Source organism: Taudactylus pleione, unplaced genomic scaffold, assembly GCF_031769625.1.
Source record: "Taudactylus pleione unplaced genomic scaffold, aTauple2 ptg000393l, whole genome shotgun sequence".
Classification (NCBI taxonomy): Eukaryota; Metazoa; Chordata; class Amphibia; order Anura; family Myobatrachidae; genus Taudactylus; species Taudactylus pleione.
The window spans coordinates 5,605,486-5,677,574 of NW_028284794.1; the positions used below are offsets into that span (position 1 = coordinate 5,605,486).

At 46.6% G+C, this 72,089-nt stretch overlaps 1 protein-coding gene across 1 annotated transcript; it reads left to right on the top strand.

Annotated features, from left to right (window-relative positions):
* The first annotated feature begins 9,998 nt into the window (after positions 1 to 9,998).
* GPC2 (glypican 2) lies at positions 9,999 to 37,513 on the top strand. Its single transcript, XM_088446031.1, has 11 exons — positions 9,999 to 10,140; positions 17,666 to 17,841; positions 22,090 to 22,248; positions 23,639 to 23,952; positions 25,009 to 25,089; positions 27,428 to 27,593; positions 30,917 to 31,047; positions 33,678 to 33,806; positions 33,889 to 34,025; positions 36,209 to 36,384; positions 37,140 to 37,513. Exons 1-11 carry the CDS (start codon positions 10,106 to 10,108, stop codon positions 37,385 to 37,387), a joined length of 1,752 nt encoding a protein of 583 aa, XP_088302157.1. The 5' UTR covers positions 9,999 to 10,105; the 3' UTR covers positions 37,388 to 37,513.
* Positions 37,514 to 72,089: the final 34,576 nt, after the last annotated feature.

Genomic DNA, 72,089 nt, shown 5'->3' on the forward strand with positions numbered 1-72,089 from the left:
CTATCTCATATCTATCTATTTATTTATCCTATATCTATCTCATATCTACTGTATCTACCTTTCTCATATCTATCTCTGATCTAACTATCTCATATCTACTGTATCTATCTCATATCTATCTATCTCATATCTACTGTATCTATCTCATATCTATCTATCTCATATCTACTGTATCTATCTCATATCTACTGTATAAACCTATCTCATTTCTTATCTATCTCATATCTACTGTATCTATCTATCTCATATATATATCTATTTATCCTATATCTATCTCATATCTATCTCATATATATATATATATATATATATATATATATTTATTTATCCTATATCTATCTCATGTCTACTGTATCCACCTATCTCATATCTATCTGTCTCATATCTACTGTATCCACCTATCTCATGTCTACTGTATCAACCTATCTCATATCTATCTATCTCATATCTACTGTATCTATCTCATATCTACTGTATCTACCTATCTCATATCTAACTATCTCATATTTACTGTATCTATCTCATATCTACTGTATCACCTCTCATCTACTGTATCTACCTATCTCATATCTATCTATCTCATATCTTCTGTATCCACCTATCTCATATCTATCTATCTCATACCTATCTCATATCTACTGTATCTATCTCATATCTACTGTATCTATCTCATATCTACTGTATCCACCTATCTCATATCTATCTCATATCTACTGTATCTATCTCATATCTACTGTATCCACCTATCTCATATCTACTGTATCTATCTCATATCTACTGTACACCTATCTCATATATATCTCATATCTACTGTATCTATCTCATATCTACTGTATCCACCTATCTCATATCTATCTATCTAATATCTACTGTATCCACCTATCTCATATCTACTGTATCTATTTCATATCTACTGTATCCACCCATCTCATATCTATCTATCTCATATCTACTGTATCTACCTATCTCATATCTACTGTATCCACCTATCTCATATCTACTGTATCTATTTCATATCTACTGTATCCACCCATCTCATATCTATCTATCTCATATCTACTGTATCTACCTATCTCATATCTACTGTATCCACCTATCTCATATCTATCTATCTCATATCTACTGTATCCACCTATCTCATATCTATCTATCTCATATCTACTGTATCCACCTATCTCATATCTATCTATTTATCCTATATCTGTCTCATATCTACTGTATCTACCTTACTCATATCTATCTCTGATCTAACTATCTCATATCTACTGTATCTATCTCATATCTACTGTATCCACCTATCTCATATCTATCTATCTCATATCTACTGTATCTATCTCTGATCTATCTATTTATCCTATATCTGTCTCATATCTACTGTATCTACCTTTCTCATATCTATCTCTGATCTAACTATCTCATATCTACTGTATCTATCTCATATCTACTGTATCTATCTCATAGCTACTGTATCTATCTCATATCTATCTATCTCATATCTACTGTATCTATCTTATATCTACTGTATTTATCTCATATCTATCTATCTCATATCTACTGTATCTATCTCATATCTACTGTATTTATTTCATATCTATCTATCTATCTCATATCTACTGCATCTATCTCATATCTACTGTATCTATCTCATATCTACTGTATCTACCTATCTCATATCTTATCTCATATCTACTGTATCTACCTATCTATCTATCTATCTATCTATCTCATATCTACTGTATCTCATATCTACTGTATCTATCTCATATCTACTGTATCTACATATCTATCTATCTCATATCTACTGTATCTATCTCATATCTACTGTATCTATCTATCTCATATCTTATCTATCTCATATCTACTGTATCTACCTATCTATCTATCTATCTATCTATCTCATATCTACTGTATCCACCTATCTCATATCTACTGTATCTATCTATCTCATATATATATCTATTTATCCTATATATATCTCATATCTATCTATCTCATATATATATATATTTATTTATCCTATATCTATCTCATGTCTATCAGTCTGATTATCTTTCTAACATTTATCAATCATGTCTCTCATACAGTATGTAACTATCTATGTTTCTGTCTGTCTATCTTGTAATCCAATCACGTCATATTATGATATTGATCCTTTATATAGTGCCACATAGGCTCCGCAGCACCGTAGGGGTAATACATACAATAAAGTGCATAAGTACAAATTGGTCCTGACACATATATAAATAATGATGTAATATACAGATAATTTCATAATTGCCGCTGTCAGATGATGTGATTACATATAGAATACAGAGGGGAGAGACGCAGCTATCATGCTACACATTCTGTTATATCTATCGCTGTATTGTTTATCTGTCATACCTGTCCTTCTGCCAATCAATGTACTACCTATAGTGTCTGTTTATCTAATATATATGACATATCTATTGTCAAACTACCAGGTATTCATCCAATATCTACAATCTATTATCACCTATCTACCTATTTATTTATTAAAAATATCTATTAATCAATACAATCTCATATTTCTCTCTCATTCTCTCTCTCTCTCTCTCTCTCTCTCTCTCTCTCTCTCTCTCTCTCACTCTCTCTCTCTCTCTCACACACACAGATGAACTGTGTGTCCCTGATGTACGGGTGGGATATCATTAGCCTCCTCCTGTACACGCCCAGTCTGTGATATAGATAGTAACCATCCGACGGCTCTAGGACCGTGGAGCACAACACATCTCCTTTGTCTTCCAGCTGATCCAGTGCCGGGCTCTTCTGTACCTCTTCTCTCTGTATGTAACACTCTTTGTGCATGTGTATATATATATATATGTGCATAACCCCATATATACGTGTGCGTGTGTGTGTGTCATATACAGTATGTGCATGTCTCCTCCAAAGCTGTCATTATACTGTAACTGTAACAGCTGTCATCAAGCTGTAACATATATATATATATATATATATATATATATATAAAATCCAACACAAATGAGAACACTTTGCTGTATAGGTTCCCAGCCATTGTATTGTATCTACCTGCATGTCCCCTGTATCTGTATTGTCCCTGATTGTAATGTGCTCCTTCTGGCCTGTGCTGTCTCTATCTCCTTGTATATCACCTGTACTATCTCTCTATATCCCTGCATATCCTCTGTATTGTCTATCTGTATCCTTGTATATACCCTCTACTGTCTCCCTATATCCCTGTAAATTCCCTATATTTAATCTATATCTCCCTGTATATCCCCTGTACTATCTCTATAGCTCCCTGTATATCACCTGTACTGTCTCTGTATCTCCCTGTATATCACCTGTACTGTCTCTGTATCTCCCTGTATATCCCCTGTGCTGTCACTCTATCTCTCTGTATATCCCCTGTGCTGTCTCTCTATCTCCCTGTATATCCCCTGTACTGTCTCTGTATCTCCCTGTATATCACCTGTACTGTCTCTGTATCTCCCTGTATATCCCATGTGCTGTCTCTCTATCTCCCTGTATATCCCCTGTACTGTCTCCGTATCTCCCTGTATATCACCTGTACTGTCTCTGTATCTCCCTGTATATCCCCTGTACGGTCTCTCTATCTCGCTGTATATCCCCTCTACTGTCTCTCTATCTCCCTGTATATCCCCTGTACGGTCTCTATATCTCCCTGTATATCTTCTGTACTGTCTATCTCCCTGTATATCCCCTGTACTGTCTATCTCCCTGTATATCACCTGTACTGTCTCTGTATCTCCCTGTATATCCCCTGTGCTGTCACTCTATCTCTCTGTATATCCCCTGTATTGTCTCTCTATCACCCTGTATATCCCCTGTGCTGTCATTCTATCTCCCTGTATATCCCCTGTACGGTCTCTCTATCTCGCTGTATATCCCCTGTACTGTCTCTCTATCTTCCTGTATATCCCCTGTACGGTCTCTCTATCTCCCTGTATATCCCCTGTACTGTCTCTCTATCTCCCTGTATATCCTCTGTACTGTCTCTCTATCTTCCTGTATATCCCCTGTACGGTCTCTCTATCTCCCTGTATATCCCCTGTACTGTCTCTCTATCTCCCTGTATATCCTCCGTACGGTCTCTCTATCTCCCTGCATATCCCCTGTACTGTTTCTCTATCTCCATGTATATCCCCTGTACTGTCTCTCTATCTCCCTGTATATCCACTGTATTGTCTCTCTATCTCCCTCTATATCCACTGTACTGTCTCTATCTCCCTATATATCCCCTGTATTGTCTCTCTATCTCCCTCTATATCCCCTGTACTGTCTCTGTCTCCCTATATATCCCCTGTACTGTCTCTGTATCACCCTGTACATCCCCTGTACTGTCTCTCTATCTCCCTGTATATCCCCTGTATTGTCTCTCTATCACGCTGTACATCCCCTGTACTGTCTCTCTATCTCCCTGTATATCCCCTGTACTGTCTCTCTATCTCTCTGTATATCCCCTGTACTGTCTATCTCCCTGTATATCCCCTGTACTGTCTCTCTATCTCTCTGTATATCCCCTGTACTGTCTCTCTATCTCCCTGTATATCCCCTGTACTGTCTCTCTATCTCCCTGTATATCCTCCGTACAGTCTCTCTATCTCCCTGTATATCTTCCGTACTGTCTCTCTATCTCCCTGTATATCTTCTGTACTGTCTCTCTATCTCCATGTATATCCTCCGTACGGTCTATCTCCATGTATATTCCCTGTACTGTCTCTCTATCTCCATGTATATCCCCTGTACTGTCTCTCTATCTCCCTCTATATCCACTGTACTGTCTTTATCTACCTATATATCCCCTGTATTGTCTCTCTATCTCCCTCTATATCCCCTGTACTGTCTCTGTCTCCCTATATATCCCCTGTATTGTCTCTCTATCTCCCTGTATATCCCCTGTATTGTCTCTCTATCTCCCTCTATATCCCCTGTACTGTCTCTGTCTCCCTATATATCCCCTGTACTGTCTCTGTGTCACCCTGTACATCCCCTGTACTGTCTCTCTATCTCCCTCTATATCCCCTGTATTGTCTCTCTATCACCCTGTACATCCCCTGTACTGTCTCTCTATCTCCCTGTATATCCCCTGTATTGTCTCTGTATCTCCCTGTATATCCCCTGTATTGTCTCTCTATCTCCCTGCATATCCCCTGTACTGTCTCTCTATCTCCCTGTATATCCTCTCTACTGTCTCTCTATCTCCCTGTGTATCCCCTGTACTGTCTCTCTATCTCCCTGTATATCCCTGTACTGTCTCTCTATCTCTCTGTATATCCCCTATACTGTCTCTCTATCTCTCTGTATATCCCCTGTACTGTCTCTCTATCTCCCTGTATATCCCCTGTACTGTCTCTCTATCTCTCTGTATATCCCCTGTACTGTCTATCTCCCTGTATATCCCCTGTACTGTCTCTGTATATCTCTGTATATCCCCTGTACTGTCTCTCTGTCTCCCTGTATATCCCCTGTACTGTCTCTCTATCTCCCTGTATATCCCCTGTATGGTCTCTCTACCTCCCTGTATATCCCTTGTGTTGTCTCTCTATATATCCCCTGTACTGTCTCTGTATATCTCTGTATATCCCCTGTACTGTCTCTCTGTCTCCCTGTATATCCCCTGTACTGTCTCTCTATCTCCTTGTATATCCCCTGTATGGTCTCTCTATCACCCTGTATATCCACTGTATTGTCTCTCTATCTCCCTCTATATCCCCTGTACTGTCTCTATCTCCCTATATATCCCCTGTATTGTCTCTCTATCTCCCTGTATATCCCCTGTATTGTCTCTCTATCTCCCTCTATATCCCCTGTACTGTCTCTGTCTCCCTATATATCCCCTGTACTGTCTCTGTATCACCCTGTACATCCCCTGTACTGTCTCTCTATCTCCCTGTATATCCTCCGTACTGTCTCTCTATCTCCCTGTATATACCCTGTATTGTCTCTCTATCACCCTGTATATCCCCGGTGCTGTCATTCTATCTCCCTGTATATCCCCTGTACGGTCTCTCTATCTCGCTATATATCCCCTGTACTGTCTCTCTATCTTCCTGTATATCCCCTGTACGCTCTCTCTATCTCCCTGTATATCCCCTGTACTGTCTCTCTATCTCCCTGTATATCCTCTGTACTGTCTCTCTATCTTCCTGTATATCCCCTGTATGGTCTCTCTATCTCCCTGTATATCCCCTGTACTGTCTCTCTATCTCCCTGTATATCCTCTGTACTGTCTCTCTATCTCCATGTATATCCTCCGTACGGTCTCTCTATCTCCCTGCATATCCCCTGTACTGTCTCTCTATCTCCATGTATATCCCCTGTACTGTCTCTCTATCTCCCTGTATATCCACTGTATTGTCTCTCTATCTCCCTCTATATCCACTGTACTGTCTCTATCTCCCTCTATATCCCCTGTATTGTCTCTCTATCTCCCTCTATATCCCCTGTACTGTCTCTGTCTCCCTATATATCCCCTGTACTGTCTCTGTATCACCCTGTACATCCCCTGTACTGTCTCTCTATCTCCCTGTATATCCCCTGTATTGTCTCTCTATCACGCTGTACATCCCCTGTACTGTCTCTCTATCTCCCTGTATATCCCCTGTACTGTCTCTCTATCTCTCTGTATATCCCCTGTACTGTCTATCTCCCTGTATATCCCCTGTACTGTCTCTCTATCTCTCTGTATATCCCCTGTACTGTCTCTCTATCTCCCTGTATATCCCCTGTACTGTCTCTCTATCTCCCTGTATATCCTCCGTACTGTCTCTCTATCTCCCTGTATATCTTCCGTACTGTCTCTCTATCTCCCTGTATATCTTCCGTACTGTCTCTCTATCACCATGTATATCCTCCGTACGGTCTATCTCCATGTATATCCCCTGTACTGTCTCTCTATCTCCATGTATATCCTCTGTACTGTCTCTCTATCTCCCTGTATATCCACTGTATTGTCTCTCTATCTCCCTCTATATCCACTGTACTGTCTTTATCTACCTATATATCCCCTGTATTGTCTCTCTATCTCCCTCTATATCCCCTGTACTGTCTCTGTCTCCCTATATATCCCCTGTACTGTCTCTGTGTCACCCTGTACATCCCCTGTACTGTCTCTCTATCTCCCTCTATATCCCCTGTATTGTCTCTCTATCACCCTGTACATCCCCTGTACTGTCTCTCTATCTCCCTGTATATCCCCTGTATTGTCTCTGTATCTCCCTGCATATCCCCTGTATTGTCTCTCTATCTCCCTGTATATCCTCTCTACTGTCTCTCTATCTCCCTGTGTATCCCCTGTACTGTCTCTCTATCTCCCTGTATATCCCTGTACTGTCTCTCTATCTCTCTGTATATCCCCTGTACTGTCTCTCTATCTCTCTGTATATCCCCTGTACTGTCTCTCTATCTCCCTGTATATCCCCTGTACTGTCTCTCTATCTCTCTGTATATCCCCTGTACTGTCTATCTCCCTGTATATCCCCTGTACTGTCTCTGTATATCTCTGTATATCCCCTGTACTGTCTCTCTGTCTCCCTGTATATCCCCTGTACTGTCTCTCTATCTCCCTGTATATCCCCTGTATGGTCTCTCTACCTCCCTGTATATCCCTTGTGTTGTCTCTCTATATATCCCCTGTACTGTCTCTGTATATCTCTGTATATCCCCTGTACTGTCTCTCTGTCTCCCTGTATATCCCCTGTACTGTCTCTCTATCTCCCTGTATATCCCCTGTATGGTCTCTCTATCACCCTGTATATCCACTGTATTGTCTCTCTATCTCCCTCTATATCAACTATACTGTCTCTATCTCCCTATATATCCCCTGTATTGTCTCTCTATCTCCCTGTATATCCCCTGTATTGTCTCTCTATCTCCCTCTATATCCCCTGTACTGTCTCTGTCTCCCTATATATCCCCTGTACTGTCTCTGTGTCACCCTGTACATCCCCTGTACTGTCTCTCTATCTCCCTGTATATCCTCCGTACTGTCTCTCTATCTCCCTGTATATACCCTGTACTGTCTCTATCTCCCTGTATATCATCTGTACTATCTATCTCCCTGTATATCCCCTGTGCTGTTTTTCTCTCTCTCTGTATATCTCCTGTACTGTCTCTATCTCCCTGTATACCCCCTGTGCTGTCTCTCTATCTCCCTGTATACCCCCTGTGCTGTCTCTCTATCTCCCTGTATATCCCCTGTGCTGTACAGGGGATATACAGGGGATATATCTCCCTGTATATCCCCTGCACTGTCTATCTCCCTGTATATCCCCGATGCTGTCTCTCTCTCTGTATATCTCCTGTACTGTCTCTATCTCCCTGTATATCCCCTGTATGGTCTCTCTATCTCCCTGTATATCCCCTGTGCTGTCTCTCTATCTCCCTGTATATCCCCTGTATGGTCTCTCTATCACCCTGTATATCCCCTGTATGGTCTCTTTATCTCCCTCTATATCCCCTGTACTGTCTCTCTATCTCCCTGTATATCCCCTGTATGGTCTTTCTATCCCTCTGTACATTACCTGGAGAGACATGTATATCACCTGTATATCACCTGTACTGTCTCTCTATCTCCCTGTATATCTTCCGCACTGTCTTACAGTACATTACAGTGCAGGACAAGGACACGATTTATATACATTGCTGCAATAGCGATTAAACACTCACAATAAGCAGCCGGGAGTTGGCAGTCCCGTGTTAGGTGCCCTAATGGGGAGTAAAGAGTAGAAGGAAATGTAAAGAGAAGCACATGAAGGAAGAAGTCCCTGCTCCTGAGAGCTTACATTCTAAGGGGAGGGGCAGACAGACAGGCGTGACACAGAAGGGGAAGATAGGGAGGAAAGAGCATGAGGTGGGTTAGGATGAGGGCTGGAAGACCTTGATGAAGTAATGGGTCTTGAGAGCCCGTTTGAAGATTTATAGAGAGGTGGAGAGTCTGATGGGGAGAGGGAGAGCATTCCGAAGGTAGGGAGCAGCACGGGCAAAATCTTAGAGGCGGGAGTGGGAGGAAGTGATCAGTTGGCAACAGAGGCGGCATGCTTTTGTTGAGCGAAGTGGACGGGTGGGAGTGTGAAGGGAGAGAAGGTCAGAAATGTATGCGTGAGAGGATTGGGTGAGGGCTTTGTAGGCGAGTGTAAGAACCTTGTATTGGCATCTGAAGGGGAAGGGGAGCCAGTGTAGGGCTTGAAGGAGAGGGGAAGCAGATGTAGAACGTCTGGAGAGGACGATGAGCCAAGCAGCAGCATTGAGAACAGATTGTGGTGGAGAGAGGTGAGAGACTGGGAGGCCAGCTAGGAGAAGGTTACAGTAGTCCAATCTGGAGATGACCAGTGAGTGGATGAGGGTTTTAGTGGCATCCTGGGTGAGGAAAGGTCTAATCCTGGAAATATTTTTTAGGTGGAAGCGGCAGTACTGCGAGAGGTGCTGAATGTGTGGTTTAAAGGATAGGGAGGAGTCTAGGATAACTCCAAGACAGCGCACTTTGGGGCTAGAGGAGATAGTCATGCCATCAATAGATAATGAAATTGTGGGAAGTGATGTAGTGGAAGAGGGTGGGAAGATGATCAGCTCAGTCTTAGACATGTTAAGATTAAGAAAGCGCTGGGACATCCATGAAGAGACAGCAGAGAGACAGTTGGAGATACACGTAAGGAGCGAGGGGGAGAGCTCAGGGGTGGAAATGTAGATTTGAGTGTCATCAAAGATGATAGAGATGATATTGGAGGTCAAAGGAGTTAACGAGCTCACCTAGAGAGGACATATATAGGGAGAACAGGAGAAGGAATACAGGAACCCCAGGAACCAGAACCTTGGGGAACTCCTGCTGTTACTGGAAGTGGGGGGGAAGAGGAGTCCTGAGAGGACACAGAGAAGGAACGATCAGAGAGGTAGGAGGACAGCCAGGAGAGGGCAGTGTCACGCAGACCAAGGGAGTAAAGGATTTGCAGAAGGAGAGCGTGGTCTACAGTGCCAAATGCAGCAGAGAGATCAAGGAGAATGAGCAGAGAGTAGTGGCCATTGGATTTGGCAGCAAGGAGGTCGTTGCTGACTTTCGTGAGGGCAGTTTCAGTGGAGTGGAGAGAACGGAAGCCAGACTGAAATGAGTCAAGGAGGGAGTGGGAGGAAAAAAAGGTGGTAAGGCGGTTGTAAACAATATGCTCAAGGAGTTTGGAAGCAAAAGGGAGGAGATGGGTCGATAGTTGGAAAGTATGTTAGGATCAAGGTAGATTTTTTAAGAATGGGGAAGACAAGGGCATGTTTGAATGCAGAAGGGACAGAGCCAGATGTTAGGGAGAGATTAAGGAGGTGAGCAAGATGGGAACAAACAGAAGGAGACAGGTAACAGAGGAGACGGGAAGGGATAGGGTCAAGAGGGGAGGTGGAAGGAGGGGAGGACCGGATGAGGGCCATGACTTCCTCTCCAGATGCAGGGGAGAAGGATATACTTGTATATGCACTGTACTGTCTCTCTATATACTTGTATATGCCCTGTACTGTCTCTCCGTATACTTGTATATTTACTGTACGGTCTCTCCCTATACTTGTATATCCACTGTACTGTCTCCTTATACTTGTATATGCACTGTTCTGTCTGTCTATATACTTGTATATGCACTGTATTGTCTCTCCATATACTTGTATATGCACTGTACTGTCTCTCCGTATACTTGTATATTTACTGTACGGTCTCTCCATATACTTGTATATGCACTGTACTGTCTCCTTATACTTGTATATGCACTGTTCTGTCTGTCTATATACTTGTATATGCACTGTACTGTCTTTCCGTATACTTGTATATTTACTGTACGGTCTCTCCATATACTTGTATATGCACTGTACTGTCTCCTTATACGTGTATATGCACTGTTCTATCTGTCTATATACTTGTATATGCCCTGTACTGTCTGTCTATATACTTGTATATGCCCTGTACTGTATCTCCCTATACTTGTATATGCACTGTATTGTCTCTACATATACTTGTATATGCACTGTATTGTCTCTCCATATACCTGTATATGCACTGTACTGTCTCCTTATACTTGTATATGCACTGTTCTGTCTCTCCGTATACTTGTATATTTACTGTACTGTCTCTCCATATACTTGTATATGCCCTGTACTGTCTCTCCATATACTTGTATATGCACTGTATTGTCTCTACATATACTTGTATATGCCCTGTACTGTCTCTCCATGTACCTGTATATGCACTGTACTGTCTCTCCATATACTTGTATATGCCCTGTACTGTCTCCTTATACTTGTATATGCCCTGTACTGTCTCTCCATATACCTGTATATGCACTGTACTGTCTCTCCATATACTTGTATATGCCCTGTACTGTCTCCTTATACTTGTATATGCCCTGTACTGTCTCTCCATATACTTGTATATGCCCTGTAATGTCTCTCCATATACTTGTATATGCCCTGTACTGTCTCCTTATACTTGTATATGCACTGTACTGTCTCTCCATATACTTCTATATGCCCTGTACTGTCTCTCCTTATACTTGTATATGCACTGTACTGTCTCTCTATGCCCTGTACTGTCTCTCCATATACTTGTATAAGCCCTGTACTGTCTCTCCATATACTTGTATATGGCCTGTACTGTCTCTCCATATACTTGTATATGCCCTGTACTGTCTCTGTATATACTTGATTATATGCACTGTACTGTCTCTCCATATGCTTGTATATCTCCTGCACGTTCTCTATCCCCCTGTATATCCCCTTTATAGTCGCTGTATATGCACTGTACTGTCTCTCCATATACTTGTATATGCACTGCACTGTCTCTCTATGTCCTATACTGTCTCTCCATATACTTGTATATGCACTGTACTGTCTCCCCATATACTTGTATATGCCCTGTACTGTCTCTCCATATACTTGTATATGCACTGTACTGTCTCTTCATATACTTGTATATGCACTGTACTGTCTCTCCATATACATGTATATGCACTGTACTATCTCTCTATGTCCTGTACTGTCTCTCCTGATACTTGTATATGTCCTTTACTGTCTCTCCATATACTTGTATATGCACTGTACTGTCTCTCCATATACTTGTATATGTACTATACTGTCTCTCCTTATACTTGTATATGCACTGTACTGTCTCTCTATGCCCTGTACTGTCTCTCCATATACTTGTATATGCCCTGTACTGTCTCTCCATATACAAGTATATGGAGAGACAGTACCCTGTACTGTCTCTCCTTATACTTGTATATGCACTGTACTGTCTCTTTATGCCCTGTACTGTCTCTCCATATAGTTGTATATGCCCTGTACTGTCTCTGTATATACTTGATTATATGCACTGTACTGTCTCTCCATATGCTTGTATATCTCCTGCACGTTCTCTATCCCCCTGTATATCCCCTTTATAGTCGCTGTATATGCACTGTACTGTCTCTCCATATACTTGTATATGCACTGTACTGTCTCCCCATATACTTGTATATGCACTGTACTGTCTCTCCATATACATGTATATGCACTGTACTGTCTCTCTATGTCCTGTACTGTCTCTCCTTATACTTGTATATGCCCTTTACTGTCTCTCCATATACTTGTATATGCACTGTACTGTCTCTCCATATACTTGTATATGCACTGTACTGTCTCTCTATATACTTGTATTTATTTTGCACTGTACTGTCTCTTCATATACTTGTATATGCACTGTACTGTCTCTCTATGCCCTGTACTGTCTCTCCATATACTTGTATATGCGCTGTACTGTCTCTCCATATACTTGTATATGCACTGTACTGTCTCTCCATATACTTGTATATGCCCTGTACTGTCTCTCCATATACTTGTATATGCACTGTACTGTCTCTCTATGTCCTGTACTTTCTCTCCATATACTTGTATATGCCCTGTACTGTCTCTTCATATACTTGTATATGCCCTGTACTGTCTCTCCATATACTTGTATATGCACTGTATTGTCTCTACATATACTTGTATATGCCCTGTACTGTCTCCTTATACTTGTATATGCACTGTACTGTCATTCCATATACTTGTATATGCCCTGTACTGTCTCTCCATATACTTGTATATGCCCTGTACTGTCTCCTTATACTTGTATATGCACTGTACTGTCTCTCCATATACTTGTATATGTATTGTACTGTCTCTCCTTATACTTGTATATGCACTGTACTGTTTCTCTATGCCCTGTACTGTCTCTCCATATACTTGTATATACCCTGTACTGTCTCTCCATATACTTCTATATGCCCTGTACTGTCTCTCCTTATACTTGTATATGCCCTGTACTGTCTCTGTATATACTTGATTATATGCACTGTACTGTCTCTCCATATGCTTGTATATCTCCTGCACGTTCTCTATCCCCCTGTATATTCCCTTTATAGTCGCTGTATATGCACTGTACTGTCTCTCCATATACTTGTATATGCACTGTACTGTCTATCCATATACATGTATATGCATTGTACTGTCTCTCTATGTCCTGTACTGTCTCTCCTTATACTTGTATATGCCCTTTACTGTCTCTCCATATACTTGTATATGCACTGTACTGTCTCTCCATATACTTGTATATGCACTGTACTGTCTCTCCATATACTTGTATATGCACTGTACTGTCTCTCCATATACTTGTATTTGCACTGTACTGTCTCTTCATATACTTGTATATGCACTGTACTGTCTCTCTATGCCCTGTACTGTCTCTCCATATACTTGTATATGCACTGTACTGTCTCTTCATATACTTGTATATGCACTGTACTGTCTCTCTATGTCCTGTACTTTCTCTCCATATACTTGTATATGCACTGTACTGTCTCTCTATGTCCTGTACTGTCTCTCCATATACTTGTATATGCCCTGTACTGTCTCACCATATACTTGTATATGCCCTGTACTGTCTCTCCATATACTTGTATATGCCCTGTACTGTCTCTCCATATACTTGTATATGCCCTGTACTGTCTCTCCATATCCTTGTATATGCCCTGTATTGTCTCTCCATATACTTCTATATGCCCTGTACTGTCTCTCCTTATACTTGTATATGCCCTGTACTGTCTCTCTATGCCCTGTACTGTCTCTCCATATACTTGTATATGCCCTGTACTGTCTCTCCATATACTTCTATATGCCCTGTACTGTCTCTCCATATACTTGTATATGCCCTGTGCTGTCTCTCCATATCCTTGTATATGCCCTGTGCTGTCTCTCCATATCCTTGTATATGCCCTGTGCTGTCTCTCCATATCCTTGTATATGCCCTGTACTGTCTCTCCATATCCTTGTATATGCACTGTACTGTCTCTCCATATACTTGTATATGCCCTGTACTGTCTCTCCATATACTTGTATATGCACTGTACTGTCTCCCCATATACTTGTATATGCACTGTACTGTCTCTCCATATACATGTATATGCACTGTACTGTCTCTCTATGTCCTGTACTGTCTCTCCTTATACTTGTATATGCCCTTTACTGTCTCTCCATATACTTGTATATGCACTGTACTGTCTCTCCATATACTTGTATATGCACTGTACTGTCTCTCTATATACTTGTATTTATTTTGCACTGTACTGTCTCTTCATATACTTGTATATGCACTGTACTGTCTCTCTATGCCCTGTACTGTCTCTCCATATACTTGTATATGCGCTGTACTGTCTCTCCATATACTTGTATATGCACTGTACTGTCTCTCCATATACTTGTATATGCCCTGTACTGTCTCTCCATATACTTGTATATGCACTGTCCTGTCTCTCTATGTCCTGTACTTTCTCTCCATATACTTGTATATGCCCTGTACTGTCTCTTCATATACTTGTATATGCCCTGTACTGTCTCTCCATATACTTGTATATGCACTGTATTGTCTCTACATATACTTGTATATGCCCTGTACTGTCTCCTTATACTTGTATATGCACTGTACTGTCATTCCATATACTTGTATATGCCCTGTACTGTCTCTCCATATACTTGTATATGCCCTGTACTGTCTCCTTATACTTGTATATGCACTGTACTGTCTCTCCATATACTTGTATATGTATTGTACTGTCTCTCCTTATACTTGTATATGCACTGTACTGTTTCTCTATGCCCTGTACTGTCTCTCCATATACTTGTATATACCCTGTACTGTCTCTCCATATACTTCTATATGCCCTGTACTGTCTCTCCTTATACTTGTATATGCCCTGTACTGTCTCTGTATATACTTGATTATATGCACTGTACTGTCTCTCCATATGCTTGTATATCTCCTGCACGTTCTCTATCCCCCTGTATATTCCCTTTATAGTCGCTGTATATGCACTGTACTGTCTCTCCATATACTTGTATATGCACTGTACTGTCTATCCATATACATGTATATGCATTGTACTGTCTCTCTATGTCCTGTACTGTCTCTCCTTATACTTGTATATGCCCTTTACTGTCTCTCCATATACTTGTATATGCACTGTACTGTCTCTCCATATACTTGTATATGCACTGTACTGTCTCTCCATATACTTGTATATGCACTGTACTGTCTCTCCATATACTTGTATTTGCACTGTACTGTCTCTTCATATACTTGTATATGCACTGTACTGTCTCTCTATGCCCTGTACTGTCTCTCCATATACTTGTATATGCACTGTACTGTCTCTTCATATACTTGTATATGCACTGTACTGTCTCTCTATGTCCTGTACTTTCTCTCCATATACTTGTATATGCACTGTACTGTCTCTCTATGTCCTGTACTGTCTCTCCATATACTTGTATATGCCCTGTACTGTCTCACCATATACTTGTATATGCCCTGTACTGTCTCTCCATATACTTGTATATGCCCTGTACTGTCTCTCCATATACTTGTATATGCCCTGTACTGTCTCTCCATATCCTTGTATATGCCCTGTATTGTCTCTCCATATACTTCTATATGCCCTGTACTGTCTCTCCTTATACTTGTATATGCCCTGTACTGTCTCTCTATGCCCTGTACTGTCTCTCCATATACTTGTATATGCCCTGTACTGTCTCTCCATATACTTCTATATGCCCTGTACTGTCTCTCCATATACTTGTATATGCCCTGTGCTGTCTCTCCATATCCTTGTATATGCCCTGTGCTGTCTCTCCATATCCTTGTATATGCCCTGTGCTGTCTCTCCATATCCTTGTATATGCCCTGTACTGTCTCTCCATATCCTTGTATATGCACTGTACTGTCTCTCCATATACTTGTATATGCCCTGTACTGTCTCTCCATATACTTGTATATGCACTGTACTGTCTCTCCATATACTTGTATATGCCCTGTACTGTCTCTCCTTATACTTGTATATGCCCTGTACTGTCTCTCCATATACTTGTATATTCCCTGTGCTGTCTCTCCATATACTTGTATATGCCCTGTGCTGTCTCTCCGTATCCTTGTATATGCCCTGTGCTGTCTCTCCGTATCCTTGTATATGCCCTGTACTGTCTCTCCATATACTTGTATATGCCCTGTACTGTCTCTCCTTATACTTGTATATGCCCTGTACTGTCTCTCCATATACTTGTATATGCCCTGTACTGTCTCTTCGTATACTTGTATATGCCCTGTACTGTCTCTCCGTATACTTGTATATGCCCTGTACTGTCTCTCCATATACTTGTATATGCCCTGTACTGTCTCACCATATACTTGTATATGCCCTGTATTGTCTCTCCTTATACTTGTATATGCCCTGTACTGTCTCTCCGTATACTTGTATATGCCCTGTACTGTCTCTCCATATACTTGTATATGCCCTGTACTGTCTCTCCATATACTTGTATATGCCCTGTACTGTCTCTCCATATCCTTGTATATGCCCTGTACTGTCTCTCCTTATACTTGTATATGCCCTGTATTGTCTCTCCTTATACTTGTATATGCCCTGTACTGTCTCTCTATGCCCTGTAATATCTCTCCATATACTTGTATATGCCCTGTACTGTCTCTCCATATACTTCTATATGCCCTGTACTGTCTCTCCATATACTTGTATATGCCCTGTACTGTCTCTGTATATACTTGATTATATGCACTGTACTGTCTCTCCATATGCTTGTATATCTCCTGCACGTTCTCTATCCCCCTGTATATCCCCTTTATAGTCGCTGTATATGCACTGTACTGTCTCTCCATATACTTGTATATGCCCTGTACTGTCTCTCCATATACTTTTATATGCACTGTACTGTCTCCCCATATACTTGTATATGCCCTGTACTGTCTCTCCATATACTTGTATATGCACTGTACTGTCTATCCATATACATGTATATGCACTGTACTGTCTCTCCCTATACTTGTATATGCCCTGTACTGTCTCTCCATATACTTGTATATGCCTTGTATTGTCTCTCCATATACTTGTATATGCACTGTACTGTCTCTCCATATACTTGTATATGCCCTGTACTGTCTGTCTATATACGTGTATTTCCACTCTACTGCTTCTGCCCCCTGCATGACTGCCCCCCCCCCGATTCACAGACCTTGTAAGTGGTGAATGTTCTGGGTAGAGTTGGGTTTGTCCCGATGCTATCTGACATATTGTTATGAGCTATACTATACTGCTATATGCTGTTCTTCCAGGCCGCTGCAGCACTCCCCAGCCGTCATGTCTGGTCCAGGGCTCCTTCTCCTCCTCCTGGCCGCTGTACCGGGGATCAGTGCTGTGGTCAGTGAAGTCCGGAGCTGTCTAGACACTGCCCGGGAGCTGAGGGAGAGAGGTCTGGGGGGCATTCCGGGTGTCCGTGCCCCCATATCTGGTATGTCACCATATTCTATATACTGTGATACATCCTTTATATATATGCTTGTCTTCTATATTATATATAAGGGGAGAGTGATGCAAAGTCCGTACATGCCCCCCTATTTGTCCGGTGGGATCTCAACCTTACGTCTGACGGCTGTGCCCTTGGACCACTGGATTTGATGGAGTTATAGATCCTCACCTGGAAGACTGCCTTCCTCCACGGCTAGGAGATTGTTGGAGTTAGGGGCTCTGTCTTGCAGAACCCCATTGCTCATTTCTTCAGGGTCCATAGGCTCCACAGGGAGACCTTGGAGATATACAGTAGGTTGGAAACCAAATCCGGGCACCACACAGTTAAAAGCTTTCAGCTCCCAGGATGCACTGGGTCCACTCTCCCTATTACCCCGCCCCCGAGCCAGAGGCACCTCAGTTTGAGTTGGTGCCCGGCCGAGAGGTAAGAACTTACCTTTGTTAACTCTCTTTCATAGGGTCCACAGGGCACCCGTCCTTACGCACCTGGCTTCATATGGACTATATTACTGGCCACCGGTTTCCCGCCTCCTTCTCTGTGAGTGTGGTTCTTGAGTGTTCCAGTCTTCTTTGTCTCTCTCTTTCCTCCTCTGGCCTTTGGCTACTTACAAACTGAGGTGGCTCGGGGGTGGGGTTATAGGGAGAGTGGACCCAATGCATCCTGGGAGCTGAAAGCTTTAACTGCGTTGTGCCCGGATTTGGTTCCCAACCTATACCCCCAAGGTCTCCCTGTGGACCCTATGAACTTCGAAGAAAGAAAGTTAACAAAGGTAAGTTCTTACCATAACTCTCATGATTAGAGGATTGCACTTCAGGCCGGTACACAATAGACGACTTTGTTAGCGACGGGACCAGGCGGGGTGCCAGCACCGGAAAGTGCGTACATACAGTGCGTACACGAAGCGGGGGCGACGGCAGATGTCGCTGACGACGCGCGGGACCGCGCATCGTCAGCAACATAGCACGTACATATATCGTCTAGTGTGTACCCGGCATTAGAATTAGCGGCACAGTTATAGCTCGGATATTCCTGCCAAGTTCGGATCTCAGAACCAAATAAAACGTTATCTTTCACGGACATCTTCTGACGGTAGGCGTTCCCTTGGGAACGCCTCCGTCTGGTAGGCACGCCCCCGGCACGCCCACCAAAGGGGGCGTGCTGTCAGTCACCATCGACAGCACGCCCCCTTTGATGAGACACAACCAGTGAAGGAAAGTCCTTCGCTCGTCGCGTCTCGCGCATGCGCACGACGGAGCTCCCTCCATCGTGCGCATGCGCAGTGCACACCATCGACCCACTTGCGAGCGGACAGCCGCTCGCGAGTGGGTCTGAATGAGGCCATATGTCCACAGGGACCAGAGCATTGTGCAGGACAGACGACCTGTTGGCTCTTTGCGATGTCCACAAGAGATGGTTGGCCAGCGTCAAACAGCATTGCCAGGCCTCCATTAAGCCTGTACCTGAGGATGTGATGGTGCATTTCGCCAGATCAATGGGTGACGCGGCACGGGGCCTCTGCTGAGCCTCAACTTTCACCAGATTTTCAGACTTAATGTTTCTTTATGCCAGTTTTGGTGTAAGGGGCTGAGCTTAGTCTCCCTTGGGGTTAGCTTTGGAAGTCTCACAGTGCATCCAGTGTACCTAATACAATAGGATGACTTTTGAACAAATGTGTCCACATACATCTATCCTCCGTGTGCTACAAGTCGCGCCACACATAACGCGGGAGCTTCGTGTGACTCAGCAGCGCCGAGCGTCTTTTCGTGCGTCTTTTTACTTTCAAATTTGTCTTATTCGCACAGCTTCTGCTGATTAAAATGATATGCGGCATGCCTATGTTCTGTGTGCAACTGCGGGTGCATCTGCATGCGAAATGCTACGTTACAGTGCGAGAGGCTGGGACACTGTAACGTAGCATTTCACATGCAGATGCACATGCAGTCTCACACAGAATATAGGCATGCCGCATATCATTTTAATCAGCAGAAGCTGCTGGTGTGACCTATTCACACCGCTGTGCAAATAAGATGCATTTGAAGATAAAAAGTTGCGCAAAAAGACATTCAGCACTACAGAGTCACACTGCGGCATGGCGCGACCGGAAGGGCTGATTAGCGCGCAAGGAGGCTAGATGTATGAGGACACCACTGTACGTTAAATCTTTTTCTCTTAGTCCTGTCAGGGGCACTGGATGCCCACGTTTTTCACTCTTTGTTCTTATTTTAGCTCTTGTTCATTGTTGTTGTCCTATTATTGTTGGGAATATCTGTTCTTATTATGGAATGTTTCACCTCTCCCTCTTGTTCTGTTCTCCCGGTTCTGTCCTTAGGGGCCTTGTTAGTAAAATACGGAGATCAGCAGGCAGCCAATGGGGGTAAAGAGGGGAGGAGCTTGAACTTCAAACCCCTGCCACTGGCGTCTACCCCCCCAGTCCATAGAAGTTGTTGGAAATGAATTAACATAAATTACAAAAGAAAATAATTTCCTATTGAGCAGCTTAATTAATGCCATCAATAAATATATATAAAATTAGTGTAGAATTCCCCGTTCTGACACACGGTTTTTCTCATTAGTCTTTGCCGCAAAGAGCAATAAATTGATCTTTCAGTGGGACGGTTTATTTATTACCAGTTATTTATATAGCGCACACATACTCCGCAGCGCTTTACAGAGAATATTTGGCCATTCACATCAGTCCCTGCCCCAGTGGAGCTTACAATCTATGGCCCTCATTCAGAGCCGCTCGCTATTTGCGGTCGTTCGTTCAAAAACAAGGGGTGGCTATTCAAATGATCCGTTCGCACATTGCGGTCTGTGCACGCCTCTAATTTTGAACGAGCGAGCAAAACTTGCGGTTGTAATTTTGAAAAATACGCCCCCTGGCCGCTCGCACCATACGTCATGTCCACTATTTATTAGATTAATCGAGTACATCGAACAGCGTATGAACTGCTCGCTATTCTTGTGGCTGGTTTTTTCAACCGCTATTTTGCGAGCAGTTCTGAGTAAAAAAAAAACAAGTGACGTGGTCAGTGACGCTGCTGTATTAATTATGCACTCCCTTAAAATGCCCGCTTTGACCTTTAAGCACGCCTGCGTTCTGATCTCCACTCCCCGTTTTCAAGCACCTTCCCCTGTTACCACCCACATACGCCTCCTTCTGTCACTCAAAACAGCAGGCATTCGCTATATAGCGAACAAACGATTTTCGTCCGCACTGACTGGTTCGCGCATGCGTATTAAAATCCGTACACATGCGCAGTTGTGCGAACATCGGTCAGAACGAACGAGCGGCCGCTTACGAGCGGCTCTGAATGAGGCCCTATATTCCCTATCACCTGCTCACACACATACACACTAGGGTTAATTTTTGTTAGGAGCCAGTACATTTTTGGAGTGTGGGAGGAAACCAGAGCACCCGTAGGAAACCCACGCAAGAACAGGGAGAATATACAAACTCCACACAGGTAGGGCTGTGGCGGGAATCGAACCCATGACCTTAGTGCTGTGTGGCAGTAATGCTAACCATTACACTGTCTGTGCTGTTTAGCATAAAATCCCCTGTCCTGCACTAATGACATCCAGAAAGGGTGAAGCAGCCCTGCCTTTGCCATGGTCTGAGGGGCGAATGACTGAGTGATACCCCCTGCCCGTCTCATGCTTTTAAATACCGAAAGGGTAAATTACTGACTGAACGGTCTGCTACATAAATTACTTCTATAGGGGGTGTAAAAGTATACTAGGCTTTTATGGTATATGTATATAAATGGTACAAGTGTTACTTGTGTGCTACGTGTATGTTTATTTGTAATACAGAAGCTAAATACCCATCTATATTCTTGTTGCTGGTATACTGCTGCACTGGGACACCGTGTATATATGATGGACTAGTTAGCAGCCCGTCAAAGTGACGGGACATTGTCACGCCCTGCAAAAAGTCCCCCCATTTCAGCGCTCGCAAGCGGGTCGCTTTTCGCTCATTTATGCCCGCCAGCTTGGGGGGGGGGGGGGGGGGGGGGGCTGAGAGTAGAAATGTCAGTGCCAGCAGCTGTGTGCGCCCGAACGGAGCAACAATTGAATTGATCCGACGGGCGCCATCTAGTGGCCGCCGGGGCGCAACACACTTGAATTCCCCCCCATAGAGGTGAGGAGCAGCGTTAGCCTTTTATATACTGTATACATATAGATGATGTATCCTGAGCTGTTGCTGTTCCGCTGTGTGATCTGTAGGGGAGCACCTCCGGATATGTCCCCAGGAGTACACCTGCTGTCCCAGTGAGACGGAGCTGAGGCTCAGCGAGGAGAGCGTGAGGGACCTGGCCCGCATTGTGAATGAGAGCGTCAGTTACCCCATGGGGGTATTAACCGGGGCAAGAAAGAAGTTCCAAGGTACGTGTGTATCCTGCTTATCCATTGCCCATCACTTCAGCCTCACCTTCATCCTCCTCTGCTGTATGTTACAATTACTCTGTAACGGGTAGGTAACCTTCGTCTCTCCAGCTGCTGTAGCACTACACATCCCAGCATGCCCTGTCACAGTTTTAGCATGATCTAACAGCAAAACCGTGGCTGGAAATGCTGGGATATGTAGTTGCACTGCAGCCTGGAGTGCCAGATATTGCTTAGCCCTGCACTATAACTCGCTGTTCCAGGAATATATTAAGTACATAAAGTCTACATGAGTGATAAAAGCCTGCAATATAGATTGTGCCTAAACGTGAATAAAAGGGACCACGTATAGTAAAATCCGCATATTGATAAATCTTCGGGTAAAGCCATTCGCTGCCCCCACTTAATCGCTACTCTGGGCAGCGTCACATGGAATATTCCGGGAGTGGATCCTTAAGCCACTTGTCGTAACCTTGTTCGGCCAGCTGGGGAAAATGCTGCTGCTGCACGTTCCCGTAGTGATTATTACAGAGGGTTAGGGGCTTGGGTAGGGGCTTCCTCATTGGCCATAGCTGCCTCCATTAATTGAAAGGTCGAGGCTGTCTCCAGCAATTGAATTTGGAATACTGCTTACAGTCATTCACTAGGACTTAGGGGGAGATTAATTAAGCCTAAAGCAACCAATCAGCTTCTGTCATTTATCTAGCACAGTTTATGAAATGGCCGTTAGAAGCTGGATGGTTGCTATGGGCAACTTTTGTATTTTTTTCTCTTTAGGAGGGTTGATACATCTCCCCCAGTATGTATTGATTCCACAAAATGGCTGCCTGGACTGTGGGCCTGATTCAGACCCGGTCGCAAGCGCTCGCAACCGGGTCGATGGTGGCCCACAGTGCATGCGCACGAGGCAATCCGTTGCTCCGGGTCTCGCACCAAAGGGGGCGAGCTTGTCGATGTTGAGTGACAGCTCGTCCCCTTTGGTTTTGGCTGCCCAAACGGAGGCGTTCCCATGAGAACGCCTGCCGTTTGGGGGCGGCCCCACTGACATCACCAGTGATGTCAGTGGGAGATTTTTCGGCTCTGTTAGAGCCGAAATCTCTCTGGCGCTTGCGGCCACGAGACCCTACCACAGGGGTCTCGTCGAAAGCCCGATGGTCTTGACCATAGCGACCATCATCATGGCCGCTCACAATAGCTGTGGGTGGTCACCCACAGCTATGCGAGCGGCCAAGACGCCGATCCCCCCAAAAAAAAAACCCCGGTCCTGATTCAGAGCGAGCGGCTCTGAATCAGGCCCTGTGTGCAGACCTTTAGTACCTGTATTGTACTTCATTATACTATGTACACTCTTGTCATATATAACGCTCCTCTCTATGTCGTCTATGTGCAGAATTTTTCCTCGCTCTCCTGGACTCCTCCGAGCACTCTCTCTCCGCCATGTTTGTACTCTCCTACGGACGCCTGTACTCCCAGAATGCCGCTCTCTTCAGCACTCTCTTCTCCGAGCTGCGAGCTTATTACATGGGGGGAGGAGCCCCCAGATTGGCCGATGCCCTCTCCGAGTTCTGGGTGGGGCTACTGGAGCGCACACTCCGCCTGCTGCTCCCTCATTACGAGCTGAGTGCCGACTACATGGAGTGCGCGGGCCATAGAGCTGAGGAGCTGAGGCCCTTCGGGGACACCCCGCGGAAACTTCGTCTGCAGGTTTGATTTAGGGGATATCCTGAGATGGTACACGCTGGTTTGGTTCATGGGGATTCATTGAGAGGCATATGTGATCTAAATAGCATAATGGGGCCTTATTACCCAAAATGCTCAAAATCTCACTGCACAATGCAGTGTCGTCCCTCCCCGCTGTGTCACCCGGTGCGGGGAGGGATGCCGCCGAAAACGGGGTGTGGCCTCGTGGGCAGGGGGCGTGACCTTGCTACCAGGGGGCATGGCCTCGCAGCCCGAGCCCAGGCCTGTGCCGTGGGTATCATCACTTAATGCTACAGTGCAGCACCCGGCTCCTGTCACTGAGGGGGAGCCAGTACCTTGGTGTCACCCCTCGGCGGGTGACACCCGGGTGCGTCCCGCAACCCCCCTTTGTGACGCCACTGACACAGTGCATGCACATCTCATTTAATGGCCGTATAGTGCATAACTGTACTTTGCTGGCGTCAGCATGCCCACTTTCCCGCATATACATGCCCATCCCAGTCACGGGCCTCTGGTTGTACACCATCGCACGTTTGCGCTGTGTGAAAGACGCACCTGCGCACATAAAAAGTGCGGCCGCCAATAGTTGTGAAGGCCGGTGGGATATTCCATGTACATTTTTCAGCCGGTGTTTTACTTACTGGGTTTTAGATCATGCAATGGGGGTATAGTTACATAAATGGCTTATTCCATAAGTACCGGTAAGTTTAGTCTCAGTCCCTGCAGCAAATGTACGGGGGCGGGTAGTGGGTTACCCGTACACACAGCCAGCCATGCCAATATATCTGTGATCTTATGTGCATGCTTTCCTTTTAAAACAGGCGCAACAACAAACACTAGTAAACTCACAACTAGGAAGCTCACCGAGGACGGTTATATAATTATTATAGAGTGGCCTATATACAGTTAGAGCTGCCTTCAGTCATGTTAATTATGTGGGCACCCAGTAGATGTGTAATCAGGAACTGGCCTCAACCAATCAGCATTTCCTTCAGTTCCCTGAACTGTGTCAGCGGAATCATGGTTAGAGTTTTACTGATGTTATTCTGTGTCCTGCAGGTCACACGAGCGCTGGGAGCAGCCAGAACTCTGGTCCAGGGGCTGGCGACAGGAAGTGACATCGTCAGCAGAGCGGCCAAGGTACAAAACAGGGATACTATCCCGCTACAGGGTGACACAGTGACACAGACTGAAGGGAGCTATGAGTCTATCCCTCCCCCTGCAGGGTGACAGTGACACAGACAGAAGGGAGCTATGAGTCTGTCCCTCCCCCTGCAGGGTGACACAGACAGAAGGGAGCTATGAGCCTGGCCCTCCCCCTGCAGGGTGACAGAGTGACACAGACAGAAGGGAGCTATGAGTCTGTCCCTCCCCCTGCAGGGTGACACAGACAGAAGGGAGCTATGAGCCTGGCCCTCCCCCTGCAGGGTGACACAGTGACACAGACAGAAGGGAGCTATGAGTCTGTCCCTCCCCCTGCAGGGTGACACAGTGACACAGACAGAAGGGAGCTATGAGCCTGTCCCTCCCCCTGCAGGGTGACACAGTGACACAGACAGAAGGGAGCTATGAGTCTGTCCCTCCCCCTGCAGGGTGACACAGTGACACAGACAGAAGGGAGCTATGAGTCTGTCCCTCCCCCTGCAGGGTGACACAGTGACACAGACAGAAGGGAGCTATGAGTCTGTCCCTCCCCCTGCAGGGTGACACAGACAGAAGGGAGCTATGAGCCTGGCCCTCCCCCTGCAGGGTGACACAGTGACACAGACAGAAGGGAGCTATGAGTCTGTCCCTCCCCCTGCAGGGTGACACAGTGACACAGACAGAAGGGAGCTATGAGTTTGTCCCTCCCCCTGCAGGGTGACACAGTGACACAGACAGAAGGGAGCTATGAGCCTGTCCCTCCCCCTGCAGGGTGACACAGTGACACAGACAGAAGGGAGCTATGAGCCTGTCCCTCCCCCTGCAGGGTGACACAGTGACACAGACAGAAGGGAGCTATGAGTCTGTCCCTCCCCCTGCAGGGTGACACAGTGACACAGACAGAAGGGAGCTATGAGCCTGTCCCTCCCCCTGCAGGGTGACACAGTGACACAGACAGAAGGGAGCTATGAGTCTGTCCCTCCCCCTGCAGGGTGACACAGACAGAAGGGAGCTATGAGTCTGTCCCTCCCCCTGCAGGGTGACACAGTGACACAGACAGAAGGGAGCTATGAGCCTGTCCCTCCCCCTGCAGGGTGACACAGTGACACAGACAGAAGGGAGCTATGAGCCTGTCCCTCCACCTGCATGGTAACACAGTGACACAGACAGAAGGGAGCTATGAGTCTGTCCCTCCCCCTGCAGGGTGACACAGTGACACAGACAGAAGGGAGCTATGAGTCTGTCCCTCCCCCTGCAGGGTGACACAGACAGAAGGGAGCTATGAACCTGTCCCTCCCCCTGCAGGGTGACACAGTGACACAGACAGAAGGGAGCTATGAGCCTGTCCCTCCCCCTGCAGGGTGACACAGTGACACAGACAGAAGGGAGCTATGAGCCTGTTCTTCCCCCTGCAGGGTGACACAGTGACATAGACAGAAGGGAGCTATGACCCTGTCCCTCCCCCTGCAGGGTGACACAGACAGAAGGTAGCTATGAGTCTGTTCCTCCCCCTGCAGGGTGACACAGTGACACAGACAGAAGGGAGCTATGAGTCTGTCCCTCCCCCTGCAGGGTGACATAGACAGAAGGGAGCTATGAGCCTGTCCCTCCCCCTGCAGGGTGACACAGACAGAAGGGAGCTATGAGTCTGCGCCTCCCTCTGCAGGGTGACACAGACAGAAGGGAGCTATGAGACTGTCCCTCCCCCTGCAGGGTGACACAGTGACACAGACAGAAGGGAGCTATGAGCCTGTCCCTCCCCCTGCAGGGTGACACAGTGACACAGACAGAAGGGAGCTATGAGTCTGTCCCTCCCCCTGCAGGGTGACACAGTAACACAGACAGAAGGGAGCTATGAGTCTGTCCCTCCTCCTGCAGGGTGACACAGACAGAAGGGAGCTATGAGCCTGTCCCTCCCCCTGCAGGGTGACACAGACAGAAGGGAGCTATGAGCCTGTCCCTCCCCCTGCAGGGTGTCACAGACAGAAAGGAGCTATGAGAGTTCCCCTCCCCCTGCAGGGTGACACAGACAGAAAGGAGCTATGAGAGTTCCCCTCCCCCTGCAGGGTGACACAGACAGAAGGGAGCTATGAGCCTGTCCCTCCCCCTGCAGGGTGACACAGACAGAAGGGAGCTATGAGCCTGTCCCTCCTATAATGAAGCTCAGGAATCAGTGTAGAGAGGTCCCTGTAGGCTGCAGGATAAATAAGGAATAATTGATGGCCTCGGAGTTGGTGCTGTCTGCTGAGGATCCCAGGTACAGTTAGTGTAATAGAGACACTAATGCCCCTGTAGCAATGCCTATGAGACGTACTGTCTATTCTTTCCTATCTAGGCAGTGCCACCATCCGATTGTCTCCGAGCTGCCATGCGGATGTGGTATTGCCCCTTGTGCCGAGGTTACACGGGTCTCCTGCCCTGCCATGGCCTCTGCCTTAACGTCATGAAGGGCTGCCTCGCCCACCAGGCGGATATGGATGCTGATTGGAATAGTTTAATAGGTGGGTAATAGGAAAATGCCCTCAACTGTGTATTTAACTTTATTTTAAATAAAATGTGATGTTCCGCCTGTGGTGGTTATTCTGATACGTTGCCCACTTAAATGTCCCTAACCCTAATTGTAGGACAGGACTGGAGTCAGGGGTTGGGAAGGGGAAGAAAGGCGACACAGCTTACATTAAATTCTGCTGGGAGCCCTGGATTCTGTGCAGGAACCTCACGTATTTACTAAGCCTTCATCACTGCTGCACAGAGGGGGAGAAGAACAAGGGAGGGGGCCGCAGACATGTAATGCAGCCTGCGTGTAAGTGGTCACTTGCTCCCTCTCTCTACAGGCGAACAGCAGACACGCTGGCCCAAATCATTTCATTTATTGGACCACCCGTGGTACCCCTGAGGGTAGCGCGCTGTTTTGGAACCACTGCCTTGGAAATATATCGCCAGGAATATCTGTTGCATCCTTGGGGGTGGGGGATGATTTAGGCAGGGGCGTGGCCTAGTCCAGAACAATAGAAAAACATGATCTAGACAAAACAAGGATGTGACTGGCTCAACCCTATGAGTGGCAGTACATGATGGTAGCTGATCAATCACTTCAGTAATATCACTCAGGGAGGGGTTATGCTATACAAGAAACAGCAATGGGTATTCCCCCAGCACTCGGAATGATATCAGCAATAAGATTTGAAGCACTACATGGTGGTAGATAATTCACAGACCTCAGCTGCATATATGCGGGCAGTACAGACGGTGTAATGGTTAGCATTACTGCCTCACAGCACTGAGGTCATGGGTTCGATTCCCACCACGACCTTACCTGTGTGGAGTTTGTATATTCTCCCTGTGCTTGCGTGGGTTTCCTCCAGGTACTCCGGTTTCCTCCCACACTCCAAAAATATACTGGTAGGTTAATTGGCTCCCAACACAAATTAACCCTAGTGTGCATGTGTGTGAGCGTCTGTTAGGGAATATAGGCCCTCATTCAGACCCACTCGCGAGCGGCTGTCCGCTCGTAAGTGGGTCGATGGTCTGCACTGCGCATGCGCACGACGGAGGGAGCTCCATCGTGCGCGAGACGCGACAAGCGAAGGACTTTCCTTCGCTCGGAGTGTCTCATCAAAGGGGGCGTGCTGTCGATGTTGACTGACAACACGCCCCCTTTGGTGGGCATGCCGGGGGCGTGCCTGCCAGACGGAGGCGTTCCCAAGCCGTCTGAAGCTGGCCCCAAGACCATCGCGACCATCATCCTGCACGCTCGTATATGCTGTGGGTGGTGACCCACAGCTATACGTGCGTCCAGGAGGACTCTCCATATTAATGGAGGTGGGCCCTGATTCAGAGCGAGCGCTCTGGTCAGAGCGTCCGGCTCTGAATCAGGGCCATAGACTGTAAGCTCCACTGGACTGATGTGAATGGACAAATATGCTCTGTAAAGCGCTGTGGAATATGTGTGCGCTATATAAATAACTGGTAATAATAATAATATATTTGCAAAAATATGGCCAAGCCTCCAGGCCACATCACAGCCTCTCTGATTACTGGAGGTCCCTAATACTTAGTCAAAGTCTGGGGTGCGGAACCCATATATTATACTGTATTATATCTTGTGCAAAAGTATTCCCTTGGCATTACTCATACTTTATTATAAAAATGGATTGATCAGGGAATAACCAACAGCGATTATGACACAAAATAAATTGCCAACTTAAAAAAAAAGAAAAAAAAATACAAATTAAACTTTTTCTTTAACAATTAGAAATAAATAACAGACAGTAGATGATTGCATTAATCCCCCCCCCCCCTTATATAATGCTATGTAAATGCTCATTCAGTGGAATTACAGCTGTGACAGTTTGGGAGAATCCCAATTACCTTTGTACATCCGGACGCTGTAATCTGCAGCATTCCTTCAGCTCCAGCCGGCAGGACGCCACATTTGGGGAAAGGCAATTTTCAATAAGTTTATGTGGGTCTTAAGTTTTATTAGAAGTTATGTTTGGTTTGGTTCTAGCTGAATAAACAGGTTGTCTCAGGGATTTTACATCTGTTGTCATAGGTGACAGGCCATAGTCTAGGAGCACCGATGAGTATACTCTGTACAGCACTACGCAGCTCCACGGGTACAGCTGTATCTAATGCAGCCGAGCTGATCTTTGCTGTATCCAAGGGTATTGATAATAAATAAAGTCTGTCTGAATGATACTGAGTTGCACTACGGTCTGCACAGTATACTGGAGCTGGTTTTGAGTAAAGCAAAATAGAGCCAGTATTTAGGCACCTGGATAAAACCATGCTGCACTGTAGGGGGGGCAGACGTAACAGGTGCATACAGAGTTGTATATTAGAGAGCTGTGTCCAAACTGAAATGTAAATAGCAGTGTAAGAATAAAGCTGTCCAGCATCTGTGCGCTACAGATGTATTCCCATACACCTGGCGTCTATACTCCATACAGCTCGAGAATATGCCCGGCGTGGTTGAGACGCTCCAAGAGAAGTAGCAACGTTTTAGCCGCGGGGGGGACGGTTAGGTTTAAGCACTCCCGGGGGGGGAACTTAGGGTTAGGCACCCCCTCCGGGAGGGTTAGGCTAGGTGAAGGGGGAGTTAGGATTAGGCACCACAGGGGGGGAGGTTATGGTTAGGCACCCCCCCGGGAGGGTTAGGTTTAGGGCATGGGGGGGGGGGTTAGGGTTAGGCTACACGGGGGTGAGGTTAGGGTGAGACACCCCCCCCGGGAGGGTTAGCTTTGGGGGGCGGGGAGGGGGGGGTTAGGGTTAGGCACCACGGGGAGGACTTAGGGTTAGGCACCACCCTCCGAGTCTTAGGTTAGGCACCCCCCAAGGGAGGGTTGCGGGGGGGGGGAGGGTTAAACATGCCTACGAGCCCGGCATCGGGATTTTGATCTGTCGAGCTTCTCGCATCAGGATTTGAACCGGTGGCTTGTAAGCCGTCGGTATTTCATACCCAACCCTTTACCCTGCATGCTGAAATAATAAATGCATTTCCCCCCTGGACTGCTACATGGCTTGTTCCAGATACAAAGTTACTTCCTGTTTTTCCCTTGCTCCCAACTCAGAATCTGCCCCAATGTGTTCTAACTTGCCTGAGGTTCACTTTTATAGGTAAGGTACACCCACAACTGAAAATGCGGTTCTGAGCGGGGATCTTGAAGCAAAATAATAATACAGAATATGACTTACCTGGGGTTCTGCGTTCTAGCTGATGCCCGCCAGTGGAGTGCTATACATGCCAGCTCTGGTACCATTGATACTTTCCTTGCTGTTCCATGAGGGACATCCACTAATACACTGTTATATCACCTTGCAGACGGGCTACAGGAGGTGGCTGAGCGCCTGGCGGGACCCTTTAACGTGGAACTCGCCACCGAATCCATCGCAGTGAAGATATCGGAGGCGATAATGACGCTGCAGGAGGAGAGCGTACAACTCACAGCGCAGGTATTGTCTTATTTTCTTCATTGACGCATTTCATACAACCAGTATCGTGAACATGGGTACAAAAAGACCCTGCTATTAGCTCAGCTCACCACCAGAGGGCAGAGTTTTAATATGATGCTGGGATCAGGTTTATGCAGGAATTCTGGTTGACAGCAGTTTTATCATCTGAAATGTTCTGACATCATCTGTAATGTATGAATCAGTAGGCGGGAATGTCAGTGCATATATTTTATGAACGTATATAAAAAGCCAGGTGTATTTTCCTTGTAAGAAGTATATAATTTTTTTCTAACCGGGTGGGAACGGTAGTTACATAAGCTGGGCATAGCTGCTTAATGTGTTTCCCCATGCTTCTACTGTAGAGTTACATTTAAAGCTACTGTGCACCACCACCTAAGAAAATCTATTTCTAACTTAAGGCACACATCCACTAGACGACAGGCAAAAGACTGCACGATTAAGACATTGTAATCGTGCAGTCGTTTGTCTGTCTGTGATGTGTCCACACTGAGGGCCTGATTCAGAGCCGGACACTATTTGCGGACGGTCGTTCAGGAAAAGGGGGTGGCTATTAAAATGAACCGTTCGCTCTTTGCGGTCTGTTGACGCCTCCATGTCTGAACGAGCGAGCAAAACTTGCGGTCGTTTTTTGGATAACTACGCCCCCTGGCCGCTCGCATCCTACGTCATGTCTGCTATTTATTAGATTAATCGAGTACATCGACCAGCGTATGAACTGCTCGCTATTCTTGTGGTTGGTTTTTCCTACCACAATCTTGCGAGCAGTTTTGGCTAAAAGACACCCAACTGACGTGGTCAATGATGCTGCTGTATTAATTATGCACACCCATAAAACGCCCGCTTTGACCTTTAAGCACGCCTGCGTTCTGTTCTCCACTCCCCGTTTTCAAGCACCTTCCCCTGTTACCACCCACATACGCCTCATTCTGTCACTCAAAATAGCAGGCATTCGCTATTTAGCAAACAAACGATTTTCGGCCGCACTGACTGGTTCGCGCATGCGTATTAAAATCCGTACGCATGCGCAGTTGGGCAAACATCGCTCGGAACGAACGAGCGGCCGCTTACGAGCGGCTCTGAATCAGGCCCTGAATGAGCAGTCGTTCAGTGTAGACACATCAATCATCTGCAAACATGTTCAACCTGACGATATCGTCAGGTTGTACAACATATTTGTACGATGAAAGATGTCTAAACGACCAGCGGGAGCACACATCGGTGGTCGTTATAGATTTTTTTTCACACAACCTGCAAAAGTTTTTCAAACGATGTTCCAATGATTATCTAATGATATCGTTGTCGTTCAATCACTCAATTTAATCGTCTAGTGGATGTGTACCTTTAAAGTATGCACCACACAGCTGATTTTCCTGGGATTCTCATACTCTCATAGCCACAGGCCAATACATTACAGTTATGTGAAGAAGCAAAACTCTTGTAACAACAAAAGAACATTCTGTTACCTGTAACTGTAATCTTGAATTGCATGCACAGAATTGGTAGAGTGTTGTTTAAGAAAATGTCCACTAGAGTGCGCCCCAACCTAAATATACTGACATTTCCAATGAAGAGAAATAGGCAGAGCCTTCAGCTGAGAGGACAGTGATGAATCAGATACTGCTCTGAGGGCTTGATTCAGACCCGCTCACAAGCGCTATGCGCTTGCGAGCGGGTAGATGTTTGGCCGCTGCGTATGTGCACGCCGGAGCCGACTTCGACGTGCGCATGCGCGAGACCCGGCTAGCGACGGGCGCTCCGTCGCTATGGGTCTCGCACCAAAGCGGTGCAGCTGTTGATTTTGATTGACAGCTTGCCCCGTTTTGGAGGCGGGCAGGGGGGGTGGCTTATTCAAACAGAGGCGTTCCCGAAGGAACGCCTGCCGTTTGGGGGCGGCCCCACTGACATCACCAGTGATGTCAGTGGGTGAGCTTCCGGCTCTAATAGAGCCGAAAGCTCACTGGGGCATGCGGGAAGGAGACCCTACCACAAGGGTCCCGTCGCAAGCCCCGATGGTCGCGATGGTCGAGACCATCGCCACCATTTCCTAGCCGCTCACAATAGCTGTGGGTGGTCACCCACAGCTAAGCGAGCGTCCAGGAGGCCGCACAAAAAATTCAGAGCGAGCACTCTTTTAGAGCGTCCGGCTCTGAATCAGGCCCAGAGTGCGGCTGCAGGCCAGGGCTACACAGGCCTGTGCGCATGTACTGCAAGTATGTTTGGTGCTTTATAAATCAGTAATGATAATTACACCAGACTGGTCTTATCTAATTGGTGATTGATTGCTAGAGATTACTGTACATTTGATGTTTGTTAGTAAATAGATCTTGTGAAAGACAGTTCACCTCATTGTAGTTTAGCAACCAATCAGATTCAGTCACTTTGATGCACAAATTGGAAATGAAAGCAGATATCTGATTGGTTGCTACGGATGGCCCTCCTATTTATTCCACTTGCACCAGTTTTCTGCTCAGAGCACTGTGGGCTCCTTGATTTGTAGATCATAGTAATAGAGCCTGTGACTACAAGTCCCAGCATGTTCGCATACCTGCCACAAGCTGCCTAGGCCTCTACAGCATACAGTAAACTTGACAAAGTTGTCCTTTAAATAGATCTTCCAGTCGTGTGGTACCCCGCCCCCAGCTCGCGCCAGACGCTCCCCCCAGGAGGACAGGAAGTTTCGAGTTTACAGCAATGAGGAGAAGCCGACGTCGGCAGCTGGTACCAACATAGACAGACTAGTGAGTGCGGGCTACAGGCGGAAATCTGGCATCCCGTTATGTGTATGCTCTCCTCCCTCATGTAACAATTACTTCTTAACAGGTGTCGGAGGTGGTGTCCAAGCTCCGCCCACTGCGCGGCCTCTGGAAGCTCCTCCCACTGTCCCTCTGCTCCGATCACAGGGTCTCGGCTGGGCTCAGCAATCAGGAGAAGTGTTGGAATGGACAGACCCGGGGACGGTGAGTAACGACGCGGCGGTCACGCTACGGGTAACACCAAAGATGCAGGTTACTACGCCGTTTTAGATAAGTGTTGGGACCGGGCGCCCGTCATCGATCGCGCTCAGGGAATGGGCAAGGCTGATATAGCGCACTCCACTTGTCTAGAGCAAAGTAGCTTTTTCAGTAATTATACTACGGATCTCGCTTACATGCAGAGAATCGTCTGCGTCACCTTCCTATTTGGTAAATGAAATCGACCTTCTGGGATGTTTGGAAGACAGAGAATCGGAGGTGCCATAATTACTAATTTATTGACTACGCAGCCCGGAATCTTCTGCCCCAGTTGTTATGCCAGCTCCCCATATCCACCCTCCGGGCACCTGCCGCGCCTTGAGTCACCAGCGGAGCGGAGCATGGACTCCAAGGGCAGAATTCAATTGTTTCCAGCTCCCTTCGCGCCTGACTATTGTTGCTACTGTCGGGCGCGATCAGCTGCCATCGATCCATTTCAGCTCGCAGCCCCAGGGGGGGTGCGAGCTGAAATGGGCGAAAAAGTGACCTGTTTGGGCGCCCAAACGGCACTTTACGCGATCGCGACCCGCGCACTTTGGTCGGGGGTAGCCGATTTACGCGGCTAAACCCGACCACTTTGGGCGCAATCAGCACGAAAAGCAGGAACAATTGAATAGAGGCCCGCGATCTCCCGTCACTTTAGACGGGCGATCCGGTCCGGCGAAAACAATTGAATACCACCCCAAGGGTTGCCGTGCATTTCCCAGAGATTGACCACAGCTGATAAGGATATTAGGCTCCAAGAATATTTAACCTATATTACTTCATACAGGGCCTGATTCAGCACGGATCGCAACTGCAACGGCGTACGCAGATTGTCCGATGGTCAATACTGCGCATGCGTATGCACTGCAGTGCCCGTGCGCAGTGACAGCATTGCGATCGCACTTCGGTCACCTACGCAGATACAAAGCCATGGCAGAGTGAGTGACGGGACGTCAGCGTTTGGGGGTGGTGACGGGGGCGTGGTCGGAGAAACACAGGCATTTCCTGAGCGTGCATAAATTAGCCACTGCGACGGCATTCGCAGCTCGTGCACTCGCCGCGTGCGACGAAACTCGTCATTTCTGAGACACGTCTGGGCTGCTATAATTCTGCGTGAGGGTCCGATGTTACTGATGTGTGCGCAGGACTGAGAGGTATTACGGATGTGAGAAAGCGGCAGTGAGGGTCTCTATGCCGGGTGAGCAGTCGCAGTCATTAGCATATTTTCGCAGCAGATCTGCGTATGTAATCGTGGGTGCGATCGCAGTAGCGATCCGTTGTGAATCAGGCCCATAGTCCAGAACAAAGCTGAAAGCAATACATGTATGTCTTGTCGACATCCAGAATGTCGGCAAGCGGTATGTGGACCCCGAAACGCTGGCAATGGGAGATCGACATGTGCTACTTTGAGCATTTTATGCTCATCAAATTGTAAGCATGTTGGTTGATAAACAATGGGTATGTAATGCCGGCTGTCGGGATTCCTCCTGTCACAATACCAACAGTGGCATCCCGATGGTTGGTATCCTGACAGGGGTCGGGTAAGTATACTTACCCCCCCCTTCTCCCCCTAACCCTCCCCACCCCACACCCTAACCCTCCCCGTTGGTGCCTAAACCTAAGTCTACCCCCTTCGTGCCTAAACCTAACCCTCCCCCACAGTGGTCCCTAACCCTAACCCTCCCACCTAGGGGTGCCTAACCCTAACCTCCCCCGCAAAAAAAATCTAACCCTAACCCCGCTATGCTACCTAAACCTAACCCTCCCCGAACGCAGCTAACGCTAAGGGCGCCCCGGACTTACCGCGTTCGGGCAGCCGCCCTTCTGCTTTCCTGCGTCAGGATTAAGATAAGCGTTGGTATTTCGACGCCTATTTTAAGTACCTTGCCGAGGTTCCCCCATCGGGATTCAGACCAGGGGCCGCGATGCCGACAGTCTCATAACTACATCCTGGTTAAAAATCATGTTTTAGTTATAGTGCAGACACGCATGGAATACTCAGACTTGAAGATTTCCCACTGCCGGCATTCCGGGGTCCAGATCCTGCATGTTGACATTCTGAATGTCGGCAAGACAGCTACGTACCAGGAGAACATCTTTTTCTTAACATTGCTTTTTTGTGTTTTATTCCCACTGTCCTCCAGGTACCTCCCGCAGGTGACAGGGGATGGGCTGGTGAATCAGATTAATAACCCGGAGGTGGAGCTTCCAATGTCCCCTTCTGACCCCAGAACCCGGCAGCTGGGCCTACAGCTTCGCGTGGTGAGGAGTAAACTGCGGGCGGCCTACAGCGGGAAGGACAGTGACACCCAGGATGCCTGTAAGTGATCACATGCATGTTTCTTCACTGTGTGGTATGCCATGCAGACCATATGTTCAAGATAACATTAAGGTCCAGGTAGTCATGCTTAATGTCCAAGGTTGTGTCCATTTTGGGTGGTTAAATTGGAATTGTTTTGTGGTGAGGCCTACTGTCTCCTATGGTTTTGTGGTGAGGCCTACTGTCTCCTATGGTTTTGTGGTGAGGCCTACTGTCTCCTATGGTTTTGTGGTGAGGCCTATTGTGCCCTATGGTTTTGTGGTGAGGTCCTACTGTATCCTATGGTTTTGTGGTGAGGTCCTGCTGTCTCCTGTGGTTTTGTGGTGAGGTCCTACTGTCTCCTGTGGTTTTGGGGTGAAATCCTACTGTCTCTTATGGTTTTGGGGTGAGGTCCTACTGTCTCTTATGGCTTTGGGGTGAGGTCCTACTGCCTCCTATGGTTTTGGGGTGATGTCCTATTAATGTGGTTGGCCGGGTACAAAGGAAAAATTAATATCTGGATAGATCTTGTCTGCTTCTGGCAATGATTGATAGTTGGTGAAGGGGCGTACACTCAGCTCCGTGAAGATACTCTAGTCTAAGGCGGCCAAACTGACTGACAAGCTTGGGTCAGAAGATTAGGACCCTCAGCTATGGACCTTGTTTCTGGAGCTGCTTATAGACTGGCCTCCTTCCCCTTAACCCCACACTACATGTAAGAGAACACCACACGCCCGTCCTCCTGCTTACATGTCTTCTTCCCCTTCTCCGATTAGATGACGAGGGCAGCGGTGGCTCAGGCGGAGGGGAAACGGTGACGATGAAGCCTGTGATCAGGACGCAGCCAGGAGGTGGCGAGCGCAAGGAGCGGCCCAGCAAGGAGAAGAAGCAGAATGCGGGTGGGAAAGGGAGAGGGGGTAGGAGAGGAGGGGGAAGGCATAGCGATGGGGCAGGAGGGTTACGAGTCTCTGATTATACAGTCATCCTCATGTCCTTGATTGCCGGACTGCTAGTGTCTGCGTGACCCGAACTAATGGGCTGTAGCTAATTAATGAGGCCAATACACACACATGTATGGAAAGACTCAGATGTGTGTGTGTATGTGCCTGTGTGTAACATGGCACCGTGTTAGCTGTATACAAATACAGTATATATGGGATAATACCTTAGACATTAATAACACAATTGTATGCCTCCTAGCACTGGATTCCCTAAAAAAAAAAAAAAAAAAACTAAAAAAAAAAAAAAAACATTCTAGAATTTCTAGTTCTGCTTATATATAGCGGAAGCTCCGGCAGCTGACGGTCACGGTGACTCGGATCGCCACCGTCGCCTGCGCCCAGTTCCCAGGCCCCTGGAAGGAGGGAGAAGCTCTCTCCTCTCGGCAGCGATGTATGGGCTGGATATTCCTGCAGATGCGCCCTCATACACCTAGCTTCAATAGGCCATGTGGCAAGAGTGAGCCGCCAGGTCCCGCGCGAGTCTGCTGGCTCTTTCGCCCGATAAAATGCGTCTCTTTCGCAATGCCATGCGACTAAGACGCACCAGGACTGCACTGATTCATGTGAAATGCGACACTTGTATATCTGTGTGCGACTGGGTCTGCGTACAAAGCACAACGGAACTCGGCATGGAAAAAAACCGCGGCCGCTGTATCGTGGTAAAGATGCTCAACGCTAGCAGAGTCGCGCAGAACCTGGTGCGCCGAGAGGGCTGTTTGGCGCAACTGCAGCAATAGTGTATGAGGACGCATCTGTCCCTGCCCAGATACAGTAGCTGAATGAATGGATAGGACCCTGATGCAGTCACATACTATACTAATATACACCTTTTTGTCCCAGAATGTTATTTATGACCGTGATGTTCTGTGCTAGTAGACCTTCCAGGGCCTGGAAGCTGGGAACAGGTAATGGTGGGTCTGTAGGTTAACGTCCCCAACCAAAGCACTAATTGCAGCAGCTGCTGATGGAGAAGGATCTATCTTAAAAGTGGGCACCCCTTTCCATAATGTGTTAGTGGTGTGCAGTACCCACTATCAGTCACTATAAGCGCTGTCTGATGCTTTTGGAATTTTACATTCAATACAATGAATAGGCTACAGTGCCACCTAGAGGAGGTGAAAGGGTACTTCACACCAATGAGTATATTTTATCCATAATTATTAGGGAACTAACGTCAAAGTCATTTTGTGAAAATGAGAAAAGGCTGCTTGGTTATTGCTTTCCCTGCAATTGGTATGATGGTGTAAACTCAGGACTGGGAGATCAGGGTATTCATTCTCCTACTGCATTCTGAGAAATGCCTCACCTGCTTGGGTCCAGCCAGCTGGTCTCACGCCTGCTGCTAATTTCACTGACGTCCCGGAGGTATAAATAGCTCATTAAATTGGTTTTCTGGTTTCCAGTGAAAATCATCAAAATCTCCCCTGCTCACCCCAACATCCTCATTGAGTGACACATTCCCTTCGCCAGACCCACTGTTCCGCGTTTCTCCACTCAATGGCCCATTACCACCTGTCACGAGTGTCCACCAGCCTCTGTAGGCAGCACCCTACTGCTGGACGACACTTCCCACCATGCAATGACCTTCTCCCTTCTGTTGAGTGTGGTCCCAATGAACGTGTGATGTGTGATAAAGCGTAATATAACAATGAGAGGTTTCACAAGGGCCGGGCGAGGATGACGGTGAAACACCGCTCACAGTGTACGTGAGATGCTGGTCAGCCAATGTAACCTCACAGGAATTTGTTTTACTCACGCTCAACGCCGCAAATGATGTACAGCGCAAATGAGGAAAAGCCGCGGCTGCTGCAACGGAGCGCTTCTTACACAGATACAGACTCAGGCCCGTATTCAATTAGAGGCAAAATGTCCGCTGCTGGACTTTTCGCCGTCATCGCTGGTTTTGGATGCAAAAAAGTATCGCGCTGGTCCCCGCTTATCCCCTTATTCAATTCCAAATCGGCGAAAACGGGACCTGGCGAATCTCAAATAGCCGAAAAGTTCTATCAGTTTTTGGGGAAATCAGTATGACACTCCTCAAAAGATGCACTGACATTGGGGATCACTATGGGTACCCCCCGAATAGCCCTGCTAAAGGTATTTTGGGGTTTTAAATGGTCTCAGTAGGCGCTATTTAGCGTCTTTCATCAAGTGGTGAAGAATAGCATTTTGCTACGTTTTTTGGGGGGAATTAAGTATTCCCATCAAATTTGGGGTACATGAAAATTAGGGATGTGCAGGCTCGGATTAGTTTGATTTTCCCACCAAATTCTGATTTTTCCCGCCAAAAAACGGGTCTCAGATAGAGGCAAAACGTTATCTTTCATGGACAAACATCATCATTCCTGGACTTTTGTCCATGAAACATGATGTTTTGCCTTTTTCTGAGACCCGTTTTTTGGCGGGAAAAAAAATCTGAATTTGGCGGGAAAATCCGAACTAATCTGAGCCTGCACATCCCTAATGAAAATGGGTGCAGGCATATTTTAAAGTGGCTAAAGTCTAGCATTAAAATGCCCCAAAAAACGCACCTTCAGCAAACACCTGCAATCCAAAAAACACCTCCCCCATACTTGCAGACCCCCCCATATGCTACTTTGCTAGTTTTTGATTTTCTACCCCCACTTTGATTCCCCCCCCCCATTTTTTCAAAGTGCTTTTTTGGGGTGTCCTTTGTGGGTTTTTTTGCGTTTTTTGATGCAGTTAGCATCAGAAGGAGTGTCCAAAGGGCGCAGGGTGGTTCCCGCAATGTTGCACCCCAAAACCCCAACTCTGCACTTTTTTCCGCTGGGTATTCATAGGCGAAACTTTCTCGCCTATTACATTGCATTGCGTTATCGCACCGGCGAAAAGACGCTACAATTGAATACGGGGATAAGTTGAAACCGGCGAAAATGACGTCATCTGCAAAAAAGTATCGCCGAAACTGACTTTTTTGCTTCTAATTGAATACGGCCCTCAGTTGCGCACAGACGCACGAATGTCACACATCAGGCTGATCAGTGTATTCTAACTGAGGTAGAAGTAGTTTATCGCTCCCAGCTGTTTTATTTATGCAAATAAGGCGCACATTTGGGCGCTTAGTGCGTCCGAATCTTCCGGGACCTGGCGCACCGAGAGGGGCTGTTTGGCGCGACTTGAGCGACAGTGTAGGAAGACACATCTGTACTACGACCTTCCCCCATTTACTTTAAGCTCTAAAGAGCTGGTTGGACATGAACTAAGACACCTTACAGGAATTAGCATCTCCTCGCCGAGAGGTGATAACCAGGAGCTTCCTCTAATGATGGGGTATTTATAAAGTGTTTCTCTTTTCCTATAGTATTCATAAATGTATAAAAAAAAAAAAAAAACATTTTTAGTGCCAATATTACATTCCATTTTTTATAGCGAAGATCGGCCATGTTTTAAAAAACTTTTCGTAATAAAGGATGTTAAAAGGGATCGTCAACTTTTCAGATGTATCTCCTAGCTGGTGCCTCCCATGTAGCGGTTAGCTGGGTTTATACATTTACTAAATTGCAGGTTTTTAGAAGTAGAGTTGTTGCCCATAGCAACCAATGAGATTTTATCTATTATCTTAGAAGGTGATAGATAAATATTAAGTGGAATCTGTGGGCAACAATTCCACTTCTAAAAAGCCGAACTTTAGTACATATATCCCCTACACGCTTACAGTATTTTCATCCTGGGCCGTAGAGAGCGATGTAGGGCCTGGGTGCTGTAGGGGGCGTGGCCTAAACATGCAGATGTAACCACACCCTTTAAAAAATATGAAATATTAGCATGTGCGGCATCCCTCAGCCAGGGATCGGAGAGGTGCAGGCAGAGGAGACTGATGCTAGGAAGGGGGGGGGGGGCAGCAGACCTGGTCCCCCGCCGGACCCCACCAACAAGCCTGGGTAATTAGTACCTGTCCCCCTCCCTTCTCAGTCAGTGCCTGTGCTTTCATCGTACTGCTAATGTCCTCTGCATTGATGCTGATAGCCAAGGCACCATAACCTAGAGGAAGGTACCCGATTTGGATGGGATCTTGCGCCCTCATAAATCCTGGTCTTCCAGCATTCAATACAGTTACCATCGCTGATGGTGCTGGACCCAATATTACAAGGGAAGGGCCCTCCAGGTAATGTGCTACACAGGGGCCCCTAGCTAGGTGGGTGTGATCAAAAGTTTCGTTAATTTATGTATTTAATGTCTATTAATTTAAGCGTCCGATGTAAATAGCGAGTTACTGTTTTTAAGAATTATGTTAAAATGTGTATATATATTTTTTAAAATACTTGTACGTTAAAAAGTTTTCATTTTATACTTGAATTTGATTTTTGTTTTTTTTTAAATAAAGATTTAATTTTAAATTTTAATACGAGTCTGTTGTTCTTCTTTACTTGACACGATCATAGGGGAAACTAAAGACACTATGGGTAATGGTGACTTCCATTACTGTCATTTGGTTCGGCTCTCTCTTCTCATAGTGTTCCTGATTCAGAGGAGCGCGCAAATGTCGATGACACAGCTGGCCGATGTTTTAAGCCGTCGCACTCCGCATACATCCCGATGGTTACTGCTGGGAGACGCATGAATGAATTCGGACGCAAGTGCTGTGGATTTCAGTGGGCGTTCCTGGAGGGTAGGAGGGGGTGGTTAGGCAGAATCAGCCCCCCGAAAGTAGCCGCAAACGGAACTGTCTAAATGATGTAAAGACCTTTCTCTTTCATCCAATAGGGGACACTGGAGGTGCTTACGCTGGGGTATAGAGGCGTGGATAACTGGAGCTGGCACTTTAAAATAATCTAGAAGTGTGAAGCTCCTCCCCCTCTATGCCCCATCGGCCCTCAGTTTAGAAAATGTGCCTCATGGAGCTGGTCACATTATGCTGTGCTCCAGCAAATACATTTATTTTATTTAATTTTTTTATTTAAAAGCATCTTTTACACTCCTATAGGTACCCTTCGCCACCTATCTAAAAGGTGGGGTCCGGGTACCTGGCGCCCTGGTGTTTTAGCAAACACCAGGCAGGAGTGCGCAGGGCTCATTACAAGAGCTCCTGACAGCTCCTTATCGCCACAGCAAGTCTTCACACAGAGAAGAGAAGACTGCTGACCTGCCAGAGAGAGACTACAGGGGACACGCAGTGAGTAACAAGCTGCGCATCCCCCGGCTCCTGCCCCACTGCCCAGCGCTGACACAGCATACTGTGCTGTGTTAGTGTGTGCATAGCACAGTTAAACAGCGCTACACCTGTGCGCTGTGTAAGGGAAGCCCGCTGTCGGCCCTGCGCTGTCTAAGGGAAGCTGTGTGTACACAGCGCTACACGCGCGGCTCCCTGCTTCTTCCCTCTCCCCGCTGATACACGCGGCTCCCTGCTTCTTCCCTCTCCCCGCTGATACACGCGGGTAGCACGGAGGGGAGGGGGGGATGGGCCACATAGCAGCCATAATGGAGCCCTTAGGACATGAAGAAGGGGGCGGAGCCTAAGCAGCGCGGGCTGTCTCTCCACTATACCTGGCAAGCGGCTGTAGTAACAGCGTGGCTGCAGTTTGTTAACTGTTTCATGCCTGCATCTCTCCCTTATACAGAAAGAGTGCAGCAGAACTGAAGGCTGGATTCTTTTGCTCCCCATTCCTGGCTACAAAGCTACAAATTAGGCACAGAAGGCTCTGGTACAGAGGCTGTGCATAATACACTGGGGGTGCAGGGAATCTGATCTGTGGGAAGGGAGTGGGGTGTATCTCCTCCTCTGTGTCCCAAGCCAGCCTTCTGTTTTTCTTTACCTCTGTATATACTCTGTCCCTCTGTGTGTGGTGACTGTGTGTATCCATGTCAAACAGAACAAAGGCGTCTCAAAAGATGTTTGTTCTAGGTGTAACAACAAACTATCCAAGCCGCATGCTGCTGGGTCCACGTTATGTGATGCTTGTATAGCAATTGATCCACCTATGGCTATTATTGCCTCACCTGCGCCTCCATGGGCCGCTGACATGGTAGGAGTAATGGCAGATTTAACGTCAGAGTTAGCTGAGGCACGTAAGTCTCAGCCTCCCTGGGTTGCTGGGCTAACCAAGTCTCTTGACACCCTGGTACAGGTTATGGGTACAGCTGTGTCCACGCCCTCCACTTCCTTACAAGGACCGACACAAAAGCGTCCTTTATCGACTGTTCTCCAGTCAGAAGAGTCTGACGAGGAATTCCTCGCTACGGAAGAGGAAGGGGAATTGGAGGAAGCGTTACAGGACGATACCCCTCTAGAGTTAGAGTCCACCTCTCGCGGGGTGGAATCTCTAATTTTGGCGGTCAGAAAAATCCTTCAATTACCTGAAGATGTTATTTCTGCATTCCAGGAGTGTGAATTATTTCATGAACAACCAAAGAGCTCGGCGGTTTTTCCGTTCTCACTGCATCTTCAACAGCAGCTCTCAATGGCCTGGAAACAACCGGATAAACTGTTCCAAATTCCGCGCCGGTTTCCTTCTAGCTACCCTTTTCCATCATCCATGATGGAGAAGTGGGAAACGCTCCCTCCAGTTGATGCGTCCATCTCCCGTCTCTCTAAGAAAACAGCACTCCCAGTACCGGGAGCCACAGTACTAAAAGATCCTTCGGATCGTAAATTGGAGACAACGCTAAGATCTATTTATACTGCAGCAGGTGCTCAGCTTAGGCCCACCCTTGTTACTGCTTGGGTTAACAAGGCTGTGGTTTGCTGGGCTGACCAGTTGATTACAGGTTTGGACTCTGGTACTTCCAGAGCAGAGTTACGCCTACTAGCAGAACACATCCGTGAGTCTGCAGTTTTCCTGGGAGAAGCGTCAAAAGATATTAGTCAGATTAGTGGCCCGGAATTAGACAAATGGATATCCCAGGCCACGGGGGGGTAAGTCTTCCTTCCTCCAGTCAACTGCACCGGCTCCTAGAAGAGCTTACGCTGGACCTTCGTTTCATTCCTTTCGTGCGCCACATTCCTTTCGTTGGAGAGCCAGAGGGGCTCCCTCCCAAGCAAGAGGCGACAGAGGTAGAGGCCACCCACACATGGTTGCACGTAGACAGGAGCCTAAGCCAGCCAGAAACAGGTGGCAGAACGGTCTTCCATCCCACCTGGGACCACCTACAGTTGAAGCCCGTCTGAAAAGATTTCAACAAGTTTGCAACCAGACGTCTCCAGAACCGTGGATCCGCAGACTAATTTCTCTGGGGTACCGAATAGACTTCGAGGTCCCCCCTCCACCTCGGTTCTTCACTACAAGTCTCCCAATACCTGCAGACAAGGCCAGGGTTCTACATGAGGCTATCCAGTCTCTAGTAGTATCATCTGTGCTAGTTCCGGTTCCAGAACATCAACGAGGTATGGGGTTTTACTCTAACCTGTTTGTAGTACCCAAACCGGATGGAACGGTCAGGCCCATCTTGAACCTCAAGTCATTGAACCTGTTTCTGAAGATGTATCGGTTCCAAATGGAGTCTCTGCGGTCAGTTATTGCGAGCTTGGAACCAGGAGAGTTCCTATTATCCCTGGATATCACGGATGCCTATCTCCACGTTCCCATCTGGGAACCACATTCCAACACGGTTGGATAATAAACTTCAAGAAATCAAATCTCAATCCGTCCCAGAAGCTCCTGTTTCTGGGCATGATCTTAGATACGGCATCACAGAGGATCTTCCTTCCAATAGACAAAGCCCGGGATATCCGGTGGTTGGTTCAGCTGCTCCTCAGACCAAAGAAGGTGTCCCTCCTTCTTTGTCTGCGTCTCCTGGGGAAGATGGTAGTGGCCTTCGAGGCACTACAGTTCGGGCGATTCCACTCCAGGGTGTTTCAGCTGGACCTACTAACACCGGGGTCAGGGTCTCATCTGCTTCTACATCGACAGATCCGTAAACACCAGCAAACACCAGGCAGGAGTCGCAGGGCTCATTACAAGAGCTCCTGACAGCTCCTTATCGCCACAGCAAGTCTTCACACAGAGAAGAGAAGACTGCTGACCTGCCAGAGAGAGACTACAGGGGACACGCAGTGAGTAACAAGCTGCACATCCCCCGGCTCCTGCCCCACTGCCCAGCGCTGACACAGCATACTGCGCTGTGTTAGTGTGTGCATAGCACAGTTAAACAGCGCTACACCTGTGCGCTGTGTAAGGGAAGCCCGCTGTCGGCCCTGCGCTGTCTAAGGGAAGCTGTGTGTACACAGCGCTACACGCGCGGCTCCCTGCTTCTTCCCTCTCCCCGCTGATACACGCGGCTCCCTGCTTCTTCCCTCTCCCCGCTGATACACGCGGGTAGCACGGAGGGGAGGGGGGGATGGGCCACATAGCAGCCATAATGGAGCCCTTAGGGCATGAAGAAGGGGGCGGAGCCTAAGCAGCGCGGGCTGTCTCTCCACTATACCCGGCAAGCGGCTGTAGTAACAGGGTGGCTGCCGTTTGTTAACTGTTTCATGCCTGTATCTCTCCCTTATCCAGGAAGAGTGCAGCAGAACTGAAGGCTGGATTCTTTTGCTCCCCATTCCTGGCTAAAAAGCTACAAATTAAGCACAGAAGGCTCTGGTACAGGGACTGTGCATAATACACTGGGGCTGCAGGGAATCTGATCTGTGGGAAGGGAGTGGGGTGTATCTCCTCCTCTGTGTCCCAAGCCAGCCTTCTGCTTTCCTTTACCTCTGTATATACTCTGTCCCTCTGTATATACTCTGTCCCTCTGTGTGTGGTGACTGTGTGTATCCATGTCAAACAGAACAAAGGCGTCTCAAAAGATGTTTGTTCTAGGTGTAACAACAAACTATCTAAGCCGCATGCTGCTGGGTCCACGTTATGTGATGCTTGTATAGCACTTGATCCACCTATGGCTATTTATTGCCTCACCTGCGCCTCCATGGGCCGCTGACATGGTAGGAGTAATGGCAGATTTAACGTCAGAGTTAGCTGAGGCACGTAAGTCTCAGCCTCCCTGGGTTGCTGGGCTAACCAAGTCTCTTGACACCCTGGTACAGGTTATGGGTACAGCTGTGTCCACACCCTCCACTTCCTTACAAGGACCGACACAAAAGCGTCCTTTATCGAATGTTCTCCAGTCAGAAGAGTCTGACGAGGAATTCCTCGCTACGGAAGAGGAAGGGGAATTGGAGGAAGCGTTACAGGACGATACCCCTCTAGAGTTAGAGTCCACCTCTCGCGGGGTGGAATCTCTAATTTTGGCGGTCAGAAAAATCCTTCAATTACCTGAAGATGTTATTTCTGCATTCCAGGAGTGTGAATTATTTCATGAACAACCAAAGAGCTCGGCGGTTTTTCCGTTCTCACTGCATCTTCAACAGCAGCTCTCAATGGCCTGGAAACAACCGGATAAACTGTTCCAAATTCCGCGCCGGTTTCCTTCTAGCTACCCTTTTCCATCATCCATGATGGAGAAGTGGGAAACGCTCCCTCCAGTTGATGCGTCCATCTCCCGTCTCTCTAAGAAAACAGCACTCCCAGTACCGGGAGCCACAGTACTAAAAGATCCTTCGGATCGTAAATTGGAGACAACGCTAAGATCTATTTATACTGCAGCAGGTGCTCAGCTTAGGCCCACCCTTGTTACTGCTTGGGTTAACAAGGCTGTGGTTTGCTGGGCTGACCAGTTGATTACAGGTTTGGACTCTGGTACTTCCAGAGCAGAGTTACGCCTACTAGCAGAACACATCCGTGAGTCTGCAGTTTTCCTGGGAGAAGCGTCAAAAGATATTAGTCAGATTAGTGGCCCGGAATTAGACAAATGGATATCCCAGGCCACGGGGGGGTAAGTCTTCCTTCCTCCAGTCAACTGCACCGGCTCCTAGAAGAGCTTACGCTGGACCTTCGTTTCATTCCTTTCGTGCGCCACATTCCTTTCGTTGGAGAGCCAGAGGGGCTCCCTCCCAAGCAAGAGGCGACAGAGGTAGAGGCCACCCACACATGGTTGCACGTAGACAGGAGCCTAAGCCAGCCAGAAACAGGTGGCAGAACGGTCTTCCATCCCACCTGGGACCACCTACAGTTGAAGCCCGTCTGAAAAGATTTCAACAAGTTTGCAACCAGACGTCTCCAGAACCGTGGATCCGCAGACTAATTTCTCTGGGGTACCGAATAGACTTCGAGGTCCCCCCTCCACCTCGGTTCTTCACTACAAGTCTCCCAATACCTGCAGACAAGGCCAGGGTTCTACATGAGGCTATCCAGTCTCTAGTAGTATCATCTGTGCTAGTTCCGGTTCCAGAACATCAACGAGGTATGGGGTTTTACTCTAACCTGTTTGTAGTACCCAAACCGGATGGAACGGTCAGGCCCATCTTGAACCTCAAGTCATTGAACCTGTTTCTGAAGATGTATCGGTTCCAAATGGAGTCTCTGCGGTCAGTTATTGCGAGCTTGGAACCAGGAGAGTTCCTATTATCCCTGGATATCACGGATGCCTATCTCCACGTTCCCATCTGGGAACCACATTCCAACACGGTTGGATAATAAACTTCAAGAAATCAAATCTCAATCCGTCCCAGAAGCTCCTGTTTCTGGGCATGATCTTAGATACGGCATCACAGAGGATCTTCCTTCCAATAGACAAAGCCCGGGATATCCGGTGGTTGGTTCAGCTGCTCCTCAGACCAAAGAAGGTGTCCCTCCTTCTTTGTCTGCGTCTCCTGGGGAAGATGGTAGTGGCCTTCGAGGCACTACAGTTCGGGCGATTCCACTCCAGGGTGTTTCAGCTGGACCTACTAACACCGGGGTCAGGGTCTCATCTGCTTCTACATCGACAGATCCGTAAACACCAGCAAACACCAGGCAGGAGTCGCAGGGCTCATTACAAGAGCTCCTGACAGCTCCTTATCGCCACAGCAAGTCTTCACACAGAGAAGAGAAGACTGCTGACCTGCCAGAGAGAGACTACAGGGGACACGCAGTGAGTAACAAGCTGCGCATCCCCCGGCTCCTGCCCCACTGCCCAGCGCTGACACAGCATGCTGCGCTGTGTTAGTGTGTGCATAGCACAGTTAAACAGCGCTACACCTGTGCGCTGTGTAAGGGAAGCCCGCTGTCGGCCCTGCGCTGTCTAAGGGAAGCTGTGTGTACACAGCGCTACACGCGCGGCTCCCTGCTTCTTCCCTCTCCCCGCTGATACACGCGGCTCCCTGCTTCTTCCCTCTCCCCGCTGATACACGCGGGTAGCACGGAGGGGAGGGGGGGATGGGCCACATAGCAGCCATAATGGAGCCCTTAGGGCATGAAGAAGGGGGCGGAGCCTAAGCAGCGCGGGCTGTCTCTCCACTATACCTGGCAAGCGGCTGTAGTAACAGGGTGGCTGCAGTTTGTTAACTGTTTCATGCCTGTATCTCTCCCTTATCCAGGAAGAGTGCAGCAGAACTGAAGGCTGGATTCTTTTGCTCCCCATTCCTGGCTACAAAGCTACAAATTAGGCACAGAAGGCTCTGGTACAGAGGCTGTGCATAATACACTGGGGGTGCAGGGAATCTGATCTGTGGGAGGGAGTGGGGTGTATCTCCTCCTCTGTGTCCCAAGTCAGCCTTCTGCTTTTCTTTACTTCTGTATATACTCTGTCCCTCTGTGTGTGGTGACTGTGTGTATCCATGTCAAACAGAACAAAGGCATCTCAAAGGATGTTTGTTCTAGGTGTAACAACAAACTATCCAAGCCGCATGCTGCTGGGTCCACGTTATGTGATGCTTGTATAGCAATTGATCCACCTATGGCTATTATTGCCTCACCTGCGCCTCCATGGGCCGCTGACATGGTAGGAGTAATGGCAGATTTAACGTCAGAGTTAGCTGAGGCACGTAAGTCTCAGCCTCCCTGGGTTGCTGGGCTAACCAAGTCTCTTGACACCCTGGTACAGGTTATGGGTACAGCTGTGTCCACGCCCTCCACTTCCTTACAAGGACCGACACAAAAGCGTCCTTTATCGACTGTTCTCCAGTCAGAAGAGTCTGACGAGGAATTCCTCGCTACGGAAGAGGAAGGGGAATTGGAGGAAGCGTTACAGGACGATACCCCTCTAGAGTTAGAGTCCACCTCTCGCGGGGTGGAATCTCTAATTTTGGCGGTCAGAAAAATCCTTCAATTACCTGAAGATGTTATTTCTGCATTCCAGGAGTGTGAATTATTTCATGAACAACCAAAGAGCTCGGCGGTTTTTCCGTTCTCACTGCATCTTCAACAGCAGCTCTCAATGGCCTGGAAACAACCGGATAAACTGTTCCAAATTCCGCGCCGGTTTCCTTCTAGCTACCCTTTTCCATCATCCATGATGGAGAAGTGGGAAACGCTCCCTCCAGTTGATGCGTCCATCTCCCGTCTCTCTAAGAAAACAGCACTCCCAGTACCGGGAGCCACAGTACTAAAAGATCCTTCGGATCGTAAATTGGAGACAACGCTAAGATCTATTTATACTGCAGCAGGTGCTCAGCTTAGGCCCACCCTTGTTACTGCTTGGGTTAACAAGGCTGTGGTTTGCTGGGCTGACCAGTTGATTACAGGTTTGGACTCTGGTACTTCCAGAGCAGAGTTACGCCTACTAGCAGAACACATCCGTGAGTCTGCAGTTTTCCTGGGAGAAGCGTCAAAAGATATTAGTCAGATTAGTGGCCCGGAATTAGACAAATGGATATCCCAGGCCACGGGGGGGTAAGTCTTCCTTCCTCCAGTCAACTGCACCGGCTCCTAGAAGAGCTTACGCTGGACCTTCGTTTCATTCCTTTCGTGCGCCACATTCCTTTCGTTGGAGAGCCAGAGGGGCTCCCTCCCAAGCAAGAGGCGACAGAGGTAGAGGCCACCCACACATGGTTGCACGTAGACAGGAGCCTAAGCCAGCCAGAAACAGGTGGCAGAACGGTCTTCCATCCCACCTGGGACCACCTACAGTTGAAGCCCGTCTGAAAAGATTTCAACAAGTTTGCAACCAGACGTCTCCAGAACCGTGGATCCGCAGACTAATTTCTCTGGGGTACCGAATAGACTTCGAGGTCCCCCCTCCACCTCGGTTCTTCACTACAAGTCTCCCAATACCTGCAGACAAGGCCAGGGTTCTACATGAGGCTATCCAGTCTCTAGTAGTATCATCTGTGCTAGTTCCAGTTCCAGAACATCAACGAGGTATGGGGTTTTACTCTAACCTGTTTGTAGTACCCAAACCGGATGGAACGGTCAGGCCCATCTTGAACCTCAAGTCATTGAACCTGTTTCTGAAGATGTATCGGTTCCAAATGGAGTCTCTGCGGTCAGTTATTGCGAGCTTGGAACCAGGAGAGTTCCTATTATCCCTGGATATCACGGATGCCTATCTCCACGTTCCCATCTGGGAACCACATTCCAACACGGTTGGATAATAAACTTCAAGAAATCAAATCTCAATCCGTCCCAGAAGCTCCTGTTTCTGGGCATGATCTTAGATACGGCATCACAGAGGATCTTCCTTCCAATAGACAAAGCCCGGGATATCCGGTGGTTGGTTCAGCTGCTCCTCAGACCAAAGAAGGTGTCCCTCCTTCTTTGTCTGCGTCTCCTGGGGAAGATGGTAGTGGCCTTCGAGGCACTACAGTTCGGGCGATTCCACTCCAGGGTGTTTCAGCTGGACCTACTAACACCGGGGTCAGGGTCTCATCTGCTTCTACATCGACAGATCCGTCTGAGCCCAGCTACCAGAGTGACCCTTCTCTGGTGGACACAATCCAACAATCTTTTAGCGGGCCGGAGATTCAGAGCGTGGGACTGGATCATCGTCCCCTCTAGAACAAAAGTGGCCCATAAATGTGTTGGAACTCAGAGCGATTTACAATGCTCTGATAGAAGCAACAGAGTTTCTAAGAACTCGTCCGGTAAGAGTTAAGTCCGACAACGCAACAGCCGTCGTGTACATCAACCGCCAAGGAGGGACTCGGAGTCGCAGGGCCATGAAAGAAGTAACTCAGGTTCTCAGGTGGGCCGAGAGTCAGTCAGTAATCCTGTCGGCGGTATTCATTCCGGGTGTGGACAACTGGGAAGCAGATTACCTAAGCCGCCAGGATATCCATCCCGGGGAATGGAAGCTTCATCCAGACGTGTTCAACGCGCTGATACGTCGATGGGGATGTCCTCAGGTGGACCTCATGGCGTCACGATTGAATCGTCCGCTCCTGGTATACGTGTCAAGAACTTGAGATCCGCAGGCAGTGGCAGTAGACGCTCTGACAGTTCCGTGGATCTAAGACTTCATTGACCTTTTTCCTCCGATTCCACTTCTTCCTCGACTGCTAAAAAGGATAAAACACGAGTCAGCCTCTGTCATTCTTGTGGCTCCACACTGGCCTTGGAGAAGTTGGTTCTCGGACCTTCTGTCCCTATTGGCAGACGATCCATGGCCCCTTCCTCTGCGCCTGGATCTGCTGCAGCAGGGTCTTTTCATACACTCCAACCTAGCGCAACTGCGTTTAATGGGGTGGCTCTTGAAACCGATGTCCTAAGATAAAGAGGAATCCCAGACTCTGTTATTCCCACCATGCTACGTGCCAGGAAACCAGTTTCTGCTGCGCATTATCATCGCCTCTGGCATTCTTATATCTCGTGGTGTTCCAGTCGGGATCTTCCCTCTAGGATTTTTCGGTGTCCCGGTTTCTGTTTTTTCTTCAGACTGGTCTGGATTCTGGCCTTCGTCTTGGAACTTTAAAGGTGCAGGTTTCTGCCCTTTCCATTTTCTTTCAACGGAAATTGGCCCTCATTCCTGAGGTGCAGATGTTTCTTCAGGGAGTCTTGCGTTTGCAGCCTCCTTTTTGTACCTCCGATAGCTCCCTGGGACTTGAACTTGGTGCTTCTGTTTCTTCAGTCGTCCATGTTTGAACCTTTGGAAGAGGTTGATATTAAGTACTTGTCTTGGAAGACGGTCCTCCTCCTGGCTCTAGCATCGGCTCGTAGAGTTTCAGAATTGAGTGCTCTGTCCTATAAGCCACCTTACCTTCTGTTTCATGCTGATAGGGTGGAACTCCGGATGGTAGCCGCCTTCCTTCCCAAGGTAGTGTCGGCTTTTCATATTGTGGTACCATCTTGGGTGGAGGATTCTGGTGATTCTTCTACCTTGGATGTGGTTGAAGCTCTCCGCATCTATGTTGACAGGACTGCTTCCCTCTGTAAGTCTGAGTCGCTTTTTGTCCTCTATGATGCGGTTTGGAGGGGTTGGCCAGCGTCTAAGCAGACTTTGGCACGTTAGATCCGGCTGACATTCATCAGGCTTATGTTAATGCTGACCGCCGGCCTCCTTCGTCCATTTCGGCTCATCCCACACGTTCTGTGGGTGCGTCATGGGCGGCCGGTAGGGGAGCCTCCACGTCACAATTGTGCCGTGCGGCCACTTGGTCTTCAGTTCACACGATTGTCAAGTTTTACAAATTTGATACGTTCGCTGTTTCGGCATATCGTTTTGGCCGCCTAGTTCTGCAGGTGCTGCCGAGCGCTCCCGTCCGTGGGGAAAACTTTGGGACGACCCCAGCGTAAGCACCTCCAGTGTCCCCTAGTGGATGAAAGAGAAAATGGGATTTTGGTACCTACCGGTAAATCCTTTTCTCTGATTCCACAGGGGACACTGGACGCCCACCTCAGCACTCTTCGCCTGCCTGTTCGGTTTGTTCCGTATGTTGTATGTATTGATTATTGTGTGTTATTCTCTCCCTTTTACTCCGCTTGTTCTCCATCTCCTCTCGGTCTTCATTTTCTAAACTGAGGGCTGATGGGGCATAGAGGGGGAGGAGCTTCACACTTCTAGATTATTTTAAAGTGCCAGCTCCAGTTATCCACGCCTCTATACCCCAGGGTAAGCACCTCCAGTGTCCCCTGTGGAATCAGAGAAAAGGATTTACCGGTAGGTACCAAAATCCCATTTTTGTGAGAACCTTGGGCCTGATTCAGAGCCACTCGTAAGCGGCAGCTCGTTCGCTCCGAGAGATGTTTGCCCAACTGCGCATGCGTACGGATCGTTATACGCATGCGCGAACCAGTCAGTGCGGCCAAAATTCATGTGCTCGCAAAATAGCGAATGCCTGCTAATTTGAGTGACAGAATGAGGTGTATGTGGGTGGTAACAGGGGAAGGTGCTTGAAAACGGGGAGTGGAGATCCGATCGCAGGCGTGCTTAAAGGTCAAAACGGGCGTTTTATGGGTGTGCATATTTAAAACAGCAGCGTCATTGACCACGTCACTGGGTTTTTTTTTAGCCAGAACTGCTTGCAAAATTGTGGTAGCAAAAACCAACCACAAGAATAGCGAGCAGTTCATACCCTGTTCGATGTACTCGATTAATCTAATAAATAGCGGACATGACGTAGGATGCGAGCGGCCAGGTGGCGTAGTTTCCCAAAAAACGACCGCAAGTTTTGTATGCTCGTTCAGACCTAGAGGCGTGAACAGACCGCAAACAGCGAACGGTTCATTTGAATAGCCACCCCTATTTTCAGGACGAGCGAGCGCTAATTGCGTCCGGCTCTGAATCAGGCCCCTTGTCTGTTAAATCTATTACTTACGCATACTGTTTATACTTCTCAAGTTCTAGCAGCCTCTGAATATACTGTTATATTGTAATACAGGAGCTGGTAAAGCTGAATTTTTAAAGTTACTTTATGAAGATTGAGTTGGAATTTCAACAACAGATAGTTTAATTAGATATTGTAAGTGCTGTATTTCCACCATAAGGCAGCAGAACCCAATGTCCTTTCATTCTCATGGTTAATTTGACACATAAATGGGGCTAAACAGCAGCGTTACAGTCTCTTGGGGCGTCCGCTGGTGTTTCTCCCAAACTACCTGCCATCACTCTTGCTGTAGTGGTACTGGGGGGTTCCGGGCGGGAGTACATGCCCCGCCTGTCTGGGAGGGGTATCCGCTGCGATGTTTAGGGCATCACAGAGGGATTTTATAGTCTGTAGGGACAGCCAAGCCGTCTTTTCATCATGGATCTGGGGGCTCAGAGGGGGAAAGCCTCACCTTAAAAAACTGTAACCTTAACTTCACAGTAATAGTGGCTGGTGAATTATTCACTATCGGGCCTGTTTATCAACGAGTTTTATCATACACAATGGGGGGTATTCAATTAGGTGTGAAAAGTCCATTTCTGCTGAAAAGTTTCGCCGGTGACGTCATTTCGCCAGGCAAAAACTTTTCCCCGTATTCAATTCCACAGACTTTTCGCCGGGGTGGAAAGTCAATGCATTGGAATAAGCAAAAAAGATTCGCCTATGAAAGCTGTCGGAAAAACGTGCAGAATTGGGGTTTTGGGGTGCAAACTTGCGGGAACCACCCGGCACCCTTGGGACAGGCCCCCAAAGGTAAACTGTGTCAAAAAAAAGTAAAAAAACCCCAAAAACTTAAGAACACCCCAAAAAAGTACTTTCATTTTGGGGGCAAAAAATAACAAAGTTGGGGGACAAACTTAAAAACTAGCGAAATACACTCCAGGGGGGTCCCCAAGTATGCCCCAGGTGTTTTTGAAGATTGCAGGCGTTTGCGGCAGGTGGATTTTTAACGTTTTTTAATACTTCACTTTAGCAACTTTAAAATATGCCAGCACCCATTATCATGTACCCCAAATTTGCTGGGACTACTTATTTTCAGGGGAAAAAAATGCTAAATCCTATTCTTCACCACGTCTGCAAAGTCCCTAATTAACAGCTATTGAGATCATTTAAGTACCCTAAATACCTTCAGCAGGCCTATTTGGGGGTATCTAGAGTGATCCCCAATGTCAGTGCATCTTTTGGGGAGTGTAAGGCTGATTTCCCCAAATCTTACAGGACTTTTCGCTGGTTTCGAATTCGCCGGGTCCCGCAGGGACACGGCTTGAAACTCCTGTTAAGTGACCTGGGCTGGACCCGGGGTTTTAGCGTAAAAGGGGTGTTAGTTGTATAATGTCACTCACTATACTGTAAAAAGAGCTATTTACTGGAAATACAAAAAAACAACACCAAAGAATTACAATGTTTTAGACACAAGTGCAGAAGTTTCTTTGAAAAAATAAATAAATCTAAGAATGTACAGGTGGGAGTGTAGCGAGATTAGGAGGAAAATACACTCGGACATACAAAGTGTGATGTCATACTGTATACGGATAGGATAAGGTCTTTTATTTAAGACAGAAGTGCTTCTCTCCTCTCTTCCAGATAAAATGATCGGCATGAATATAATAAGACAACAAACTATTAATACATCTAAATAGCCATATGCATATGGTATATGGGTGTTTAGAGTAGAGATGTCTGCACACCCCCTTGTTTTGGTTTTGGAAAAACCACTCTCGTGTTTTGGTTCATTTCAGGTTTTGGATTTCTTTAAAATGAATAAAAAACAGCTAAAGTTATGTTTTTTTGGACCTATTTATGTTCCTACAGTATTATTAGCATCAATACCATTCATTTCCAATCAAATGTAACCATCTCACAGCTCACAATATTTTTTTCACCCTTATAGGCCAATATAGAATGTTTTCACTAATCAAGAACTAGATCAGATCCCTGAGGCCAGCACAGGTAAATGGAGGTGGAGCATTTAGTGTAAGCCAGGTAAAGGATTGATTGATTATTTGAAAATCGGAAAACATTGTTAAAAAACAAGCATCCAAATCCCAATAAGATTTTTAAAGAGGAATCTGAATCCAAACAGCAAATCACAGGCCTTAGGATTCAAGGCAGAGTTACAGCCTAGTCAAAGTACTTGGATGAGAAGCTGATGATGGATGGCATTGCAAGATACAAAATAACATGAACATGGACGGAATCCCGACTGTCGGCTTCACGACTGTATAATCCCGGCAAGGGTTAAATGACAGGCGTTGAAATCCTGACGTCTGTTATTTTACCTACGCCAGGAGCCCGAACTCTGTCTTACTGATCGAAGGTTAGGCACCCCTAAGGGAGGGTTAGAGTTAGGGGGTAGAGTAGGTTAGTCAATACTTACCTTTCGACGATCAGTATTTTCACTGCTGCCGGTATGCCGCTGTTGGGAATTGAACCGCCGGCCATAAATATGATGGTAAATCGTACTGAATCCCAGTAAAGTACACTAATATATGCTGCGTATCAAACACACACAATCTTGACAAAGCATATAATAAAAGGTGGTGCATGATGGAATTGTCCTTGGACCCTCACATCCACCCATATCTTATATATACAATTCATTGGTCTGTTTGTTTGTTTGTCTGTCTGGTTATTCATTGAGGCACCCCTGCACCGACTGGGATGAAACCAACTCAAGGTGATCCAGTTGGATCCTGGCCAAGTTTTAGAGAGGTTAGGGTTCCAGTCGACCCCCCTGTTGGTGTACGCTGGGCAGAAATTTGACCCAGGGAGCCTGTTCTGGGCCTTCTACCGGATGGATTGGGATGAAAACTCACAGAGGGGTGGCAAATAGTCTGGGATGCCTGCAATTGGGTTGGGATGCCTAACTTGAAAATTAGGTTCTGTTTGGACCTCCCGTTGGTGTACGCTGGGCAGAACTTTGACCTCGGGAGCATATTCTGGGGCCGCCACTGGATGGATTTGGATGAAAACTTCACAGAGGGGTGGCAATTGGTCTGGGATGTCTAACATAATAACTTGAAGAGTTAAATCCGAGCAACGCTGGTTACTTCAGCTAGTCTTATATATAAAATTCATCGGTATGTTTGTTTCTTTGTCCGGTTATGCATTTGAACACCTCTGCCCTAATTGGGCTGAAACCAACACAAGGAGGTCCAGTTGGATCCTGGCCAGGTTTTAGGGGGATTAGGGTCCTTGTTGGACCTCCTGTTGGTGTACGCTGGGCAGAACTTTAACCCGGGGAGCCTGTTCTGAGTCTTCCACTGAATGGATTTGGATGAAAACTTCATAGAGTGGTAACATAAGATCCCAGAAGACATACTAATGGGTTGAGGTCTTGGTCGGACCTCCAGTTGGTGTACGCTGGGCAGAACTTTGACCCAGGGAGCCTGTTCTGGGCCTTCCACTGGATAGATTTGGATGAAAACCTCACAGAGGTGTGGCAATTGGTCTGGGATATCTAATGGAGTGGTCAAACCTCACGGTGGAGTGCACCAGGCAGAGCTTTCCTCATGGGTGTGTTGGAAGAGCTGCTAAACTGCTAATTATGTTTCAATTGATGACAATTACATCCAACTCATTGATAACTTAATAACTTGTATATTAAACCAGGGCAACGCTGAGTACTTTAGCAAGTGTTGTATATTAACCACTCAGCTGGCTAATATTTTTAGAAACAAATTCCCCAAAATTGTCATTTTTTATTAGAAAATTATGTTAATAATATCTACTTAAAACTGATTCAATATAATTTTTTGAACAAAAATTTAAAATCGCGTTTAAATAGCCATTACTTGCATAATGTGATAATAAAAATAAAATACCATTTTAGGGACGTTTTTTTAAAAAACAAAACTTTATATTTAAAAAAAAAAAACATTAGCTGGGGGATGGAATGAGTAACAGGTGTGTGTGTGTATGTATATATAATATATATTTGCCAATGTTCATTTTGATATTTATGAGCAAGAACATTTTGAAGAAGATTAGGTCCCGGTTGGACCTGCTATTATATTTTTCCTTGCTATACCTCTGAAGAAATTCATCTATGTGGGCGAAATGCGTTGGTTATTGAGTGGATCCTGCCTTCAGCCCACACCCGTAAGGGGTGCAGGCGGGAATCAGTACCATCTCCATTATTAGCAACATTGGATTTTCTGACACTCTCTTTTATGCTGTAAGTAAATTTTAAAGCTTGTATATCCTTTTTATCAAGAATAAAATATTTTTGATATCAACTAATGACTGGCCATTGTTCCCTTATTTTTGGGTGATTCGGTGGAGGGGTATACTTTCAGATTGTATGGGATGCACCAACCCCCACTATCGGGATGCATTCAGACATTCTTTTGGTTCCAAGTTGTGTGGGGAACTGGTTACAAGCATTGATACCAAATATCCCTAGTTTGTTCTGATGTTTGCTACAAACTAAAGGCCCCGATAGCTCAGCAATTGATTGTGGCAATTCTGCATTTTGCAGATGATTGTGTAAAAAAAAACTGCAATGTATGGGGTTCCCTGCTCACAGATTTCAACCAAAATGAGATATATATGTGTTATTGAATAAATAGATTAATTAATTTCGACAATCAGCACTTATATTTGCATTTATGTATTGTGTGTTTTTTCTAGGGTTTGGTAATTGCCCCTGTATAGGAGCTGCAGATGGTCAGTATAATTAGTGCTGCTAGTTCAGCGCCGACTTTAATTTTTAGAAAGGGGTGGAGCTGTAGGTGAGGGGGAGGGACAGTCCTGCTATATGGAGAAAGGTTGTGGGTGTGGTCTGCTTAACTACAGAGGGGTGTAGGGGTGAGGGTGGGGTTATTTAATCAGTGAGGTGAATGGGAAGGGTTAAATGACCAGTTATATGGGGTAATGTGAGGGTAAAGGGGGGGGGGGGGGAGAGAATGCAGTAGGTGGGGTGTTCAGGGGCTGGCTGGCAACTTTCAGCCTGGGAGGCAACACAAGCAAGTGGCCCTGGTGTTGTTAACCCCGACTAGAGGTTGCATGTAAACACAATGGCCCTCACAGGAAAAAAAATAAAACACATATTCATTACCGATGCCGCCTTACAAAAGTCTGACCTGACCTGTCAGATTCACGCAGCAAAACTACAAGTTGCAGGCGCTGAAGAGCGGAATAGAGAGAGGATATCCCAGTCTCCCCCTTGCCCTCAGCCACTGGCAGCACCGGCACACTGCAACATCATTGACTGAGTGACTGCAGATCACAATGCGCAGTACTAAGCCCTGGAGAGAGTTAAAGTGGATGAAAATAAAGTACCAACCAATCAGCTTCTGTCACTTTTCAAACACAGCCTGTAAAATGACAGGAGCTGATTGGCTGGTACTTTATCTCCATCCACTTTCTCTCTCTCTAAGGCTTAGTACACAGACCCCTTAGAGTCGATCTTGCATGTGTGTGTGTATCGGCATTCAGTATTCAGAATGGATTCGGCTATTACCCTTTTCTCAAATCACACAACATTACAGCAAAAAAATATCCACACAAGAATGCCCCCAATAGTGCCCCTTAAGCTTTACTAGTGCTTGTTATGCTATTCCCCCACGAATGCCCTTTATGCTGTGCCCCCTCCCCTGTGCAGTACTTACCTCTCTTCACGCTGGTCAGCGCTCCCGCATAGACGTCCGCTGCCTGCCGCTGACTCAATCTAATTAGATCAAGCAGGCGCAGGCTCTTCACATCATGGGAGATGCGGGTGGCGTCATCCGTGCACTGCATTACTGGGAACGCTAGCCTCTGAAACGATAAGAGGCTTCTTTAGTCTCTGATCACTTTAGAGACCAGCATTCCCAGTTACTGCAGCAAGTCGGTCACGATCTACATGCAAGAGCTCTGCGAGCTACTGGTAGATTGCGAACGACGTATTAACCGGCCCAGTGGTCGAAGTGGGAATTTAGAAGTGTGTGTGTGGGGGGGTTTGTAAAATTTAAGGTTGTAGGGGGTGTGACCCCTCAGACGGGCGTGTCCGTAAGATGCGCCCCTTTTCATCAATGTAGTGCACCACACTGTAGTACCCCTTATACACATTATGAAATTCAGTAGTAATACTCCCTTATACATTATGCACATTGAATTCCCCCATAGGATTCACATAAAAAAAACACACACATTAAAAGTAAAAATGAAACAAACATAGAACATAAAAACTAAAAACAAATAGGCTTCACACAAAAAAAACACACATAGATAAGAAAGAAAACAAACATATTACATTACCCACAGGCAAAAACACACATACATTGTCCCCTACAGGTAAAGCACACACAGACATAGGCCCCCACTGGAATAAACACACACACAACACACACAGGCCCCCACTAGATTAAACACAGACATAGGGCCTGATTCAGACCCACTCGCGAGCGGCTGTCCGCTCGCAAGTGGGTCGATGTTAGGCACTGAGCATGCGCACGACGGAGGGAGCTCCGTCGTGCGCATGCGCCAGCCGCGACGAGCGAAGGAAAGTCCTTCGCTCGTTGTGTCCGATCAAAGGGGGCGTGCTGTCAATGTTGATTGACAGCACGCCCCCTTTGGTGGGCGTGCTGGGGGCGTGCCTCCCTGACGGGGGCGTTCCCACGGGAACGCCTCCCGTCAGAAGCCGGCCCACTGACATCACTAGTGATGTCAGTGGGAGTGATTTTGGCTCTGATAGAGCCAAAATCACTCCGGAGCTTGCGGTTGAAAACCTCAACCGCAGGCTCCGGCTCGCAATTTCGATGGTCGCGATGGTCTCGACCATCGCGGCCATCACAAAGCACGCTCGTATAGCCTGTGGGTGGTGACCCACAGCTATACGAGCGTCCAGGAGGACGCTCCATGAAAATGGAGCCCGGCCCTCATTCAGAGCGTGCGCTCTGCTCAGAGCGTACGGCTCTGAATGAGGGCCTTAGACCCTAATATTAAAAACACACACACACACACACACACATAAACCCCCATAGGAAAAACACACACACATGTAGGCCCCTACAAGAAAAATCCACTCACCTATATGCCCCAAAGAAAAAAACAGTCACCTATAGGCCCCCACAGGAAAAACACTCACATAAGCACCATGGATGATAATACTCACCAGGTGCTTCTATAAACAGTCAGCAGAGCTGAGAGAACATGCTCCCTCCTGGTAGGCAGGCTATCTGCTAGGATGGTGTCTGTGGGTGGCAGAGTAGAGAGGGATCCAGAGGTGGTGTAAGAAAGTCACAGGAGTGGAGATGAGAAGTGGAGCAGGGAGCGGAGTCCCGACCATCGATAACCCGGGAACCCCAGGGGAGCCAGAAGCAGCAGCAGTCGAGTGAGGAGCTGGGGAGGTTAGGCACAGCACAGAGGGAGTGGAGATGTGTTCGGGAACAGGGACTTCCATCCAGCGACAACCCACACCCGCACCCCAACGGAGGCCAGGAGCAGTAGCCGTCAAGTAAGGAGGAGGTGAACGGGGCAGTGTCTGCAGTTCCGACCATCATTAAAATGCAACTCCGCGGGAGCCAGGAGCAGCAGTCAATTCATGAGGAGGGGAGGGGACACACAGAGGGAGTACTGATGATGAGAGGAGGAGCCGGGAACAGAGATCCATCCAGCCGCAACGGCAACCCAGGAGCAACAGTAGCGGTAGTCAACGGCTGGCCAGCAGCCAGCAGAACTTCCGGAGAGGCACATCATTATATAGAAGTGCGGCACTGCAAGGGCTCTGGAATGTGTGGCTGTGTGAGTCACACATGCAGCATTAGCATCTCACCTGCTGTACAGGCGCTCCCTCTGTACAGACACTTCCGGGTCTGCGCAAATCGTATGTGCCGGTATGTCACACACTTCGACCACTGGACCGGCCCCATAACATTGAAACTATACCGGCCCGGGGGGCAAATGGCACCCTGCCCCCCGGCCCAGTCCGCCACTGGGGGTGTGTGAGCAGGGGGGAATGAAGAGTAGTAAGTGGGTTATGTGTTTTTAGGGGGGATATGCAATCGATGGGGTGTGTGAGCAGGGGGGGATGAGTAGTGGTGAGTGGGTTGTGTGTGTGTGTAAAGTATGATGGAAGTGTGGGATGTACTGTAGAGAAGTTTGAACGATTTCATCAACCTCCTGTCTGTTTCTTCAGCACCAGTAACACATTTCATCAAAATGGCTGCAGCTAACAGGCAGGGCGGGTTTTTTTTTTATAGGAGGTACGTGAAATTTCGGTCCATCGCTCTCTCACGCCTCTATGCAGAGTCGTTTTTAGTTGGATGGCGCTCAAAACGGGACCGCGCACAGTCAAGGGACGCACAACATTTTAAATGATTGGGTCAGGGTTGCCTACCCTCCCGATTCGGGCAGGAGCCTCCCGATAAACGGGTGCAGCTCCCGCCCCCCGGAAAGGCAGGCAAGCCTCCCGCCTGCCGCCGATCCCCCGTCTCCCCCCCCGCCAGTACCTGATAAACACCCGCAGCGGGGGGCCGCTGACACGATTCGTGTCATTTTGGCCCCACCCCCTGCTTCACAATGCCTGTTTTATCGGCATTGTGTAGCGGGGGCGGGGCCAAAATGACACGATCATGTGGCCCCACCCCCTGTCACACCCGCAAACTGCCTTCAGCCCGCCCAGCCACGCCCCCTTTTGCCAGCCACGTCCCCTGTTCTGCCGATCTGGCTGCTCCCTCCCGGAAGGAGCAGCCGGATAGTCGGCAAGTATGGATTGGGTACAGAAAACCCTGCAGCTGATTGAATACTCCCCATAATGTCCACTTTAGTAACACTCATTAAATTGCTAAATTTCACTAACCTATATAAAAGATAGGAACATATGGTAACTTTATTTATTTATTAAAGTATATAGTGATTTTTCAGGTATAATATTAATTTATAGTGCCTATATCATTAACACCAATTGAATATTCTAAATTATATTAGTACTTAAGTTAAGTTAGAGTCCATAATTAATATATTTGTTTTTACTAGCAGCATATTATTTTTATATCTATCTATCTATCTATCTATCTATCTATCTATCTATCTATATATATATATATATATATATATATATATATATATATGTCTACTTTAGGAACACTCATTAAAATTTTTTATTGCACTAACATAGATACATTTATATACACAGGTGGTAATATTATTTTTTATTTATTACATATAGTATATCATCAGATCTACATATATTAAATTAATTCAGAAGGAGTCTGGTGTCAGATATGGCTAGTTTACTAATAAAATGGCAGCTGGAACGCAGCTTGGAAGGCATGCAATATAATATACGAATAGAAGATGGCTCCTGGAATGCACAGGCCGGGCAGTGGAACGCAATCACCGCTCGACTGTATGGGATTCCAGGACGGCTGTATAAGAGTCCAAGATGGCACCTAGAATGCACAGACCGGGTGGTGAATGTACGGAATCGGTATGATTTACCGCCGGACGTAGAATCCTGACAGCGGCTGCCCGACATGAGTGAAAATCCCGATCGTCCCTAAGGTAAGTATTCACTAACCTTATTCCCTCCCCTAACCCTAACCCTCCTTAGGGGTGCCTAACCCTAACCTTCCCCCCCAGTGCCTAACCCTAATCCCCCCTCTAAGTGCCTAAACCTAACCCCCCCTTCCCTGCCGCCTACACCTAAGTCCCCCGGGGGGAGCCCTAAACCAACCCCCCCCGCGCGGCTGTCCGCGCTCGGCGCCTGGCATTACTTCGATCGGGATGCCGGGCGCCGGACTCCCGGCATCGGTAAAATGACAGGCGTCTAGATTTAGACGCCTGTCATTTAACCCTTGCCGGGATAAAGCAGTCGGGAAGCCGGCGTTGGGATTACGTCCACCGACTTTCCGACTGCATACCGATTGGCCATGGGCAGATTAACAACAGTCCATCATACCGTATTGCAAAAAAATATTCAGATGGATTTGTTCATGTAATCCCTTTGGGACTACTGTGTCTAACTGATGGATCCATCTTGCCTCTCTCTTAAGCAACCTCTGCTAGGTGGTGGTATCCAATCGATTATCATACTGTATATCCAGTGGATACTTGGTAACCCATCTGTAAAAATTGTGTAGCTACCGGTTTATCCGATCCATTATTGGTATAAACCTGTCGAGTAGATGTAAGATGCTGTGTCATGTGCTCCCGAAAAGTCCGGATTGTCTTAACCACATACATCAAACCATATGGGCACTGTAACAAATAGATGACATGGTCCATTTGACAGGTCAAGTGATATCTCAAACTAATCCTTTTACCACTATGAGCCGTATTCAATCTGAGCCGAGCCGCGATACTTTTCCGCCTACAAAACAGGCGAAGTAGGCGAAAAGTCCGGGACGCGAAAAAGTATCGCGGCTGTGCCCGCTCTAACCCATATTCAATTTGAAAGTAGGCGAAAACGGGACCCGGGGAAACTTGAACATGCAGAAAGTACTGTCAGACTTGGGGAAATCAGCCTGACACCCCCCAAAAGATGCTCTGACATGGGGGTTCTCTATGATACCCCCCGATTTGGCTTGCTGAAGGTATTTGGTATTTTTAAACAGGCTCAATAGCTGCTAAATAGCGTTTTTGTATACGTGGTGCAGAACAGTATTCAGGAGGATTTTTTCCAGAAAATAACTTATCCCAGCAAATTTGGGCTACTTGAAAATGGGGGTCAGCATATTTAAAAGTTGCTAAAGTGAAGTTGAAACAAATTATGAAAAATCCACCGGCCGCAAGCCCCTGCAATCAAAAAAACACTTGGGGCATACTTGGGGACCCCCCCCCCAGAGGCAAGTTCGCTGGTTTTTAACTTTGTACTACAACATTTTTTTTTTTCGCCCACTTTTTCAAAGTCTTTTTTTTTTGGGGTGTCCTTAAGTGTTTTTTTTTATTTTTTGATGCAGTTTACCTTTGGGGGACTGTCTGAAGGCTGCAGGGGGGTTCCCGCAACGTTGCACCCCAAAACCCCAATTCTGCACTTTTTTTCGCCTCCCATTCATAGGCAAAACTTTTCCGCCTAGTACATTGCATTGACTTTCCGCCTAGGCAGAAAGTCTTCCAAATCGAATACGGGGTAAAAGCAAAACAGGCTAAAATTGACTTCCGGTGGGCGGGGCATCCAGCATGGCCGCACTTTTACCAGTCTCCCTACAGAGTCATCTGTGATCCTCCTCCACCCACTGCCTAGAGTGCCTATACCAACTTTCCTACACTGTACCACTTGGAGGAAGTGTGGAGGAAAACAATTTGGTGCTTCCCTTCTGTGGGGGAGACCTTTACAGCTCCGGAGTCCGGCCATTAACAGTAGTGGCCTAAGTGAGCGCCTCTATTTTGGCGCGGGGGTTGGCGTGGCCTCTTCATCCACGCTTTCTCTACCCCACTCCTGCCAATTATCACCTGGCTGGTGAGTTTGATCTCCAGGGTGAATTCTACAAACCAGCAGCCTATCAGTACATACACCCGGAGACCTTAACTTGGGAAACGACACACCTACCCACATTTGCAGCCAGATGCCGTCCTGAGGGGTCCCTGCCAGTAAACCTGCCTCACTTACCTTCAACATCGCTGGCTGTGCCTTTCCTTCTGGGGGACTGTGGATGCTGTGTGCCTCTTCCTGGCTGCTGTCCAGATTGGCGCCTGAACATATCCCCGGCGCAGCGGTCAATCCGGATTCCCGAGTTCCCTGTGCCTTCCGCTGCTGTGGGGAGGCTTCCCCTTGCAAGGTACCTGCGCTCGGCCCCCTCTCCTTCCAGCCGCTCTGCTCCGTGGCTGGTGTCGCTTACCCGACTGCAGTGTGGAAACCCTCAGCGTCTTCACCCGTGACGCACTTGTGTCCAGCCATCCTCTCATCCGGGCGGCTCTATTCTGCATCCTGTGCCGAGTTCTACGGGCCTGACTGTGCCGTGGACGTGCCTAACGCCTTTCCCCCGTGGAGCACTCATACCCAAATTCCCTATCTCACAGGCTCACGTGGGGTGATCCCCAGTTCCCTGCCCTGCAGAGCGCTTGATCCGGCTCTACCCATTGTCGGTGGTGGTTGCACGGGGGCGTCCAGTGACGGACTCTGGTGGACTTTCATTGATGGCAGATGACTCTCTGGTGTTGTCAGGCTCTGCTACACATCTGACTGTCTCCCGTATACTGGCTGACACACTGAAGAATTAGTGACAGTGTCATTGAGGCTGGGGTGTGGGGGACTGAGAGGTTTATCTCTCCCTGTTGCTGATAACTCCTTGTATGTTCAGCTTCCCTATATTCCCTGTCTAAACCTTGTGTTTTATCCGATCCCCCCAATCTTTGTCCCACCTTGCCTAATCTATTATACTCCCTTCCCCTTCATACCCTTTTACTAACTAATCTTTACATAAGTTACTATTATTGTGAAAACTGATATGGTGATCTTTGTAAATGTCATATTTCTGAATGTTTATGAAGCATTAGATTTGTGTGTATTTTAGACCTTACCACGATTGTACCACAACGTATTTGCAGTGCCAAGGCTGCCACCTGCTGGCCGTTTCCTATAAATGAAAAAAGAAGACAAGGCACCGTCTTACCAGCCAATTATAACACAATTATTAAAATTAATTTAACCTTTGTTCAGCTGCTGTCAAAGAATGGGTAAATGCAACTACCCACAAAAAAGATCCCAAGGAAAATGTAATTTATAAAGACAGCGCTTCTTGACAAAAGATTTAATACATAAAAATGACCTTACATACAGATACTAAGACATTACATTACAATAAACAAAAAGTAGTGTTTTACACAAAACCGGCCGGTGTATACACTCATCAATCAGCTAGTAGCACCATAAAAAATTTTTGGTCATATAGTATTGAGAATACACTTTATTTGGTGTTATATGGAGACCATTTTTTTTGGAAGCATGAAAAAAATCAGTAGCATGAGACTTTATCTGTTTAGGAAAAACAGATTGGTTTGTTCCAAATATAGGGGTATTAGTCAATATTCATTGCAGATAATTCCGTGCACTGACTTGTTTAGTGATTAGTACATGCATGCATCCAAGTTTTCAGCTCTATGAATGTTAGTTGTTATGCCCCAGTTGTTAGTAAATACTTGTGCCAAGAGGGTTAATAGGCAAGAGGACATTCAGAGCAAGCAATGAAGACAGTTTTAAAATCCCTTATTCATGCAGGCCGGAGTTTAAGACAGATTAACACCTTTTGGGAACTCAGGAGCGTAACTAGGTCAGTTTATTGCTCCCGTACTCACAGTTCACCCGGGTGATGTGACGATGTGACGAGTGTTATAGCGCCAGCTGGTTTGGATAAGCAGACCCTTAACGCGTTTCTCCACCTCCGTCTATGCTCGGCGGCTTCCTCAGAAGGGTGAACTGTGAGTACGGGAGCAATAGTTACACTCCTGAGTTCCCAAAAGGAGTTAATCTGTCTTAAACTCCGGCCTGCATGAATAAGGGATTTAAAAACTGTCTTCATTGCTTGCGCTGAATGTCCTCTTGCCTATTAACCCTCTTGGCACAAGTATTTACTAACAACTGGGGCATAACAACTAACATTCATAGAGCTGAAAACTTGGATGCATGCATGTACTAATCACTAAACAAGTCAGTGCACGGAATTATTTGCAATGAATATTGACTAATACCCCTATCTTTGGAACAAACCAATCTGTTTTTTTTAAGCAGATAAAGTTTCCTATAAATGTTGCATTTGTGAATGTACAGAAAGTAATTTGTTGTTCGAGATCACGTAGTGACTGAACCACAGCATATCTACTGCACTGAGATTGCCACCTACTGGTCGTTCTCTATAATTGTTGTATTTGTGATTGTGATGGAATAGTTATTCTGTATAGCCTGATTTTTCTTACAAAATAGTAAGAGGTATCACGACTACCATCTGGTGTTTGATATTGGTATTATTTGATTTGTGGTTATACTAGAAGCAACCACTGTAAATTTATTTTATTATTTCATAACAGAATATTTGGATACTTTTTTGCCGTTCTAATGTAGACTATTGCAATAATTGTGGGGTGCTACCTTTGGGAGCTATTGAAATGTTACATTAATCAATGACAATGCAAATCCTATCCAGGTAATCATTTATCAATAATTCGCTTAGGTGATCAATACTAGTTGTTATTCTCTTGCAGTCCGAAGGGTATGGACAGATTTGTTGATAAAATCATGCCTCCCAAACAACCTAACGCACCAAATAAGATAGGTAAGGCAAAAGGGTCTTCCCAGAAATCAGGGCTACCTTCACCATCTCTCTCTGAATCTGGGTCCTCAGAAATCCCGCCCGATAAGACCACCCCTTTGACGGCACGGGAAATATCAGATTTTATGATGCCTCTTATGGACAAGCGGTTTGAGGATCTCCAAATGCGCTTAGAATCTGGTGTAGCTAGAATCGATTCTCATGCATCGCGCATTGTAGCGTTGGAGGCGAGAGTGAGTGACGCAGAGGACCATATGCAGGTCTGTCAGTCTGGAGTAGATTCATGTGATAGATTAATTAAACAAATGCAGGATAAAATTGATGACCTTGAAAACAGGTCCAGACGCAACAACCTGCATTTTATAGGCATTCCAGAGTCAGTATCTGCAGCAGATTTAATGTCTTTTCTAACAACTGATCTCCCAAACGCTCTGGAATTAGATGCTGATATAGAAGTTCTGTATATTGAAAGAGCCCATAGATTAGGAATTGAACAGGAGGGAGCAAGAAGGAGATCCCGGACAGTTTTGGCGAGATATTTAGATTTTAGAACAAAAGAAAAAATTCTGGCCGCCTATCGTAAAAAGAAGGAACTGCTAATAAATGACAACAAAATTTTTATATTTCAGGATTTTTCGACTACTGTCACCCAAAAGCGAAAGGAATTTTCAGAGATTTACTCAATTCTATTTAATAAAAAGGTGAGATTTGCTCTGCTTTATCCGGCCAAGTTGAGAGTGGTGGAGGGTGGCACCACGTTATTCTTTACCGATCCAGAAAAGGCAAAGGTACATTTTATGAATCCAAGGTCACCTCCTAGATCCCCTCGCTGGGAATATTATTACTGATCAATGCTAGCTATATAAGTAGGGGTCATTATACCTGGATGGGAAGTGTTATGTTTTATACTCCTAGGGGTCAGTGGCCCCAGTTAAATCATATCTAGTTTATATTTTGTTTGTGTTTTGTTTTTTTATATTTGTGTGTGCACCTCTATTGATGGTGTCCACCATCAGTTTGTGTTTAGTGGAAAAAGTTGAAAATGGTGAATTGAGATGTTATGTATCAAATAAGTTTTGTCTTCAACAATGGATACAAAGAATAAGAGATAAACCTAACCAAGTTTTCAAAAACTTTTTTGTTTTATTGATGTATTTTGAATGTGATGATCTGGGATCTGGAGAGAGAGAGAGAGAGAGAGGGCCAATCTAAATGAGAAGGGAATCTTGTCGGATTCTTCCTGTATCTGCTGGGTGAGTAGCCATGCCGTCAGTTTCAAGTGAACAAGTAACCACGCTTCCCCTTAAAACCATACAGTTCATTTCTTGGAATGTAGGTGGTTTAAATACCCCCATTAAGCGGAAAAGGGTCCTCACCCACCTTAAACGATTTAATCCAGATGTAACTTTCTTACAAGAATCCCATTGGCCTACATCTGCAGAACATACCTTGAAAGCTAATTGGTTGGGCTCCTGTTATTCAGCTTCTTACAAAAATAAGACAAGAGGAGTGGCCATACTTTTTTGAAGGGATTTACCAATCTCTATACTGTCCCAAACGGCTGACCCGGAAGGAAGGTACATAATCCTAGATGTTGAACTATATCAGACCGCATATACTCTAGTGAATGTTTATGCCCCAAATGTTAACACCCATATATACATTCAGGATTTAGGTCATGTACTCCAAAGTAGGCTTACTCATCCGCTCATAATGGAGGGGGGACTTTAATATGGTGGAAGACCCCTCACTTGACAAATCACCAATGACACAGAGATCTCAGATGTCGAGCAATCGAATACTTACTACATTTAGACATAATTTAAATATGTCCGACCCGTGGCGACTATTGAACCCCACTGGTAAAACACATACAAATCTATCCATGGTACATGGATCACTGTCAAGAATCGATAAAATATTGATCTCTGATGGTTTTGATGTCTGAGATACAGGGGGTAGATATACATGATATACTTGTTTCAGATCATGCCCCTGTTTCACTGGCTCTTTCTCATCCACACATGAGACAAGTGGATTATGTTTGGTGCTTTCCACATTATCTGGCTCAATCTGATGAGTTTAAAACATACCTTACTCACCACTGGACAAACTATGTGGATGATAATTTGTAGTCTTGGGACGACCCTATTCTTTTTTGGCGGGCCTCAAAGGCCGTAATGAGGGGTCATATTATAAGCTACGTGGCACGCAGGCGTCGAGAAGCTAAGGTAGAGTACAAGGCCTTAAAAGATGTAGTAAAGGACACCTTTCAACAATATTCTACTGATCCTTCACCTGAAAAAATGAATCAGTACAAACAAGCCAGGCAGATATTAGAAACCTATCTGCTAACACAGGCAAAACATTCAATAGAATACACTAAAAAGAAATATTACCGGTGGGGGAACAAGGCAGGCAAACTTTTAGCAACTCTATCTAAACCCCACAGACAACGCCATACAATTACTACACTGACAAATCCTACTACAGGAGACATAATTACTGATTCCAAAGAAATTGTTAATCAATTTCAAACTCATTTTGAAGAAATGTTTAGTTCCACATCTATTGATGGCGCACTTCAATCCTCCCTGCTTACTGATGACGTCTTACCTAAGCTAATAGTGGAGCAGAGGGAGGCGTTAGTGGGTAGCATAACTATGGAAGAAATTAATAAAGCCATAAATTTGCTCCCTGCGGGCAAATACCCGAGCCGGATGGCTTTTCCGGCGAATATTATCGAATATTACAAACCCACACCCACATAACCCCAACATTGTTGGAATTATATAAAACAATACATGATAATAACACACCATATGATACATTTAATGAGGCACATACAATTCTGCTGCCAAAGCCAGACAAAGACCCAAATTTGATGTCATCTTATAGACCTATTAGTCTCCTAAATGTCGATTTTAAGCTTTTAATTAAGATCATGGCGTTACGGCTCCAAACAATCTTACCTCACATAGTGACAGAACATCAGACAGGGTTTGTACAAGGGCGACATGCCGTAAAGGCAATAAGGACGGCAATTGCAGCAGTGGTGGCGTCGGTGGGAACGTCGGGAGTTGAGAATATGTCCCCAATTTTATCTGGAAAGGGGCACCCGCCAGGGTTGTCCCCTTTCACCATTACCATTTAATTTGGCATTAGATCCCCTTCTTAGAACTCTTCAGACATGGCGAGAATTTAAGGGTATCTCTGTAGGTAGACAGGGATTAAAAATTTCCGCATTTGCGGATGATATTCTTCTCAATATAGGTAATCCTGAACAATCCTTGCCCCTTCTACTACGTAAATTGGAACATTTTGGTCTAGTATCTGGTCTACATATAAATATGAATAAGTCAGTGGCTATGTCGCTTAAAAGTTCTGCTAGACCTCCTAGGTGGGCCTCTCAATATCCCTTACAATGGTCTAAACAATATATACCATACTTAGGAATATTGTTACCATGCAATGTCTATGATCTTTATAGACTAAATATTAAAAAAACGATAATTAGATTGAGTGCGGATATTAAGGGGTGGGAACGTCTTCCTTTGTCATTTTTGGGAAGAGCTAATTTATTAAAGATGGTGGCTATCCCCCGTTTAATGTATCCTTTGCAATCTCTCCCTGTTCTCTTAACAAAAGCTGACACACTTAAAATTAATATGTTTATACGTCAATTTATTTGGAAGGGTGGCAGAGCTAGAATAGCCCTACGAAAACTTTTCCAGCCTAGGAGCAACGGGGGTATAAATTTTCCAGATATAACTGTATATAATCAGGCGGCACTTTTGCGACATTTACGCGATTGGTTGCATCAGTCCTCCATATATACAAATGTTCAAGTGGAACAAAGTTTCCTACTAGAAAGTGATCTAATAAGTTTTCTTCATCAACATGAACAAGAGATATCTGAGATATATAAATCAAATCCGCTTCTATGGACAACTCGAAAGATATGGCATATCTTACGACATA

What these genes read in the sequence shown, in the direction of transcription:
- GPC2 (XM_088446031.1), top strand. Translation starts at nt 10,106, where the DNA reads ATGAGTCAAGGAGGGAGTGGGAGGAAAAAAAGGTG. An exon ending in TCGTCAGCAGAGCGGCCAAG is followed by an intron (nt 25,090 to 27,427) that starts GTACAAAACAGG and finishes TTTCCTATCTAG; the next exon opens with GCAGTGCCACCATCCGATTG. An exon ending in GTACCAACATAGACAGACTA is followed by an intron (nt 33,807 to 33,888) that starts GTGAGTGCGGGC and finishes ACTTCTTAACAG; the next exon opens with GTGTCGGAGGTGGTGTCCAA.